The sequence below is a fragment of the Numenius arquata genome, chromosome 14, assembly GCF_964106895.1.
Source record: "Numenius arquata chromosome 14, bNumArq3.hap1.1, whole genome shotgun sequence".
NCBI lineage: Eukaryota > Metazoa > Chordata > Aves > Charadriiformes > Scolopacidae > Numenius > Numenius arquata.
Genome location: NC_133589.1, coordinates 4,656,274 through 4,725,046, shown reverse-complemented (window position 1 = coordinate 4,725,046; position 68,773 = coordinate 4,656,274). Strand labels below are relative to the sequence as shown.

Sequence of the window (68,773 nt, the reverse complement as noted above, 5' to 3'; positions counted from 1 at the left end):
CCCTGGAGGACTCGTCGCTGCCCTCACCGCCTTTAAAAATAGCCGTGGAAGGAGCCTCCCCAGGGCTGGCCCTCCTCCACCCCGGCCCCGCATCCCCGCGGCGGGAAGGGCTGCGGCCGCCGCCACCGCCACCCCGCGGGCCGGGCTGACCTTCCCCGGCCTCAACCCCCCTCCGCCGGCCCATCCTTGCACCGGGAGACCGCCGGGCCCGGCCAGTCCCACCGCCCCAACCCCACCTCAGCGGGGCCACGTCCCTCACCCGCCCTGCCTGGCCACGCTCCCCTCAGCGGGGCCCCCGCCCTTGCCCCGGGGTCGCGGGGAGCCCCGAGCGGCTGCAGCCCACCTCCTCCCGCTCGCTGCCCGCCCGAGGCGCCCCAGCGGCCCCGCGCCCTCCACCCGGGCCGCGGCTCACCTCTCCCGGCCGCCACCACTGTTGGTGCTGCCGGGGCCAGCGCGCCTCCTTCCCCACGCCGCCATCTTGGAGACACTCGGCTCGCAAATGTCTCCGCCAAGAGACCCCGGGCCCGCCGCGACGCCCGACGGGAAATGTAGTTCGCAGGGGCTGCCGGAACAGCTCAGCGGGCAGGGGGCGAACGCACTTTCCGACTACAAGTCCGACAGTGCTCCGCGCCACCACCCGGCCGCGGGGGCCTCTGGGAAGCGTAGTCCCCCCGGAGGGTGTAGGGGCGGCGGGTATCAGGGCGGGAGTGGGGATAGGGCCCCCCGTCACCAGCGTTGGACTCCGGCGGGCAGAGCAGCCCCGACGCCCCGGGCTCGGCCTCTGCTTCTGGCGAGCTCCAAGGGGAGCGGGGCCAGCCATGGGAGGAGCGCGGCGGCGAGTCCCGGCCTGCTCCGCGGCCCCGCCATGAAGGGGGTGCGGCCGGAGATGCGGCCTCCGCCACGGGCGAGGCGGCCTGGGCCGGGCCTGGAGGTGGCTGCGGAGAGGAGCGGGGGCAGCTCTTGCCGAGGTGCAGAAATCCTCCAGGGCCTGAGCGTCGCCCTCTTTTCCTGCTCGAAAAAGAAACACGCGATTCGTGCTCGCAGGCGGAGGAGGGATGGAGGGCCTCCTCAGAGCAGCACCTCCCCGGGGATGAGAGACTGGGCTTTGTTGGGGTGAATTTAACCCCTTTCATCAGGTCTGAAAGAGGAGCGGGGAAGGGGGAGGCTCGGCTTCGCTGAGGAGAAGTAACAGTTTATAGCCAAACACTTGACTAGAAAACTAAATGGATGTTTGCCACTGTTAAAGGTTTCCCAGCTCCTGTTGATCCAGTGGCAGTTGATAGAGGTTTTGGGGGGGGTAGCCCAGGACCCGCCCTGTCCTCAGCCTCTGGCCCAGGGGCCACCGCCACCCAGCACAGCAGGGTCACCCAAGGGGACCTGGGTGGTGTATCCATGGGATCCTTGTGCCTCCCGAGGTTCTCCATAGCTCTCAGTTCTGACTCCTCCCAGGAGAGCAGCCTTTTTCTTAGGAATTAGTTTTTCCTTTACAAACAGCATCTCCTTGCCCCGCAGCCCCCCCTTTCCTGGAGGTACCCTGTCCTGAGCACAACTCATCCTCCAGCCTGACTGCATTTGAGAAGAGAGCAGCGCTGTCTTTGCATCTCCCATTCCTAGAAAAAAGCCTCTTTTTGACAACGTTATTTCCAAGTGATGTCACATAACTCAACAGAATAAACCCGTGGCTGCCTCCACCTCGCCAGGCATTGCGAGGCCACACTTCCAGACTGCAGCATCCTCCCCCGTCCCCATTTTCTCAGCCGTAATTTGGGGGTCAGCTCTTTCTCTGGAGGTGAACGGTGCCTTTGCAGGAACAAGAGGTGTTTGGGAAGCGTGCCCAGCCTGGCAGAGCGTGCGGCCGAGCAGCGGCATCGCTGGGACAGGCCGGAGCATCGGACTGTCTGGAATGTGGAATGTAAACAGAGCGTGTTACCAGCAACAGCCCGGCTTCGTGCTACAACCCAAACCCACCGCGCTGTCTCTTGGGAAGAGCAAAACCCACGCTCCTACCTGCTCAAATTGCAGCCCAGGGGCCACTTGTTACTTGTCACATCGAATCAAATCATAACTGTAAATAAGCTGTGCCCCTTCTACCCGGCCCTGGCATTTTTGGCTATCGAAACTCCAGCCGCAGCCTCCGGTGGCTTGCGCCCGGCTTTAGGAAGCGATGTAAACACGCTGTGCTGGGAGCCCAGAGCCCAGCAGCGCTGGCCCCAGCAGGGAAGCACCTTGTGTTCCTCTGAGTCACCTGCCCTGCACAGCAGGGAACAACTCCACCGGCTGGCTAGTCAAATGTTTTCATGCCTTAATGTTTTCCAACATCTTAAACCGATGAACACAAACACCGAATGCCTGCTCTCCAGAGGCTGCCTTTGCAGGATGAGACTCCCAAAGACTGTTTGGCCTGAAAACTCAAGGCAGGACCAGTAAGCGGGAGCAGGGGTGGGGGGATCAGCCAGCAAAGGAGAGGAACCAGTTGTGATCCCACTCACCCCAAGCTCTAGGCAGTCAGAGGTCAGCCAGCCCCGTGACCTGAAATAAATTTCAATACCTTCAGGCCATACCTCCCTGGTCATTTGCAATGGGAGCAAGGGTCTTTCAGACCTTCCATCAGCTTCACCACCTGGATGGGGTCCTTCTTGCACAAGATCCTCTTCGCCAGGAAGGAAAGAAGTAGCATTTCTCCATTTTTTAGAGGGGAAGGTTAGGCAGTAGGAGAGTAGCTGCCGAGTACACAATGTGCACATCTGCCAGCTTCTGCCTGTTCTCTCACCTCCGAGACACAAGACACACACGGTAGTTACCGTCCAAGAGACCTGGGATTAGATTTGTCAGAGGATGTGCTTTCGGGGATGAGAAAAAGATAGTTTACATTTAAGTAGAAAATTAATATGCAGCAATGAGGCAGCAAAAATCATACCCTGGACATGGGCTAGAGAGCGCCGTTGTTTTTGATGGGACCTGTAAAACAGGCTCTCTGCCAAAGCAACCCAGCCCAGCGGTGACAGAGCTGAGGATGCCCAAGGTCCCCTGATCCTGCAAGCATCCTCCTCCTGCCTCCCACCCAGCAAACCACTGAGGGTCAGTTAAGCCACACTTTTTATTGTATTGTATTCCATGCAATATGTTCATGTTTTATAGTATGACAGAGGGAGGGATAAAGATAAATGTTAGACATAAACAAAAGCAGAAAGGTTGTTTGTAACAGGTCCTGAGAAGGAAAGGCACATCGTAACCACTGAATTCAACAGAATGGAAACCTCGGACAGAGGAAGACAACGCTGGAAAGGGGAAGAGGGAGGGGGTGTTTCAAGTTGGGTGATGTGGAAGCAGGTTTGACAGCAATCTGCATTTCCCCACCCACCGAGGTCTGTAGTTCAAATGAGTTCGGGGGACCTCAATATTCAACCAAACCACTTCCACACGGCTGTTGCTGGAGAGATCCCCAACTCCTCCAGGCTTAGCACCGTCCTGCAGAGACAAGCTGGGAAAGGGCAGCTGGTGGAGAGACAGGAGGGAGGGCTGCCCAACGCCAAGGGACCCCAAGCCGTCTCCTGTCCAGCAGTGCCAGATCACAGGAGCACCATGGACCGTGGCATCGCTGGTGACCTGTGGGTATTGGTATTCGCTGATGAAGAATTTTGCCACTCAAAGACCACCAGGAAGGGAAGGCCGAGGCAGAGCAGTGAAACGGTTGGCACAGACACTGGCACACGTCTCCGTCAGGTCAGACACCAGAGGGATTGTAGCACCTCGAAGGGAAGCAGCAGCAAAACGGTGTGCTGTGCCTGATTTAAGGCAGCAGTTGCCACTTGTGATCCAGCACTGGGAAGCACGAGGTTCTTGTCAGAGCAGCATGAAGGGCTCCAGGGCTGGGCTTGGATGCTGGGACAGTGCTGGTGCAGCGACCGCAGCACACCCTCCATGAGCTGCTCTCATGCAGCTGACACGATGAGGTACTCCTGGGATCTGTGGCACAGTGGAAATGAGCACAAAACCAGGGCAGAGGCTTGCAGCGCTGGGCTCACACTATTGCTCCCACGAGGCAACCAGGCACACATCTCTCCCAAGCACCCAGCCCCGCTGCGACAAAGATACGATGGTGTCTTATCTTGGCTTGCAGGAGAGGAGACGGTTCAGTTTCACTTTGGGATCAAGAGCAGGGACAGTTCTGTCATCACTTGGCTATAACAGAGCCAGCCTTGCTCCTGTAACTAGACGTTGAAGTGTGTTTTGCACATTAAAGAGTGAACATTTAGCAGCCCGGATTTCTTCCTGAACCCCTTTTCTTTAGTTGGTTACCTGTGACCCTTTCCCAGTCCCTCTAAACCATCCTGAAGCTCGCAGCCAGGCTGAGATAGGCAGCAAAAGGGCAGAAACACAAGGCAGCGGCAGGGCTGAGCCTGGTGCTTTTCCTGAGCAGCACAAGCTGGAGATGGGTCTGCCACCAGGCACAAGCCCCTCCCCAGACAGGTGGTGGACACGGGCAGGGGTCTCACAGCCTGCGGTGTGGCAGTGATGGAGTTTGGGAGGGCTGTGTTATGTCAGTGGTGAGCAGCCCCAAAGCACAGGCAGGCGGCAGGGCTTCGCCTCGAGCCAGTGGCCAGGAGGAACATCTCAGGGTGTCCCTGGCTGAGATCAGGCGCAGGGTCTCCATCTCCAGCCAACCCAACCAGGAGAGAAGGTTGTAGGAGCTTTTGCCTTTGCCTCCGTGGACTTTGCACTGGGCTCCAGGAGAGGGCTGAGCTGCCTCTTGGCCGGGGCTTCATTCGGTCCGTGGCACAGATTGTAAACTTTAGTCCCTGCTGAGATAAGGTAGGTCTTGATTTGGCCTCCACGTGAAAGGCTCTTTAGCTTATTCTGCCTGGCTGCAGCCCCCAGTGGCTGCTCAGGGCTGGTGTGCCAGGAGCACCATCTCCTCCACCTCAGCCCAGTCCTAGGACGCTGCAAAATCCCGAGAGCTTGGTGGAGAGATGCTCTGTGGTCCGGCTCAGGCCCTGGAAAGCCTGGGCAAGGCAGGACAGGCAGCAAGCTGGAGCCAGGCAGCGCCCCGCTGTCACGGTGTTACCTCTACATCTGACTGTGGCAACGCTGAGCTGTGCTATGGGGTCATCATCCATAGAGGTAACAGCGCAACGCGAGGGCGTTCATCCCTGCTGCTGGTCGAGGACCCCATGACGCTGCCAGCGCCCAGGGCTCAGAGGCCAGTGAGCAGACGGGTCGTGCCCTGAGCCAGGGCTTCTTCCCAAAGGCCGTAAGGATCAGCATCCACACGGAGGCATGCGGCTCTAGCATCAAGCCCTGGAGATGGGCCAGGACCAGGTCCTGGAGGCCTTACCCCCATTGCTCTCAGGATGCGATGATGGCTCAGGCCTTATGATCTGGGGTGCAGAGCGGGGTACGGTTGAGGGAGATGGGGGGAGCCTTCCTCTTCAGCTGCAGAAAGCCACCTCGGTGCCTGAAAAAGCATGGGTTGTCCCCTCATTGCTTAGGTCAGGGCTGGCCATTGGGGCTGGTGCTCTTCTCTTGAGCAGGCTGTGTCCACACCAGCACAGACAACACGAAGAGCAGGAATCAGAGACAGGAACGATGGCAACTCTGCAGGGATGCCACGCCAAGACTATGTACAGAAGGCTGGGCAGGAGCTGGCATCTCCAGGGAGCATCTTCTGCAACTCAGCTGCCTTTCTTCCTCTGCATGCTCACATTGCATACGCCCTGCTGCAGCCCCCATGGCCAAAGCCCACTCCTTGCATGGCTCCTGTCTCTAGGCTCAAAGGTGTCACCATCCCAGCGTCTCCACAGCCGATGCAGCAAAGCCCCCGAGGCACCACCAGGTCCCACACGTTCTCACCTGTGCCCCAAGTGGGTTTGGGCAAGGCTTGGTGCCCAGCAGATGCCACAAGGAATGAACCTGCCAGGGGACTGGGGCTCCTCCAGCACCTCCCTCTGTCCCACAAAACTTAATCCACAGCATCTCCCCCAGCTGCTGGGAAGAAAGTGGGGCTGGTAGCCCACGACCACCTCTAACCAACATCCCCCAGCAAGTTCACAGCTGGCACCCAGCGGAGGGGAGAGAAAAAGGCGCAGCGCAAGTCATCCCCTGGTCTTGTGATGGAGTTTGGTGGAAAAATCATCCTCTTCCACTCCGTGGCTTGGGAAGAAGAGCACCGGGGAGCACCATGTGTGCCCGCAGCCAGCCTGGCCCAAGGGCCGTAGCCATGCTCACCCGTGGGCAGAGAGGAGGAGGTGGTGCCCACACTCATGCACCACATGGATGCGCTTTAAAAAAAATGGGAATTGTGAGTGTGGGAGGGGGGTTTCCTGAGACCGCAGAGAAGCAAAGGCCGCGTTGAACAGTCAGGGACAGGCGCGCTGGTGTCAGAGCAGTCCTGCCTTAAGGCTGCAAGTGTTCCAGGTACTGCGGCAGTGGGTTCTCCTTGACGTATTTCTGAATGTACCAGCACGTCAGGTGAGCTTTCAGGTCCTCCTCCACCACGAAGTCCAGGGCTGCCTGCAACCAACCAGAGAGGACAGATGGGTTACAACCAGCACCCCCAGCCTGCGCTCTCCTCTGCAGCCTCCTGGAGGTCCAGACCCCCGTACCCTGCACAAAGATGGGGGGGAGCAGCAGGTTGCCCTCAGGTACCCACTGTGCGAGGCAGGCGGAGGGAGAGGGCTGGGAGGAAAGCACAGCCATCCTGCCACAGCCACCACAGGGTCCCCAGTTTAACCAGAGGCGTGGGGGACCCCCAGGTAACCCTCAACGCCTGGTGGATGCTCCACTGCAGGTGACCCAGCCACATCACGTGAAGGCCACCTTTGTCACCCATTTGCCCTGGCTTATGGGGCCAGGGAGCAGCTGTAACCCCAAAGCATCACCCCGCAGTCCCCCCCCCCCCCCCAACTGTGCTTGTGGCACCTCAGCTCTCCCTGCGTGGCTACAGACCTCAAAAGAGAGGAAAAGGGCTCACAAGGGCCTTCAATCTTTGAAGTGAGGGGGTCCAGCCCCCAGGAGAGGTGCTACATCAGCCCCTGCAGGGTGGGCACGAGGGCTGGTTGCTGTAAGGAGGAAAGGGACAAGCCTGGGCAAGCAGCTGGCCGTGCCGGCACTCACCCAACCCCTCTCACTGCCAGAAATAGGAATATCTGACCACGGATTTCCATCTGCCCCACCAGCCACCCCTATCTCCCATCAGAGCAAGGATGGTTCCCGTGGGGCAATACCACTGCAACGGGGCCTGGCTTCAGCCAGGGTCACTAGCCGCAGCTGGGACAGTGACGGCTTCTGCCCAGGGGACAAGGGGTAGCTGAGGCCATACCTTTGCGAGGTGCTTGGCTATTCCTCTCCCTCGATAAGCATCCGGTACTTCCGTGTGCTGCAAGTCCACGATCCGCTTCCCCACGTATTCGTAGAGCAGCACCGCCTTGTCATGGCAACCTGGGGGATGCGAGAGAGGGGTAAGGCTCGGGATGTCCCTGGGCTCCCAGCCCACCATTGCACGATGCTGCTCGGGACTCGTTGCTCGTGGGACTGCTACAATAGCCCTCGCACGGCTCCTCGCACCCACGGGAACGGCTGTGGCGCTGGGTGCTCTCATGCAGCAGAAAGTCTCAGCAGATATTTTACTGTTGGTGACACTTGGACTTCCCCGTTGGTCCTGAAGTGGATCTATTTGGCTTTTCCAAGCCCCTGGACCTTTTCTACCCAGCCCTGAATTGTTGGCCAAGGTGCCAACACAACACGTTTAGGGCAGGAAAGCAGCTGGCGGGGAAGGGTGAGATGTGCTGGTGGGGGAGTGAGCAAAAATAGGAGGGGGAAGACCAGGTCAAAGCTGACCCAGGTGACAGCCAATTCCTTCCTCTCTACAGCACAGAGTTTTTTGTCATGGTGTATAAAACAGGACAAGGACTTCTTGGCCTGGTGTTGGACAGACACATTTTGGGGAAGGTGCTGGGAGAGATGAATCCCCCCCGCCCCACACACAGGAAAGCACGCACAGGCGTGCAAGGGGGTTTGTGCACACACATTTACATGCCCCCACACACAGAGGCTTCCTGTTGCGACACTCTGACCTTTCTCACAGCAGTTCAGTTACAGGAAAAAAAAAAAAAGTTTCAGGACATGTGTAAATCAAAGGAGAGCTCATAACACCTCTCTGGCCTCATCTGCCAAACCTAAGCTCCTGTCTTAAACACGAAAGCAAACATTTCATTTCTAGAGGGTTTCTGCATTTAAAAGTGAGTTCCAGAAACACAAGCTTCCAATCAAAGGGACAAGCTCAGTGAAAACGATAGAAACCTTTCCTTTCCCTCTGGTGGAGGGTGAAGGGCCACAAGGTTCACCTGCATTTGCTACACGCTTTAGCTGAGCTCAACGCACTTTATTTTATTGCATTTCAGCTGACAACTCCAGCCCAGTTCCCCTGACCCCTGTGTTTGAAAGGCACTAGAAATGAGCCCATCTGAATTCTGTGTTTTGAGAGAAGCAGCTCAGGCTTCCGTTTCTGCTCTTTTTAGGCAAAGACTCAGTCCTCCTGCACTGGATGGAAATCTTCGCATTTCCAGCCCGCATTTATTCCTGCTGGAGAATCCAGACCTGCTCCCCTCCCAGGCCAAAACTTTCCATAGACTCTGCCTGAAGTTTTGATAAGTTCAAAATTAAATCCTTCTCCAAGTGATGACAGAGCAAAAGACTGTTGTTTGTTTGTTTAACAAAAACACCAACTTTTATATATTATATTTAAATATATATGATCCACATAGAAGTATCATGCACAAAATGCACAAAAATGCATTTTAAAGCAGAAGATGATGCCCTGCTTGAAGAATCTCAGATCTGTCCTGGACAGACTTTCCCTCAATATTCACTGTATCACAGTAGCACCACAAAACCCCAGGTGGGACGGGAGCCTCAGGGTGCCAAGGGCATCCAGATGGACACTCACAGAGCCCAAAGGACTTTACAACTGGCTCTGCAGAAAAAGCCAGTGCTGCGGGAAACTGGTCCTAGTTCAGAAAGAGTCAAGTAAATAGATGTCCCTGTACGTGCTCACCTTGGTGATGGGACCCTGAGCCACCCAGCACATGAAATCCAGGACACTCCTGCCATAGGTTTGGTGTGGGCCCTGCAGGTGACACCAACGGCTTGGGAGGAGATCGCTGCTATGTCCCCACTCCTGCACAGCCCTGGGGCTGGGCTACGCCAAGCATCTCCCAGTCTCCCATCTCCAGCTCCCCACTGCTGGATGGTGGGTGATGCAGAGCCACAAGCTGAGCTCCCGGGCTGCAAGAGGAGCTGATGGAGGGGGACATGTCAAGCCAAACCTGTAAACTCGGCACAGCCAGATGCACAGAACTGCACAGCCGCAGGGGCCAGAGGTGGGGAAAAAGCCCAGATCAGCAAAGGAGAAACAAGCCAGGATCCAAAAGGATTTCAGTCTGGTGAGACAGCATCCCACCCGGATTCTCCACTGTCTGCTGTCAGGCTGTGTGTTCATGGCAGCCCTGCCTCCACGGAGACGCCGGTTCATGGCACAGGTCCTGCAGGAACAGCCTCTCCTGGCGATTGAGATCCCTCTTCCTTTGCTGAGTAAGGCTGGAGATGGCCAGCGGCTTGCAACGGGAGGGGAAGGACCGGCCAGCGGAAGGGCTGTTTCCTTCAAAACCGACTGCTCTGCACATCCTCTCCACACCATCCACACCGGGGCCCAGAGCTTCTGGGAAAGGCAGGGCGAAGCAGGCTGTACCCCCAAACCAGGACTGGTCCTGGGCTCTCCGCCAAGTGGGACTGGGCATAATCCTTGTTTTCCCACCAAAAGGGGCCAGAGGGATGAGATGAGGGAGCCGAGGCACTTTGCTGCAATACGATGCTGGAAGAAGCCTTGCTGCTACGTGGTACCTTGGGCACGGAGGGGGCTGCTCCCAGCAAAGGGACCATTGCAAAGCTGGGGGAGCTGGAAGCAGCACTGACCCCTTGCAGGAGCAGCCCAGCCCCAGCTTGTCACAAATACCCCCAAAGAGAGGGCACACTAGCAGAAACACCACCAAAACACGGCATAAGAGAGACGCCGCAAGCCAGCCTCCTTCCTGTCTGTCTGTCCCGTTAGACTTTGGGGCAGGGATTTTATCAACTGCAGGGATTTTATCAACTGCAGGGATTTTATCAACTGCAGGGATTTTATCAACTGCAGGGATTTTATCAACTGCAGGGATTTTATCAACTGCAGGGATTTTATCAACTGCAGGGATTTTATCAACTGCAGGGATTTTATCAACTGCAGGGATTTTATCAACTGCAGGGATTTTATCAACTGCAGGGACTGAACTTGGCAAAACTGGCTGAGGTCTCAGCCAGCCCAAGCAGTGCCCTGTGAGCCCGATCACGACGTTTGACTCGCAGACACTCCCCTGCTCAGCGCCTTGGCTTTTGAGGCCACTGTGAGCGAGGAAGTCTGAGTCAATGCAAATCAGCACGGCAAGAAAGAGGAGTAAGAGGAGGCTGCCCGATGCAAATGGCAGCAATGGCAGCCCAGCTGGTCCCCAGCCCTCCCTCAGACCACGGGGTGCACAGGGAAGGGGAAGCTTTGCCAGGAGGCGGGAGAGGGACCAGGTCTAAACTTGCTCTCCATGGAGGGTTTCCACCAGGACCAGTGGTGCAGAGCATCCACCCAAGCAGGGTGGACAGCTTTGGGCAGCAGACAAGGTCCCTACGCCACAGGCTCAGCCACACCACCAGACACGAGCCCCCAGGCCAGGCGGCTTGTGAACCTCAGGGGAAACAAGCAGCGAGCCCAGCCCCAGCCCCGAGCTGGGGAAGGGACATGGCAGGCGTCCAGGAAGACGCAAGCACCTCACTGTCCCCCTCTCCCAGGGCACACACCATACCTGCCTGGCGAGGGGACACCGCAGCACTGGCAGCACAACAGGACCCGTCCTTTCAGCCCGAGGGACCTTCTCCCTGTCCCTCTGTGCCAGCCCCAGCCCACAATACACCATTGTGTGCCCAGGACCAGAGCAGGGCAGGAGCTTGGCGAGGGGCTGGATGCCTGCTGGCCAACTTCTGCGCTCTGTTGCCAGCTTTGGAGGCAACCCCTGAGCTCCAGCCTCCTTAGGGGGGCTGCTGCAAAGCCATTCCCCGAGAGCAAAGTGGGGGAGAGAAGAGACACCAGCTCCATTTCCCACTCTCAGACGCAGGAAAGCCCGGAGGCAGGCAGCAGCTCGGCTCTCCTGGCTGCTGAGCCAAAAAGGTGGCCACCAAAAGCTGCACGTGAGGCGAGCCGAGAGGACAAGACGTCCCGAGGAACATGTACATCCCAGGCCGGAGCTCGCTGCATGCTGGCCTTGCTCCCCAGGGAGCCACTGGCACGTTACTAGGGAGAGAAAACACAACAGCGCACAACAGACAGCCCCGAGTGCAGACGGCGCAACCGTCACCGAGGGGCCTCGCTGGCAGCAGTGACGAGGCGGGGGGGAGCACTCAGGTTTGAAGCAGTTTCCTGTTTAGGAGCTCTCTCGAGGCGACTGCGGCGCAGGAGAAGAGGGGGGACATCTTGATGCAGGGTCCGGTGACCAGATCCCTTCATCCCCGCTGCAAACCCAGCAGCTTTCCCATTCCGGAGGGCATCTGCCCCAGCAGGGAGGAAAGCACCAAGGCACGACCTGCTCCCATTTTGCTAATAAACCTGAACCTGGACTCCTGACAAGGAGTTCTCCAGGCTCAGATCGGCAGCAGGCAAAGCAGGAGCTTCCAGCCACTGGATCCTGCCCAAACCCAGCCGGGGAGGAGCAGGAGGTTTGGGAAGCGTGGCTCGGTGCACCCACACGTTGTATGAATGGGAGTGCAGGTGTGCAAGGAGCCCACGCATCCCTGAGGAACTGGAGCCGCTTGGTGCACGGGGTGAGCCCATCTGCCCCCCCCGGAGACCCCGATGCGTTCGATGGGCACCAAGCAGTCAAAGAGGCTGCTGTAAAAAGTGCTGTTCCCCTGCTGCGGGCGGCTGGACTCACTGGCCAGCTACTTTGGGGTGGGAGCCTCTTTGGTTTCTTGTTTTGACCCGAAATATTATCTCAGATCCAAAAAAAAACCCTCCAACTATTCCTGACAAAACCACCCTATGTGATTCTTATGGAAGTTTTTAGCTTCGACAAACTGGTGTTTTCCAACAGAGTCGCTGCCTGGGGAGGTTTCTGCTCGTGCTGTTAGTCACATCCCAACCGATTACGAATCCAGTTGGGCTTCTTTCTACCCTCCTCTCAGAGGGATAACGAAGCTCGGGGAAGTCTGGTTATACTCAGCTTTACTCTCAGCTTCTCAACGCTTCTGCATTTGGGGATGCAAGGGGAAAAAAAAAAAAAAGGAATGAGTTAAAGTGAAGTAGCTGTTTCTATCGGAGCTTTTGGAGCCACGTGCAGCAACGAGGGCACCAAGAAGGGAAGGACCGAGCGACGCAGAAAGCACCAAACACAATTCGTCTGTCTTGTGTACGAGGAGGGAGTCCCGACACGAGGTTACATGGGGTCGCAGAGGCGAAAACAAGGCGATGCTGAAAACACTTTGACAACTAATTCACAGCTTTTGTGGTGTCTCAGGCCTCCCGTAATAACATCAGCAGAGAAAGTTTTCTCCCCAACATCACACTACCGTACACCACCAAGCCATCAGCCCAGAGACCAGCTGGTACTGGAGCTGAGCAAAGCCTGCCTCCTTGGTCCATGAGCCCAATGCACCTTGTTTTCTGAGAGCATCACCCACACCCAACGTCTAGCTGACGTTAGGACCAGGACACCAGAGAGAAGCTGACCCTGGAGCCCACCGGTGAGCTGTGGGTTCGCCCCACAGGCTGCTGTTCATCTCTGCCACAGTGCAGTAACACAGGACAAGAACACTCTCAGGGGGACAAGCGGGTCACACTGAAGCTAAAAATCTGTGCCTGGCCCATTTCTTGTGGTTTCCCCACGTGCAGCAGGGAAAACCTGCCAGAACATTCAGTACCAGTGATGCTCCCGGTGCCGGGAGCGGGAATGAAGCGAGCAGCCCAGGAAATAAACACCCTGCCACGCACTCCCACGGAGATGGTTATCTTCTGACCACCTTCCAGGGCTTGGCTATTATCAGCAAATGCCTAACGAGAAGGAGGAGAGATGGGTCACCTGCCCCGCGTGGATGTTAGTCAGCCCAGCGGCAGGAACACCGTCACACCGGGACGCTGCTCAGCTCGGCTTCCTGACGTGGCCGGCGCTGAACTCACAAAAAAAAGCCAACCCTCATCACAGGGATCCACCTACAACCCCAGGGAAGGCCATGGCTCCCCTGAGCCACGGTGGTCCCCTCCTAAAACAGGAGGTTTTGTGCCAGTGATCACAGAATCACGGAAATGTTGGAGTTGGAAGGGACCTTCTAGAGATCATCTAGTCCAACTCCCCTGCCAAAGCAGGGTTGCCCAGAGCACATCACTCAGGGCTGCATCCAGGTGGGTCTTGAAGATCTCCAGAGAAGGGGACTCCACACCCTTCCTGGGCAGCCTCTTCCAGGGCTCTGGCACCCTCACCCTAAAGAAGTTCTTTCTCATGTTTGAGTGGACCTTCCCACGTTCCAGCTTGTGCCCGTTCCCCCTCGTCCTGTCACTGGGAACCACTGAAAAGAGTCCGGCTCCATCCTCCCTCAAACCGCCTTTTAGATACTTATAAGCATTAATAAGGTCCCCCCCTCAGCCTTCTCTTCTCCGGGCTAAAGAGTCCCAGCTCTCTCAGCCTTTATGACGTCCACCACGGGTCCCACAGTTGATTCACTCAAAGTTCATCCTCTCCAGACCCGACTCAGCCCAACTCAACCCAGCCACCAAACGCTTCTCAGCCCACGGCGTGGCCGGCAGGGCTTTTATTCGGCAAACCACCATAAAAAAAGAGATTACATTTCCCTAACAACCCTCAGCTCTCCCCTCTCTTTTGAGCACGTACAAACTTCCCCGGCAGCGCCGAGGCTGCGTCGAAAGCTCTCGCGATGGCAGCGGGGACCCGTCACCCGGGACCTCGTTTGATCTCTCCCTCTTTGAAATAAGCAGTTGGTGAAATTGTTTTCTCCGCACCCAGCACAAACGTCTCCTCCTTCCCGGCTCCGCCGCTGCTGAGCCTCCAGCCTGCGCTTTGTAATTAGTGGTTGAAATTAAAAAAAAAAAAGGGGGGGGGGGTAGAGAAGAATCTAAAATAAAATCCAGGCTATTCCTGTTGTTTTATCGAGAATGCCTCCTACAGCCTGTATAATTTCTGAACGACCCATTTTATTTAATTTTTTTTTTTTTTTAAAAGGCAACTACCCTGCAATTTCTGCAGAGTGGTTCCCGGCAGGAGAAACACACAGGGAGGGGAATATTTGGGATTAACCATTACGAGGACGGCTGGAAAGGAATCAGCGTGCCACAAAGAAACTCTAGTGGCACCTACTTTTCTCTTCACTCTGCCCAACACGTGACAGAGCTGTTGGGGGGGTGTCACCGCATCACCAGACACCCTGGTCCCACGGATGCTAACAGCAGCTCATGGTACCAAACTGGGCAGGATCCCACAGCGTTGGGACCCCCCCCCCCCCGGGCTGCTCACACCCCCGAGGGGCTTCCCCGCAGGAACCCCACCAGAAAAGCCACCGAGGGGCTCCCAAACCAAGGAAGGTGCCCCCATACCAGCATCTTCACATCATCCAAAGGCACCTGCTCCTGGGGGGACCTGAGATAGTCCCCCCCCCCGTAAAATCTACCTGGGCCAGCACGACATTCCACACCCCGAGGGACCCCTGGATCTCCTGGGCCAAGCTTTTAGGGGGGGCAGGAAAGATGGGGGGCAGCAGCAGGAACTAGGGCACTAGGTAAGGTATGGGGGGAGGGGGGAGGCTGAGAAGAGCATCGGGGGCACACGGGGGCACCGGGGGGGGTGGGGGCGCACACGGGGGGCACCGGAGGAAGGGGGGGGGGCACACGGGGGGCACCGGAGGAAGGGGGGGGGGCACACGGGGGGCACCGGAGGAAGGGGGGGGGGCACACGGGGGGCACCGGAGGAAGGGGGGGGGGCACACGGGGGGCACCGGAGGAAGGGGGGGGGGCACACGGGGGGCACCGGAGGAAGGGGGGGGGGCACACGGGGGGCACCGGAGGAAGGGGGGGGGGCACACGGGGGGCACCGGAGGAAGGGGGGGGGGCACACGGGGGGCACCGGAGGAAGGGGGGGGGGCACACGGGGGGCACCGGAGGAAGGGGGGGGGGCACACGGGGGGCACCGGAGGAAGGGGGGGGGGCACACGGGGGGCACCGGAGGAAGGGGGGGGGGCACACGGGGGGCACCGGAGGAAGGGGGGGGGGCACACGGGGGGCACCGGAGGAAGGGGGGGGGGCACACGGGGGGCACCGGAGGAAGGGGGGGGGGCACACGGGGGGCACCGGAGGAAGGGGGGGGGGCACACGGGGGGCACCGGAGGAAGGGGGGGGGGCACACGGGGGGCACCGGAGGAAGGGGGGGGGGCACACGGGGGGCACCGGAGGAAGGGGGGGGGGCACACGGGGGGCACCGGAGGAAGGGGGGGGGGCACACGGGGGGCACCGGAGGAAGGGGGGGGGGCACACGGGGGGCACCGGAGGAAGGGGGGGGGGCACACGGGGGGCACCGGAGGAAGGGGGGGGGGGGGCACACGGGGGGCACCGGAGGAAGGGGGGGGGGGGGCACACGGGGGGCACCGGAGGAAGGGGGGGGGGGGCACACGGGGGGCACCGGAGGAAGGGGGGGGGGCACACGGGGGGCACCGGAGGAAGGGGGGGGGGCACACGGGGGGCACCGGAGGAAGGGGGGGGGGCACACGGGGGGCACCGGAGGAAGGGGGGGGGGGCACACGGGGGGCACCGGAGGAAGGGGGGGGGGCACACGGGGGGCACCGGAGGAAGGGGGGGGGGCACACGGGGGGCACCGGAGGAAGGGGGGGGGGGCACACGGGGGGCACCGGAGGAAGGAGGGGGGGGCACACGGGGGGCACCGGAGGAAGGGGGGGGGGGCACACGGGGGGCACCGGAGGAAGGGGGGGGGGGGCACACGGGGGGCACCGGAGGAAGGGGGGGGGGACACACGGGGGGCACCGGAGGAAGGGGGGGGGGGGGCACACGGGGGGCACCGGAGGAGGGGGGGGGGGGCACACGGGGGGCACCGGAGGAGGGGGGGGGGGCACACGGGGGGCACCGGAGGAGGGGGGGGGGGGGCACACGGGGGGCACCGGAGGAGGGGGGGGGGGGGCACACGGGGGGCACCGGAGGAAGGGGGGGGGGGGCACACGGGGGGCACCGGAGGAAAGGGGGGGGGGGGGGCACACGGGGGGCACCGGAGGAAGGGGGTTACAGCCGCACGGGGGGAGGAGGGCTGGGGGGCAAAGCGGGGGGTCGTAGGTACTGGGACCCCCTCTCCCCAGGGAGGTAGAACCAGGGGCAGAAGGGAGTTGAGAAGGACACCGGGAGGCCCCGGGCACCCCCCGTCCCTTACCGTTCAGCCGCACGGTGAACTGCCGCCTCTTCCGATCGTGCTCCACCTGGATGGGGCAGCCCTGCTCCAGGAGGCCGAGCGGCGCCGAGTGCGCCATGACCGAGGCCGGGCCGTACAACGACGGGGAGCCCCAGCGGGGCCGGGTCCCGCCCGGGAATACCGAGTAGAGGTGGTGGGAGGTGGATTGGGAGCGGCGGCGGGGCCGGGCCGGGCCGTGGTGGCGGCGGCGCCGCGGGGCTGCCACCGACCGGCGCGCGGCCGCAGGAAACCAGCTGTGCGCCACGTGCCCGCGCCCCAGCCAATGGCCGCGCCGCCGTTTTGTTTTGGTACGGGCCGCCCGGCTCTTAAAGGGGCAGCGCACCCCTCCCCGCGCCGCCGCACCCTGCCGCCAGCGCCGGGCACGGGCACAGACACGGGCACAGACACGGGCACAAGCACTCCCAGTGCAGCCCTGCTGCTCTGCACTGGTGTACTGGTCCAGCACTGGGGCTGTACTGGGGAGTCTGTACTGGGTATTCTGTACTGGCTTACTGGTATTGCACTGGAGCCCGGCACTGGTACTGCCCCGCTGTGCCATCTGCTCTGCAGTAGCTATTGTACTGGGTACCCTGCCCATCTACCCGGTTCTCTGCACTGGTCCTATACTGGGGACTCTGTACTGGCTGCTCTGTACTGGCTTACTGGTATTGCACTGGGGCCCAGCACTGGGGCACTGGTACTGCCCCGCTGCGCCATCTGCTCTGCAGTAGCTATTGTACTGGGTACCCTGCCCATCTACCAGGTTCTCTGCCCCAGTGTACTGGTCCTGCACTGGTGTCCTGGTTCTGTACTGGGTACTCTGTACTAGCTTACTGGTATTGCACTGGGGCCCAGCACTGGGGCACTGGTACTGCCCCACTGCGCCATCTGCTCTGCTGTAGTTATTGTACTGGGTGCTCTGCCTGGTCTACCGGGTTCTTTGCTCCATTGTACTGGTCATGCACTGCTTCTGCACTGGTGTACTGGTCCAGCACTGGGCCTGTACTGGGGAGTCTGTACTGGGTATTCTGTACTGGCTTACTGGTATTGCACTGGAGCCCGGCACTGGGGCACTGGTACTGCCCCGCTGTGCCATCTGCTCTGCAGCAGTTACTGTACCCTGCCCATCTACCGGTTTCTCTGCCCGGTGTACTGGTACTGGGACTGTTGCGGGACTGGTGTACTGGTAGTGAACGGCCACAGGTGCCTGAGGGGACACCCAGATGCCATAATCGGTGCTTGTGGGGCGGTGCCACCACAACGTCCTGATCATCAGGGTCTGCTCAATAACTGCGGTGTATCCACCACCTGCAAAACTGGGGGAGGACACTGGGGGGGTTGTCTCCGTGCCCGTGGAGCTGTAGCAGCAGCAGCAGCAGCAACACCTCGATGTACTTGAACCGAAAGCTCTCGGAGGCAGGAGCCGAGCCTGTGCGAGGTGCCCGCACGCCGGCTGTGCGGCGGGGCAGGCCGGTGGCTGCCTGTGCAACAGGAAAAGCAGCAACACCTAGAATTAATCTGGAACTCGTAATAGTTCACCGGCAGCTACTCTGCACCTAAACACCGTCTGGGGCAGCTTGGCCTTTGTTTACTCATCCCTTTGGCTCCTGCTCCCCGAGTTGGAGGCCATCAGCTGATTAATTCATCAGGCCACTTGATTTGTTTGGTTTGTGCTGCTCCATCGGCTGGTGCCGGTGCCGATGCTGTCCCCATCGGGGTCACAACTCTCCTGTTCCATCGGCCGGTGCTGATGCTGTCCCTATCAGGGTCACAACTCTCCTGCTCCATCGGCTGGTGCCAGTGCTGGTGCTGTCCCCATCAGGGTCACAACTCTCCTGCTCCATGGGCTGGTGCCGGTGCTGGTGCTGTCCCCATCAGGGTCACAACTCTCCTGCTCCATCGGCCGGTGCTGGTGCCGATGCTGTCCCCATCGGGGTCACAACTCTCCTGCTCCATCAGCCGGTGCCGATGCTGTCCCCATCAGGGTCACAACTCTCCTGCTCCATCGGCCGGTGCTGGTGCTGTCCCCATTGGGGTCACAACTCTCCAAGCACAAGCCCCTGCAGCCCACGAGAACTGGCGTCTGCTCGTGGAGGGGGCTTCGTTACCCTCCTCCTCCATGAAAGGCTAAAAAAGATGGGTGGTGAGATGCTGTCCTTCTCCTCATGCCCTCCCCGGCAGCCTTCACTCTGCCTGTGCTCCCACACCGTATGGCGGTGCGGGAAGATAAAGGCAGGAAAGCACTTGGAGCTCGGGAAGGCAGGGCCAGGCAAACACGCTGGGCCAAGTCTGTTGCCATTTTGCAGGGAGGAAAATGAGTGGCAGAAGCCCAAGGGCGAGGGGGGAGCCTGGGGCAGGTAGGAGAGAGGGGCCCGATCCTGCACCCGGCTTGGAGCCGTGAGGGAGCACCGATGCCCTTCAGCGCACAGGGATGCTCCGGGGAAAGCTGGTCGCTTGGCTGGGAAGCCTTGGAAGAGAGGGGAAAGGAGAAGCAGGTTTTGCACAGACAAAGGCGAGGGGCTCTCCCATTGATCTCCCCCATGGTGGCTGTGCTGGGAACACCGAGGACACCCCATCCTGCTGTAGGTGGATTTCCAAACCAGACCTGGTGCAGTCCCACAGTGAGGGAAACCAGCAAAGATCCAGTGTGTCTGGTGAGGACGGGGACGCACCTGAGCCTCCCTCCCTCTCCCTCCATCAGGCTTTACTGCCAGAGCCTGTAAACCCGCGGGTTTACCTACAGCACCCCGGAAACGCAGAGCAGCCTTCCAGGGGTGCCAAAAATCCAGCACCCTTGCTGGAATTTCTGGAAGCACTCGGGCTCTGCTGGGATGCTTTGCTCTGCCTTTTCCTGCGATGATTCCCTCTGCTTCAGGCCAGCGGTCACAGCTGCCTCTGGTTTTTCAGACACACTTCTCCAGCAAAGAGCCTGCTGGGTCCGAGGACAGACGGAGGAGGTGCAGGCGAAAGGAGCCATGCTGGCAGGCACTGAGAAGTTGCAGGAGAAAAGGAGAGATGCTCCCAAGAGGTCCCCATGCCCTGCCACTGAAGAGGAGGTGACCTCTGGTCCCTTCCTCGCAGCCGGTGGGGGTCCGTGGGCTCCCTGCCCAGCCCCACACTTTCCCACCCTGTCGGATTTTGATGCCGAGCGTACCCAAATTTCCATTCCTGTTTCTGCAGCGCTCCAGCGCTGGAAGGCCTCAGAGCAGGTGACAAAATGCCTGCTTGTCGATTCAAGATGGGTGAATAAAAGCCAGGTGGCTGTTTCATCCATGCCTGTAATTGTGGCCGGGGCCGGCGGCGATCTCCAGCCGTGCCTGGGGACACAGGCGGGGGAACGGCGTAGCATCCAATGTGCTTGGGGACAGCAGGGTCGTGCCCTGCGCTTGCAACGACACCCCAGGTGCCACCAGCGCCGAGGGCGGGTGTCAAAGCCGGTCCCACCGGTCCTCGCAGGTCCGTGTCCAGCTGCGTGTTCGCAAAGGTGCTAAGGATGCTCTGCCCTGCAGCGACACCCCCCGAATCTCACACCCGAACACTGGCCCAACCAAAACCCCTTTGGATCAGCCAGGATGGAGTTCAAACCCCGTCGTTGATTCAGAGAACGTCAGAAAGGTCCCCTCTGCTCCCACCTCCCTCTCGCCCAGCCCGGGCAGTGACATCTGCAGCTCTTGCGTCAGCGCTAATAACCCTGCGGTTGAACCGGAGCGGGGTTTTTTTGAGAAAGACTCCTCGCCGGTGTCGAAAGACTTGAAAGGCGGTGAATCTACTACGTCCTTCGGGAAGGTAATTGCTCTCCTTATTAAAAGCCTGTAATTTATTTCCCATCTGAACTCTTCCAGCTTCAGTTCGCAGCTGCTGGATCTTCCACGTCGCTGCTGGATTCCAGGTCCGTTTGAGGCATCAGACCTCTGCCCAGTCCACCCAGCTCCTTCCCTCCTGCAGACATTCCCTACAGCTCCCTGGTTCGGAGGCAGGTTTTCCAGCCCTTGAACTGATCCGAAACGCTCCCTAAAATGCCAAGCTGAGCACAGACCAGCTGTGATTTCACCAGGGCTGTCTGCAGTTGCCACCCCTCCAACCTTTCCTTTGTAAATGTATGGATCGGGTTGGGAATTTCAGTGGAAAATGGCACTCGTAATCTCCTTTTTGCTTCTTCAGCTGCATCACTCGCGTCCCATTCTGCAGCCCAGCCCAGGTTTCCAGGGGAGCATCCTTACCCCAGGACCTGCCAACGGCACATTGCTGGGCTAGGAGGGATTGATTCCTCGTTGACTCGGAGGGGAATAAATCCCCATCCATTTTTCAGCCCACGTGGGACCCACGGCGTGCAGGAGCAGGAACCCGTGGAATATGTGATGAGCTTGGCCGGTCTCAGCTGCACAGCACCAGCTTCCCAGTCCAGCACCACCCTTGACCCCGTGTCCAGGCGCAGGACAGGGTCCCCAAACGCCACCTCTGCCCCGCGGATTGGTGTCACGGCGGTGGTGGGGACAGCGGGGATGCCCCATTTGCGTGGCAGCGTCGCTCCCACGCCCGCCCGCCTGACTTCACCCTCACAGCCGTGCCGGAGAACCGCAAAGCTCTTCCCTCGGAAGCTGTAACCACGCCTCCTCCTCCACCGCTGACCAATCCCAGAGCGCAGAGGGGCGGAGGGGGCGGAGACTACCGGCCGTCGCCCCGCCTCGCCGCTCTTCCCCGGCGGCCGCCGCGCTGGGCCGGACTCCGCCGGGCGCCGGGGGCCCGCCGCCGCCGCCGCCATGTCCCTGCCCAGAGGTAGGACCGGGGCCGGGACCGGGACTTGGCGGGGGGGGGGGGGCTCCGGGCCGGGTGTTCCGGGGGGTGCAGCGGGACCGCGGGCCGGGCTGAGCCGCCCCTTCGGGTTCTGGCGTAACCCGCGGGGACGGGGCTGTTGCCCAACCGGGTGTGGGCTCGGCGGGGCTGCCCGTGCGTGTGGGCCCCGAGGGCCTCGCCTGCAACCGGGCAGCTCCGGCCGGGGCCGGGCTCCGGCCTTCTCCCCCGAGCTGCAGGGCCCGGGGCGGGAGCGGTGCGTGGAGGGGAAGGGGCCGCTCCTTTTGTTTTTGTTTTTTTTTTTTTTGGGTGGAGAAGGATGGAAATACGCGAGTTTCATGGCGGAATCTTTCCCCCCCCTCAGAGCGCCGAGGATGAGGGAGGGAGCCTTCGTCTGGGCCTGGGGAAGGAGGTGGGGGGCGAGGATCCCGCTCCCCCACGGCACGGGGGGGTGCAGCTGGGTGGCCGGGGCGGAGCTGTCACCCGCCGCCACCGGGAACACCGGGAGCTCCGCGGCGGCGTTTCCCATTGTCCGCGGCTGCCAAACGTGACCCCCTTGTCACGGGGAGGGGGGGTGTGTGTGATTTATAGAGCGTCGCCACCCCTGGTGGCTTGTCCCAAGGTGAGCACGGGCTGGCAGGGGGTGACACCGCCGGCGTACCGGGGCCGAGGGCAGGGAAACGGCTTGCCCGGTGCCTCGGTGCTGCGGGGAACCGGTTGCATCAGCGGCGCAGCCCGGAGGGAGGAGGCAGCAGCACGGGGAGTAGGGGTTGCTGCCTCCCTCTTATCACCGGAATAAAATTTGAGGGTTTTTTTGTGTTTTGTTTTGTTGGTTTTTTTTTTCCCCCTCGTTTGGGGAGTGATGCGCTGGAAACTTGAAGTCAGGAACCATGTGAGCTGATGAACGCACCTTGGCGTGACTGGGTTTTTTTTTTTTTTTTCTCCTGTCCCAACCTCCCCCCCCCCCCCCTCTCCCCTTCCACTTTGACTCCTCTGACATGATCCATGTCTTAACCGGAGGGAATGTGGACCTGAGTTTCCTGTTTGCTGTGTAAGCAGGGTGTGAATCAGCAGCGATTTATACGGCGCTGCTGAAGCGGAGCTGCTGACTCACAGGTAGGAGCACATGCCCTCGGCCGCCGGCCCCACGCTGGAAGGGATCGACCGAGCTTCTTAAAAAGGCTCTCGCTGGGACGCCCGAGCCCAGACCTCTCGCTCGGCCTCCTGGGCATCCTCTGGATGTGTGGATGGAGGGAAGAGGTGAGCCTCGCCAAGGGGACCGCTCATGTTTCCCGCGGGAGACGAGGCCCCAGCTGGGCCAGGGAGGATTTCGGGGGCAGCATCTGGCTGATGGCAAAAGGCGATGCCTGCGGGAGCAGCCGGGAGCGAGGTGCTTTCCTCGGAGGAAGTTTGGAAGCTGCCTGTGTCTGCAGGTTTCTGGTCGTACGGGGCTGTTGGTTGTGATGAACCGGTTCATTCATACAATTACTCCTTGTGTCCGTTGCTGGAGGTGCCACATGTGTGCCGAGTGTGCCTGGTCTCTGCCGGCACTGGCAGCTCCGGGTCCCCGTCTGACCCGAGCTCCTTTGCCTCTGTCAGGATAGCATTCAGCATGGGGATCGATTCTGAGTGTGTGTAACCCATCTGGCTCTTCAAACCCCTTCTCCTCTCGTCCTGCCAGCCCTCCGCTGTGCTTCTCCTTGGTTTTGCATCTCCTTTGGCTGTGCCAGCCCCCCGGGCGGGTGTGCCGGCTGCCGCACAGGGATGCTCACAGGTCTGGGTGCCACTGTTGGGACTGCAAATGCTGCTGGCAGAGCTCACAGCAGCTCCTTCTGCCTCTCCTTTTGGACAGCTTGAATTTAAGCTAAATTTTCCTTAGGGAAGTTCAGTGAGCAGTCTTGGGTTTCTTTTTGCTGGTTGTTTTCCCTTCTTGGGCTTGAGTTGATCAGGGTTGTAAACGGAGGCCGCTGAAGCTCTCAGGTTGGCTGTTTCCATGATGGATACGTACCAAAACTCACCTGCCGTCATTCTGGCTTAGTCACGGGGTTGTCTCCTGCCTCGGGAGTTTTTGGGGATGCACGTGGCTGGCTGTGACACGGGTGATAGGAATGGTGCTGGGCGAGAGCTTTGCCTCCCTCTGTGCTAAACATAGCTTGTCAGATAAACACCTTCTGGGGATTATGCGAAGCTTAGGAAGGATTTCGGCTTTCTTCCTCTTCCCATTGCTCCTATCTGCTTGATCCAAATTATCTTGCAGGATCAGGTGCGTGGGGAAGAGTCGCTTGGTTTCCCGTGTTATCTGGCGCTGTCGGGTCTGATGTTTGCTAAAATATGCAAAAGCTGCCTGTTGTCTCAGGTCACCAAAGCTCCCTCGAGCTGTGTTTCATGGAATGGGAAGGAATTGCGCGTGGAGCTCCGGAGCTGCCCCTTGTGTCCTCCTGGCAGAGGTTTGCAAGGGACACAGCCTCTAGCTGCAGATCGCAACACGTGGCTGGTCCTGGGCGTGATTTTTTTTTTCCAACGAAGTCTGCACCTTTTTGGGTGAAACGGCTGCTGTGAAGGGAGGGGGTGTTGTATCCCAGAGGTTAAAGCAGAAGGAGATGAAGCCTTGGGGAGTTCGCAGCCTTTGTGTTCTTCCAGAAACGTGGCAGAGGGTGCAGGGTCTGCGTTAGACTCTGTGCCTACAAATCCCGGTTCCTGCCTTTCCCCTGGGGCTCCAGGCATATTTTCTCACCCATGTGCCCATCGCTGTGACTCAGGTGGCCCCCCGTGCCTGGGAAGCCCCTCCTGGAAGGACAGGCAGGAGCGTGCCGGCAGGGAGGGGTACGTCTCCCAAAACTGGGGAATTGCGGGAGAAATCAGCCCTGCAGCTGCGGGGAGGGAGGATGCAGGGGTGGGTTCTGGAGGGAGAAGACCTGCTTGGTCTCCCCTGGGCTCACCCAGCTCCGATGCCCAAGTAATTTAAAAGCAAGTCCTTCTTAAGGGAGGAGATCTTCCTCCGGGAAGATTGGTGCGGTTGGGGAGAGAGGGCAGGACCCAGGCTGTGTTTCTGGGGAAGCAGCTCTTCTTTGACACCAAGGCTTGGAAAAATCAGCGGTGAGAAATGCCAGAACCTGGGAATGAACTGGTGCTTGTTCTGGTGGCATGTTTATTCTGGGTGGGTAAATAGGTGGTGGGGACATGTCCCTCCCGTGCCCTCCGCGGGAGCGCACCACTGTTAGGCAGTTCAGTCGGCTGTGAATCCTGTACTGTCTTGTGTGCCATTCACACTTTTCCTACCGCCGCCCCCCCCCCCAAAAAAAAGGGCAGTTCTGCTGAAAATACACCGTGGGGCTGTGACCTGCAGAAGCCAGGCTTTGGCTTTGGACTTCTGTCACCTCCGGGCAGAGCAGCCACTAGCCTGGTGTCCCCTGGGTGTGCGTGGGCAGAGGGGTGGCAGGGCTGGTAGCTCTGGTCCCACAGAGCCAGGTTTTTATTTTAATTCTGGATAAAGCATCACGGAGCTTGCATCCAATTAATTACAGCAATTATATAGGGAGCGCAACGCTTTGCCTCTGCCCTTCTCCTCGCACTGCTTTCTGCTGGAATAACAGTGGGTGCCTGCAAAATATCAGGTTGGACACGATAAATATTTAGCTGTGCTTTAGCAGCCTGTTTCCCTCCATGCTCCCCTGCTTTTTTTTTTTTTTTTTTTTTTTTTTTTTTCAGTGGATAATGCTTCTCCCCAACGGATGCTGCTTTTATTTTCCAGCTCTGGGCTGCCGTCCAGGGCTGAGCCAGAGCTTGCTTTGCTCCCGTTGTTTGCAAAGGTGGTCGTCAACTGGAGGAAAGTCCTGTGTGCTTTGTAGAGCTTCTCTTTGGGTGCCTGGGAATGAATGGCTGCAGGTTTCTGGTCCTGGTGATTTTTGTGACCCGAAAAGCCACCGCTGTGGATGTGGGGGGGTGCTCTGTGGGTTTTTGGACGGAAGATGGTTTTCACTGCTGTTAATAAGGCGCTGCCTGGGCAGGCTGTTTGCTGGGGAAAGAGCTGGGAGAGGAACTCGCCTTGGCTGGGAAGGTGATTTTACTCTACCGACAAAAAGTTTGGGGTTTTACTGGCATGACTCAGGACTGCTGGTGGGGTATGTATGGAGCTAGACCTACCCACCACATCTTTTGCTGACAAAACTCTGTAGCACAGGTTGAGCATTAGCCAGGGATTTTGTGTGCGGAAGAGGGCAGAGAGGAATTTTTTACGGTGGAAACTGGAAGTTTCTGTTGTTTTTTTCAACTTGGGAGATACCCCATCTCCCCACAGCCCCTTATGTGTGTGGGGACAATGCTGCACTGATACCGTGGCAGCTTTGTGAGTCTAAATGTTTATCACCCCAAGGAATACCATAATTACTGGGCATGACTGGAGCTATCTGAGATATCACGGTCGTGTCTTGTGGCCCAGCTGGCCTCGGTTTGCTGTGGGTCCAAGTCTCTGCTCCCTTTTCTGGAGCTGGCACAGGGCTCCCCCCCTGCACCTTTCTCTTGTAGCTGCTTCTCTGTCTGACAAAAGGCCGGAGCAGAGTTGCTGCCCATGCGGGATGCAGGGGGTTATGGTGTGGCTGAGAGGAAGGGCAGGATTTGGGGGTCCCAGGGTCCCAACGGGTCGGGGGGGGAGAAAATTGCTGCCTTATGCTGGGGAGGTTCTGGACCTGAAGTGGGATGAAGGTGTGAAGGTGGGAGCAAGGCAGACCACCTCCAGCATCCTTTCCCCCAGTAATCCTCTGCTGTTGTCCGCGTGGTTTAATTAATCTATGGGCTTAATACCACAGGGTATTGTGCACTGCCTGCTCTATCGACCTGTTGCAAGAGAAGATGGGCAGCATTTTGCGAGAGCACATCCCTTTCAAGCCCCGGAGGTTGGTGGGCTTTTCTGTGTGGTGCGATTGCCCTTGTGTGCTGCTGGATGTAATGTCAGGGGAAATGGGGAAACGCTTGAATCATGGGCTTTAAGGTCAGGGGGGACGATGGTGAGTATTGTGCTCGGCTGGAGGTCAGGATGTTGCTTCCAGGAATTACTGCGGCTGGTACAATTCTGGGTGAATTAAACTAGATTGTGTAAAAAGACACCTGATGTTGTTTTTAAAGACGTCCAGCGCTCGAGTTGGGTTTCTCCGAAATGTGAGTGTTTGTGACCTTGGGGAGATGCTTGGTGTGCAGGGTTGTGGTACAGCGGGATGTCCCTGCCCTGCCCCTGGCTTCCTCACGACCCTGGGAGCAATAGCTTTTTGTGGCCCCGCTCGCCGGGAAGCCAGGAACGATGTGTGACGGTGGTGGCCTGGCTGTTACCCCCTCCTCTGGGAGCTGGCAGGGTGCACCAGGGGCTGGGGTCTGCTGCAGCCTCCATCCTTCTGCCTCCACTGAGCGCTGGGACGTCGCTGCTGAACTAAGTCTATCCTATGGTCTATTTCATCATTTCAAGTGAAATGCTTGTGTTTTTAGAAAAAAAGATAAATTTCCGTTAAAAAACATAACTGGAGTGGAAGAGGAGGCAGGATGAGGAGGAGACAAAAAACTTACCAGAAGTTGTTTGTAGAGCATCCACCCTTCCTCCCCCCCCTGCACCACCACCACCACCACCACGAGAAAAATCTAGTTGTGGAAAGGAAGAAGCCTCCAGAGGGCTCGATACAAGTTATTTCCCATCAGAGGCTGCTTAACCTTAGCTGTGGTTTGGCACTGGCATCAGCCTGACTGCGTGTATCCGGTGAACCTCTCCGAGGATGACGATGCTTGGTCCCTGTGCCCGTCAGTGCCTGAGCCCTCTCCTCCCCGAGTGCCCCTTGTAAGGGGGCGTTTGCTCCCTGCTGCCTCGATGGTGCCCGGCACACCTTAAAAGCAGCTTTTAATGGTTGTATTTCATTCCCGTAAAGGTTTCGGAGATTTTCAGTGAGGAATGCACAAAGCCCTGCAGGTGGGATGAGGTCCTGTCGGCATCTCTTTGGCGGTGCCGCATCCTCCCTGGCCGTCCACCGGCGATGCAGTGACCTGTGGTGCGGGGCAGAGGGACAGGACGGGAAGAAGCCCATCTGCAGGGCTTGGCAGGTGACAGTCATGTGTGTGACAGATCATAAACACGCAGGGCTGGTTACGTGGACGGGCCGGGGGTGGTTTAGGGGAGGATGACGGGGTTATCTAGGGAGTGTCAGCTTGTCTGGGCTTGCAGGCCAGTTAGATACCGCTTTGCGGTGCGTGTCTATAAATTCCCTCCAAGCCTGGATCTCGCAGGGACGGCTGAGGAAGCACCCTGCCTGTGCTGTGGGAGTTGGCTACGATGGGTCTGGTGCCGCGTAGCCCTGGCCATCTTTACTGGTGTTAATGGCAGCTCTTTGAGGTGGCAGCATCCCGAGCAGAGGCCCTCTCCTGCTGCAGGCATCTCTCCCTGCAGGAGACTCTTTCCTATTCAAGGTAGTGAAGGGCAAACACACGCTGTGGTGGAGGTGTTTTTCGCTGTCGGCTGGAGATTTTGGTTTACTTGACGTCGGAATGGGAAAGTTGAGGCTTGAGAGGGAGCCGATGGAGCAGCAGAGCGAGGATGGTCCCTCTGAGTCAGCCCTGAAGGTGTATCCTACAGTACAGGGGGGTGTGTTGTCCTGAAGGACGTCATTGCAGCTCGTCACTAAAAATGACGTGGCTCTTTTTCTGAGAGCCAGATGTGCTCACCGTCAAGGCTTTTTAAGAAAGCTGCTCTGCATAGTTAAAAATCCCCTGCCGGCTTGGTTTCTCTCCTGACACGCTGCCAAGTTGCACCTCAGCCAAAGATGAAACGATCTCGTGCTCATACGTTGCTCTGGCTGTTCTTTGTCATCTTCCAAGCACCTTCCAAAGGTGCTCGGGGGGGGTAGGTGGCAGGCACGGCCCCACGTGCCCGTTTGTAAAACCCCGTGCTTGCACCCAGAAAATCCCTGCCGGCGCAGGGCAGGGCAGTGCCAGGTATTTTTGTGCGTGCCCACGTGTGCTCAGCTGGCTTTCGAGGTTTCCCTGCTCTCCCCGCAACTAAGATCATCCACCCTGTGCCAAATAGGCATCCAGCTTGCCCACGGTGCTCCCTCCTAGCCACCGTCCCCGTCGGTGAGAGCTCGGTGGTCAGAGGACCCAAATGATGTAACGGTGCAGAAAGGAGGATGCGGGTGTCGGGGGGTGGGATGTGGGTGGTGATGCTGCCGGGGGACCAGCATGGATCTGTACCAGCCTCTGTTCCGCTCTCTGGATTTCTCCCATTGGCATCACCGATTAAGGCTGGGAGCAGCCACACGCTGCCTCAAGGCTGCCAAAAAAAGGAGGAGGTGGTGGGTGTTTTAGATCTGCTGCTTCTACAGCCCCCTGTGTTCACTCTTCGTGAACAGGAGCCCGTTTCCTGCAGGTTTTTGGTTGATGCCTGCGATCGCTTGGCTGTGAGCGCCGGGTGCCACCGGGCAGGACTGGGGTTGTCCCCCGAGCCCAGGGTACCCCGTGGGGCTGTGCCATGGCCAGGCTGCCTCTCGTGCTCCGCAGATGCCGCTCTCTTGCCCAAGAGAAGCTTTTTGCAGGCGTTAATTAACCTGCCCCTGCCTGGTTTGTTGAAGGACACCTGGGTGACGAGAGCAAAGCGGAGGCTGGAGAAGGTGCCTCTAGAAATCACCGGGCAGAAATTGTGGGTGAATTTTAATCGAAACTCTTATCAGCCTTGAGCGTGCTTCGCTAGGGTGCTAGAAACAACTCGGCTTTTCCTCCGGTGACTCTCCTGTGCGTGTGGTTTCCTTTTCTGTGTACATTCCTGGCCGCTGCAAGAGTTTACCCTTGATTTTTGGATCCACAAAGAATTTCTCGTTCGGTAACTGTGGATTTCCCCGTGGGGTTTTACAGTCGCAGCTCGGCGAGGGAAACGGCGCGTAACCGTGGCAGGGAAGGGGCCAGCCTGCGCTTCCCTTTCTCTCCAACAGGTTTGGCGTTTCACACGTCTCCTTCCAGCTTCTCTTCCTTGCCGTTTTGCACCTCTCCTTTCCCCAAAACGCTGATGTGAGGCTTGCTTTTCAAGGTGTAAAAGGGATTTTTTTTTTTATTTTTTTATTTTTTTTTCAAAATTTATTATTTCGGATTAATATGGAAACGGTTCTTGGAAGCCCTCGGTGTGTCCCACGAGAAGCTGCAGGCTCAACTGCACTGAGTCACAGCCTGGGAGCTCTTGAGCCGGGATGTGAGCCGGACGTACGCCTTTCCCAGGCACGAATCAAAGCTGCCCAGTGGGTACTGGGTGAATCTGCTGCAAAATAGGTGTTTTCCCCACGTGGAGCTGTTGCAGCCTCAGATAAGAGCCCGTGGTGGAGAGGCAGGAGGGGACGGTGGAGGGTGATGCTGGGCAGTGGGGCTGGCAGTGTGTTTTTTGGTGTGCTGATGGTCCGGTCTTTAATTGGGGGGTGATTTTTAAGCTCCGCAGCAGGGATTTTGGAGGAAAAAAAAAAAAAAAAAAAGGAAAGGAGAAAAGTTTGCAGGTGACTTCTGCAAAATATGGAGCTTAGCAATTATGTGGTGCTTGTTTTTATATGTAGATATATATCTCGATATCTCTCTCTCTGCCGCTTCTCTTGACTTGGGAGCATCATCAGTTGTTAAGACTGAAGTTTTTTGGCTGGGTGCTGAGGTTTGAGTGTGGTAACAGGCTTTACCTGGAGATAAGGATGAGCTGTGGCCTGAGGGGAATTGGGGAGTTTCCATATTCCCTGGCTGCTCTCAGCCTGCATTTTTCCTATGTCTTGCCCAAGCCCGGGGAGGCGTCCTGGCTCCCCCATCACCTCGAGATGGGGTGGATTTATCTCTTGGAAAAACTCAGGGGAGAAACTGGGGGCTCTAGCTGGCTGTGTCTGCTTTGCACCAGCTCTCTGGCAGGATGAGCCCTTTGCATTTGTGTCTTTTGCTTGGTTCCCCGGAGCAGGGAGGTGACAGGGTGAGAGAGAGGCAGGGAAGAGGGATGGCACTGAAAATGCACCAAAAAGAGCAAAAACGTGGTGTGGGACAGCAGGAGATGTGTGGGGGGGTGTACTATAGCGTTCGCCAGCTGCTTTCCGTAAGCAGCTGGATCAGCACCCCGCTCCAAAAGAAATAATCCAAGGTTTTCCCCACTTTTTCACCCTGGAGATAGGGTGCTCAGTGAGTGCCGGAGGCTGGAGGTTTTCCTCTGAAGGTGTGCAGGCTTTAGTCCATCCCAGGATCAGGGGAACACTCCAGGTCCCAGGGGTAGCATCACTGGGAGCCATCGAAGCAGCCGCCTGCCCCATTCTCCAGCGCAGATGTTGTCTTGAGCAAGTCCTGCCTGAAGTCTCCGGGCCAGGGAAGCACCTGGGTCGGTCTCTGGTTCCTGTCCCTCTCCCAAAGCTGCGGACTTTGAGGCCTTCCTTGTTTTCTTTCCCCTCTGTAAATTCCGTTTTCAGAGCAGGTGCCTCTTCTGTCTTACATCATTTGCAGAGATGAAATCACTCTGTCCCTGCCCAAAATAAATTGGAGGGAGGATGGTAGAAAGCTAATTTTTTTAAATTTATTTATTTTTTAAAGAATCGCATTAGAAACAGAGAGGGAATACTTTGCTCTCTTGCCAAGTTTGCAGAGTTTTGGGGACACCTGGAAGTACTTGAATTGCACCAATTCGGATAGAAAAAGAGTGTCTGTTGACTGTGGAGTTGAGTTACAGCTGACAATTAAAAAAAGTCAAATGACTCTTTTTTTTCCTTTCCTACTAACTAACCTAGTGCCTCCTGTCAAGCTAACCTATTCCAAAAACAGTTTTGAGTTTTCTCTCCCATCAGGAAACTGTCAACAGTTGGTTGCATCAATTCCAAGCAGGTTTTATTTTCTCGTGGTGAGAAGTCAAAGGGGGGAGCGTTGCTCCGGGCAGGGCTGGGTACCCACTGTCAGGGAGATGGGCACAGATCCGTCATTCCCGATGTGCTGCGAGTTGGATTAATTACCCATCCCAAGCGTTTTCCCACCGCCCCCCAAGCCTGCCCTCAGTAGATCCACGTGTGCCTTACTCCGTAGCTGAGCTTTGAGGAGGTGCGGCCTCTGCCGCTGCTTTTTTGGGGGAAAAATCCGGTTGGAGTGATGGATGCGAAGGAGGCAGCCTCCAGCCCCGTGGAGGATGCTTCACCCGCATCCTGGCTCAGTGCCTGCTCCAAAGAGGTGCCCCTGTGACCGTACCCACCTTCACACGGGGGTTTTGCACAAGCTGTGGTGCAAAGCAGCACGGCTCTTGGCACGTACGTGGCGTGTCCTATAACGGCATAGGGGCAAATGCTGGCTCTCTGGGGCTTTTGAGCTTCTAACATCAGTCTGGTCTCTGCTCCTGTGGGTTTCTCGGAGGGGAGCCTGTGCGCTCCATCGTCACGGAGCTGGGGGATAGCGAGCTGCCACCTGGGAACAAAACACAAAATCCAATGTTTTTTTTCCAGCCCTGGGGGTTATGCAGGTAACCTAAAAATACAGCTGGAACGTGGCTGGGCGGTGACATCCTCCCGGCAGAGCCGGCGTGGCTCGTGGTGGCGTTATCTGGCCGGTGCATGGATGCCGGGTGTGGCTCCGAGCCCCTGGAGGTGGCAGTGCCAATGTGGCTGTCGGTGGCTTCGGCTAACGTGCCCATCCCCAAATCCATCTCTCGGTACCAGGAGGTCGCACCCTCTTCCCTGGCATCGGTCTCGCCCAGCCCCGGTGGCACCGTCGGTGTGACATCCCGGTCCACCGGAGGGAGGTGAGCCCTGCGCGGTATCGGTGATTGATTGTCCCCAAGAGCCATCCGAGGGGATGGGAAAGATGACCCTGTTCCCTTTCCAATTGGATTCGGTTCAGAGGCTTTGCTTTAAAAATAGGGCTGCCACAGAGTTTCCAGGCTGCGGGTCCCATGCCTGGCTCGGGCACGTGGGGCTTTCCCATGGGATGCGCACCTCGTACACGGAAAGGCAAGTGCATCCCGGGCTTGGGACAGCGGCTGCATTATTGCCTTGGCTAGGGAAAGGGCTGCGATTCCCGGTGGGACAGCGAGGGGCAGTGGCACTGGGACCGTAATGTGGCATTGCTCGTTTGCTGCTGGTGGCACAGCGGCTCTTCCCCGCTCCCCGGCTGTGATGGAGGGGGGAAACCATAACCAAACCGGCCTCGGGAGACGCTGCCTCTCCGGAGGGGAAGGGTGGGGAGAGTGTCCCGGCGTTGGCAGGGCACTGCTTGAGCTCATTGCTGTTTTTAAGGGTGTGCTCTTCCCCTTATTTAAGCCGCCCCACTGGCAGGAGGCTGCTGGGAGCGATGGGAGGGTGGCTGCCATCCCACCGGACCCCCCGCCTCGTCCCTGGCTCTGTTCCGCCGTACCCGGACCTGCCGCGAGCGCCTTGACTTCTCCCCGTCTCAGGATTTGCTCCCCCGGCTTCCATCACCAGTTACGGGGTGATGTCCCAGCCCAGAGACGTGGGGAGGCTTCGTTAACACCAGTGAAACACCCGGTGCCTTTTGTTCCTCCGGGATTACCTGTAGCGTATGAAGGGCCGGATGATTAATGCCAAGCGTGTGCGTCTTCCAAGGCCGGGCAATTCCCACTGTGTCAGCAACCTTTTGAAAGAGCTGCCAATGGTGAGAGTTGAAAGGGTGCTTAGGTTTGGTTTTGGTTTGGTATTTGGGGTTGTTTTTTTTTTTTTTTCCTTTTCCCTCTTTTTTTTTTTTTGTGTAAAAGATGCTGTTGAGATGTTGGGAGGCTCTGCTTTGCACCACCCCTGCTCCTTGGGCACCGAAACCCAACAGGATTAATTCAAAAGAACCGGCGTTTCCCATCCCACCTGCTGGGTTAGGGACTTTCTGCTCCAAAGCAGCACGGACTTTGTGGGTGTCTGTAAATATCCCTGGAGCATCTTCTCCCTGGGTCAGGGAATCACCTGTCAAGGCAGGGAGTTAATGACGGGAGGGCAATGGAGCATCCCATCCTTCTCCCCAGGATTGCCAGGGATGGGTGCCGGTGGCTCTCGGTGCCATCTGCCATAGCAGCTCCTGCGTCAGCATCCTTTATGTGCTGATGATCTGTGCCTGAAACTATACCCTGGGAGTGGAAACGCGCCTGAGAAAATATCTTCCGCAGTCCTTCTGGGGTTTATATAAACACTATTTAAAATTAGCGTCGCTCATTATGTTGGTATGTGCATTTACCTTGACCTCTGACTTTTCTGCCTGCAAACGTGCATGGCCCGGTACAGCCTACAAGTTAGGGGATAGCTCGGGAGCGAAGGGGAGGCGTATTTTCTATAATTAGTTCAAGGTAAAGAAGCTGGTACAGTATCCCCCCTCCAGGCTGACAGGGAGATCGAAAACAAAACTGCAGCCCGTCAAAGCCTAGTCTGGCTTTGATCAGGAACGTCAGCGCTGGCTTCTGCCCGGCTGGTTTTGAGGGAAAAGGGAAGAGCAGCGATACTTTGCCACAGCTTTTCTCGCACGTGTTGGCAGAGAAACGAATTATTTTTTATTTTTTATTTTTTTTCCCCCGTGCCTTGGTCTCTCTCCCTTGCTATTTACCAGCCAAATCCATGCAGCCATTTATATTTTGCCACCAGAGACGCCGTCTCGGTTGTCACCCTGGAATAGCTGCCGGTATTGTCATGGAACAATATTTCTACTATTTGTTGTGGTAATAGTCGTTAGTGGCAAAGCAATTAGCGTGTCACCTGCGGCACCAAGAAATGTGACCTCTTTCTCTCCCGGCACCCCCTCGGTACCCGAACCAGGGAGCGTGGGCTTCGGGGCTGATGCCACGGGGCTGTCCTCCAGCAAGAGGGGGGTGGAGGGGGGGCTGCGGTGGGACGCCTGGGGAAAGGGATGGAGGAGGCAGGAGCGAGCTCTGCCTCCCTCTGCTCGAAGGCTGGGTTTGGAGGATTTAATTTGCCGGCAGAAAAGGCGTCCCACTGGGATGCTCTGTAGCAATCCAGCGCTTCGATGGCTCCCGGAGCTGGAGCTGGCTCCCCCCCAGTTTCCTGTTGACGTCATCTGCTATTTCGCCCGCTGCAGTTTTTACAACTGTTGAGCTTTCAAGGGTAACCGGAGCCGAGATCGGCCAACCTCGGCAGCTGCCGATGAGGGGACGCGGCTCTACCTTCCCCGTCTCCCCCCGTTCGCCAGCCCCACGGACCCCCCCCGGCAGCCGGGGACGCCGGGCGAGGAGACCTGCGTGAAGCCGCCGAGCTTCGGGCCATGCATTCCCACCGAAAATAATCATCGGTCCTTGCAAGAAGTGCCGTGTGCTGGATCCTGCAGGATTGTTGTTTTGTGGTTTTTTTTTTTTTTTTTTCTTTTTAATTTTTTTCCCCCTCCTTCCTTCCTTCCCTCCCTCCCTCCTCCAGCCCGCCCCCATCCCTCTCTTCGGCCGGGCCTGCGGGTGCTGTGCTTCATTTCTGGGAAACCATGGACAAGAAGCAAGGTAGATGTTGCAATTTCCAAAAAACACGTGGTTGGGGGGAGAGCGAAGGGCTGATTCTGGTGCTCAAAGGGGCCGTGTAACTTTTTTTTTTTTTTTTAGGGGGGGGGGGGTGTCAATCCCTGCGTTTTTACTTCTTTCTCCTTGCTTGGGCGGGGGCTCGGTGTTTGCAGCTGGGGATCTATTTTTAAAGCACTGAAAACTTGCATGTTTTGCCTGGGGTTGGAACGCTGGCATCCTAATTGTAAAAAAAAATAATAAAATAATAAAAAAGAAATAAAAAAAAAAAATCTAGCATGGCTGGAGGAAAATATCCGAGGATAAAGCCAGCTCCTGGCTCCCTTTTTGGTTGCATTCCGGGGACGCAGAGTTTTCCAGCAGCTCCTGCGTGGTTGTCCCCTGCTAAAAAGCCTGTTGCTTTGGAAAGGCGGGCGGCCACCCCGGCAGTCAGGAGCTCTGATTCAGCGCAGGCTGACAGGTTGTTTTGGGGCTGCAAGGGGCTTTTTTCTGAAGCGTGGTTTTTTCCTCCTCCTTCTCCTCCTCCTCGCTGGCTTTTTTTTTTTTTTTTTTTTTGGTTTTTTTGCAGAAGTGGCGAGCGCGGGGCGGCGATGTCCCGCAGGAGCCCCTCGCTGCAGCGGGACCTCGGCGAGGCCGATGAGTGACGGCTTTCGGCAGGTTGAGAGCCCTTTTTCCACTTCCACAGATAGCTTTTTCCACTGTTGAGAGTGGAAAATAGCACAAAGTGTGCCTGTGAGGAGCTGGCTCTCGTGACCAAAGCAACCAAATTCCCCTCTTTGCTTTGCACCCTGCCCCTAATTTCTTTCTTTCTTCTGGTTTTATTTTTTTTTTCCTTGATGCTTTTTTTTTTTCCTTGATGCTTTTTTTTTTTTCTTGATGCTTTTTTTTTTTTCTTGATGCTTTTTTTTTTTCTTGATGCTTTTTTTTTTCCTTGATGCTTTTTTTTTTTCCTTGATGCTTTTTTTTTTTCCCTGATGCTTTTTTTTTTTCCCTGATGCTTTTTTGTTTTTTTTTCCTTGATGCTTTTTTGTTCCAGCTCTTTCTTTTGCAGCAGGGCTGGGATCCACCCTCCAGCCTTCTGCCCCGTCCGTGGCTTTTGACTCTCTTCCTCAGATCGAGGAGAACTGGGATGCATCCCCATTTTATTTTTGCCCCAAAAACGTGGCTCCTGTGCCACCGCCATCCCCAGGGCTTCACCTGGGGCTGGAACCAGAGCCCTGGAGAGGCAGCGGAGAGGTTTAATTTCAAAGGTCGGCTCAGGCAAATAGTTTTATTTACAGTTCTTTAGATTGTCCTGTTCGTTTCTCTCCGCCCACGCCGGCGGAGTGGGAAGGATAAACCTCCCGGGGAGAGGTGCAACTTAATAGGACTGAAGTCGGTGGTGGCGAAGATGAGGATTCAGATGTTGAATTAAGCAGTTCCAGGAAACGTCTGTGTCAGTTCTTGGCTGGTGGAGGTTAAAGCATGAGAAAAAAAAAAAAAAAAAAAAATGGTTAGGCTTTTTTTTTTTTTTTTTTCTTTAGGAGGAAATGGTTCCTTTCTTAGCATAAAGGATGCAGTTATGTGCCTGCAGCATCACGTGGCTTACAATCTCCTCCGCACCAGGAACTTCTGTCAGCTAATTTTCCCCTGCCTGGCTGCAAGGCGCTGTGTGGCATGTCCCCGTGGCTGGTAGCCCCTTCCGCTGCCCAGCGTGCCACACTGGCATCGCCCAGCCATCCTGGGTGCTCGGGGCTGGCAGCAGAGCCCTGGGGCTCACGGGGGTAACCAGGACGTGTCCCCAAATCGCCTTGTCCCACTGCTGCCTTTTCGCCCGTGTGGAGGGGTCTCTAGAGGGGAGCTCTGTGCTTGCAGCCACCCCTCTTGCAGGAGCCCAGTGCCCTGGGGAACTGGTGTGTTTCCAGCATTTTCAGGTGACACAAACCGCCAGTAGCAATTCCTCCTGCCCTGGGATGTACTCGGGAGAGAAGGGATTGAACTGCAGGGTCTTGTCGTGCTCATCCCACTGCCTTATTGTGCCTCCCATTTTATTTTCCTCTCCTTTCCCGACCCCAAGTCCTTCCTCCACCCTTCTTCACCCTGGAACAGTGCGTGGAACTTTCCCTGGGGGGGCTGCAGAGGCTCAGGAACCAGGTCACCTCCTGGGGGGGGCTGATGCTTCCAGATGGGGGCTTGCAGCAGGCAGCCCAGCAGCCTCCGGGCACTTGGGGGGCAATGGCTGCGCTGTGCAATTGTGGGGAGGCTTTGCTGAGCCCCCACCTCCCATGTTGGGGCTCTGCCTGCCCTCAGCAGGCATTTTTGCTTTTTTTTTTTTTCCCCTTTTCTTTTCTTTTCTTTTCTTTTCTTTTCTTTTCTTTTTTTTTTTTTTTTTTTTTTTTTTTGCCTTTTTCTTTTCCTGGCTGTGCTCAAGGGGAAGCGGTGCCTGCCCACTCATTCTCTGCCCAGCTGGACCCGTGCTGCTGCCGCAAGCAGCGGGAGAAGCTTGCAAGCAAGCAAGCAAGAAACAGGAGTTCGGGCCAGCCTGCAGGGTGCTGGAAAGCTCGTGGTAAATTTTGGGAGAGCCATTAACGAGCAAATCCAATCTCCGCCTCGGCTCCCCCGGCTGCAGAGCAGCATCGCTGCTGATTTTATTCCTGCAGGCATGGGCTGAGCTGGGTTTTGCCACTGGTGTAGGTGGCCCAGGCAGAGCCTGGGAGTGGTGGCAGAATACCTCTGCTTTAATGGGTGCTTTTTCAGGTTGGAGCGAGGAAATGTGTTGTGGGGCTAAGGTGTGACAGGGTGGGAAGGGGATTGTCACTGGCCCTGGCAGTACGATGCTGGGAAGCGGAGGGCAGCGATCTGGGGGTACAGGGAAGCAGACTGATGCGCGGGACCCCCATTATAGCAGAGTTCATGGGGGATGATCAATGCACAGAGATGTTTAAGGACTCTCCTATATGGTGTAGAGGGTTGTAGTGGGGAATCTCCCCATCCCTTGCTGTCCCTCTAACCCATGCTTGCAAATCCTCCTGCCTGCGAGCTTGGGCTCCACCAAACAATGCTCCCCATTGATTCCTGACCCTGGGGCTGGGTGCTCCCGGCTCCCTCTGGCCTGGCTTTTGCAGGCAGGGCTAAGGAAGGGCTGATGCTGCAGGCTGCGGGATTCCTGGCTCGGGGGAGCCTGTGGACCCTGCTCCTGCTGCCTGAGTCACCGCGCCGCGGCCGGCGCCGCCACAGAAGGCGCTTTGTGCCGGCTGCGGGATTGCTATGGCAATCGGGGAGAGGGAGAGCAAACAGATGAAGGAAAACACCAGCCGTATTGGGAGGCATTTCAGGGCTTCGTGTAGAGATCTGGCTGGTAACTGCCTGGGGGGGGTGGTGGTGGTGCTGCGTGCGAACCGCTGTCTGTGTTTTGGAGTGGCTCGTGGGGGAGAAACACTCGGTGCAAGGCTCCCGGTCGGCAGCGAGCTAAATCCATCCCACTGGATGGGTTGGGATGGAATGTGTGCCCACGGTGAGGTCCCCAACTCATCTGGGTGCAGAAGGACCTTGGGGACCCTAGTTTTTATGTTCTGTGGTCAGCCCCCCACGCTGAATAGCAAGAGGCTGGGAGTGGGAAGGGGAGGCATTTCTGAACCAGTGGACAACATCTTTCCTTTGGCTCCGTTTTGCGTTTGCTCCTGTCATTGCTCAACCAGGTATTTTGCAAAGTGTCATCAGTGGCCATGCCGGGCTATTGATAGTCCCCCCTCCTTCCAGCCCTGCTGGGTGGGCCATGGGGAAGGGAAGCTTTGCAGGCTCACAAATTAGAAGCTGTGATTGCCGTGACACGGTCAGGCCTCCAGAAGTGATTCCCAGCCAAGGGGAACTGGTTTGGGATGGAGCGGCTTGCTGACTGGTTTCATGAAGCTGGAAGTTCACATCACTCCGGTAGCTCACGGGAATTGCGCTGGTTCCAGACCTCGTGGGTCGGCTCTGATGCAGGAAAGGTGACAGATAAGATGGGGATATGGACTGAATCCGTGCTGATTCTCTCAGCAGGGAGGGATGCTGCTGGTCCCGCTGGTGGGACCTTGCAGTATCTTGCAGACCAGTTTTCACCTGCACCCTTGGCGAGGTTTGTGTTTGGGGAAGGACAGGACTGGAAAAGGGGGTTTCAGGCACTCGTCTTAGCTGAGGCATCTGGGGAGGATGCTGGTGGGGGAGAGGGATGGGGATGGGGGCTGTCTGTGCTGGGAACGTGCTGGACATGCATCGTCCTGTCTCGCTGCTGTGGGAGCTCTCACATGGTGCTGCGTCTCCTGCTGAGATCCCAGCTCCTTGCCTCTCCCCTCCCTTCCCCGGCAGCCTTCGGAGCGCTGGACTTTGTCCGCACGCCTGTTCCCGGGAGCCAGGCGAGCAGGAGCTGTTTGGAAGGGCTGTCCAAGGCCATGCCAAGCCCATTCCTAGCCCTCTGCCCGGAGCACGCCTCGCTGTTCCTGCTTTTTAATGCATCTCCCAGGTCTGTGCAGCCGGAAGCGCCTTTAGCTGCCAAGCACGGCTGCCTCCTTGTCTCTCGGGGGGGGGGGATCAGGGCTTCAATGCTCTCAGCTGTAGCACTGTAGTCCACATCCCGTTTTCCCAGCGAGCTGGGGTGAGCCGTTTGCTGATGGAGGAACGGCTGGGGCTTCGGTGAGCAGCCTGGGGACCGTGGCACTGCAGGGAGCTGATTCTCAGCCCTGCACAGGTCTCCCCTGCACATTGCTGCCCGCTGCCCCCCGCCCCCCCATCCTGATTATCTCTTGTCCCTGTAGTTTCATCTGTGCGTGTTTGGCCTGTCCTGGAGCTGCCTGAGCCCTGTTTCTCCGTGCAGCAGCGGGTTATGTTATCTCGGTGCTGTCTGGAGTTGGGGAGGAGCGGGAAGAGAGAGCATCCTCTTGCCAGTCACTCCTGATGGGGTCGTGCTTTGTGTGGTGGGGTCTCAGCCCCTACAAACCTGGGCTTGTGGCCGGGTCACAATCAGCTCATGTCTGGTTTTGCCCTGGTGCCCCTTTGTCAGGTGTGGGGTGTCCCCTCGCCTGCTGGGAGTGAGTCCGTGGTTTTGCTGGAGGTCTGGTGGCCGTCACCGTGCCAGACGCGACCCACGCTGCAGAACGGGTCCGGCTCTTCCCAAGCAAGTCCTGGGTGGGGGGCTATGGGGCAAGGAGGAGCTGGACAAGGGAGGGTTTTCGGGAGCATGGCTAATGGCATGGGGACCTCTTGTGGCTGGAGAAACAGGGATCGGGCCAGGCTGGGCTGGGCTGGGCTCCAGCAGCCCTTCTGCCTCCATCTCCCCGCAGCACAGCAGGGATGGCTCTCCTTGGGCCGTGCGTGGGACCATGAGGGACACAGGGCTGGTACCCAGCTCATCTGGAGCGTGAAGACTGAGCTGGTGTCTCCCTTCTCTCTTTCAGATTCCAAAGGATCCTTGGAGCCGCACAAACCGGGTAAGCGCCCAGCAGAAACCGCAGCTTTAACCCATCTCCTGAACACCAGCAATTAAAATCCCCGAAGAGAGGGGACTGATAATGGCCATGAAGGGTAAAGAGCACTTTTGGGGTGTCTGCAAGGCGGTGCGTGGCTGCAAGACTTGGAAAATGGTCTCTGGCAGTGCACCCCTGGGTATTTCTGCAGGCAAGTGCTCGACAGGGACATTGAGACTTACTTGTGCTTCTGGCATTTTGCCTGAAATTTTGGGCAAGTGGTTGTGAGCACTGTCACCTTCTTGTCATCTTGCCGTAGCTGCACAGTGTAGGGGGTCCAGGCCCTGCCTCCCCTACCTGGTGGCTGCAGGCAAGAGGATGCTTGAAGGAAGTAAAGTAAAAAGGCCAACTGCTCACATGTGCATCTTCTCTTCCAGTGAAAAGCAAGAAGAAAAGGGAGCTGAGGATAACATGTGTCCCCATCAAACAGCCCGTTGCCAACACAACGTAAGTGTCTCCGTTACTCTCAGGTTCTTTAGAGCTGGATTCAACCTCGTGTCAAGGGGAATGGCCTGTGTAGACTTTACAGAATCAGGATAGTTAATTTTTTCCCTTAAGCTCTGGCTTGCAGGTGATGAGAAGGAGTTACATATGCACATGTGCATGCATCCACGTACATAGCATATATGTAAGCATGCACATAAGGCCATATGTTTGACCTTAAATGGCTGAAAGGCAAAGGCTAGGAGACTGCTGGGAGACTTTCTTCAGTCTTCCTGCCATGTCTGTGCCAGTGCCAAAGGGTGAATACATGGTAGAGAGAGCAAATCTGCCCATGAGAAGAAGAGGGAAAGGTTTTTAATGCAGGGGAAGAGAAGAGGTGGTGTCAGTTCGTCCGTGGTGGGAAGAGGGAGATGAGGGTTGGGGATGCTCTGCATGGCAGGACATCCTCCCCCGACCTGTGTGTTGGGGCTAGTTTGAGTTGTTGACATGGATGTCTTGCATTGCTGTGCCACACACCGCTTGGTGTCGGGAGCTGGTGCCCAGCTGTATCTCAGGGGACTGGAACTTCTCTCTGCCCTGTTTGTTTTGTGCAGCTGATGCTTGTTATGCCCAGGGTAGTGGCATTTGGTTTGACAAAGAGCAGATGGCTTAAATTGCTCTTCCGTGGTGCTCTTCCAAAACACGTTGGGCTGCATTTCCACTGCTGAGCCTTGTTTGCTCCAGAAACCCTTTCTAGAGACCCAGGAGAGGAGTGAAATCCCTGAAGGGGAAATACCACTACCAAAACCCCCAGGTAGATAGGGCAGATCTGTCAGAGGGGGAGCCAGGGGAACTCCCCCATTAATGTCGTGCATGCACACACGGAGCCCTGCCTGCAACAGCCACCTCCTTCCCCCACGGCTGCATCTGCCTCTGCTCCTATCGGTGTTTGAATTTCCCCTGGAGAAGACATCACGCCAGAGTCTGTGGAGCACTTGCATGCATAGAGCTCTCCCGTAAAAGCTGGGGGAAGCCATCCACAGCTCCTTTTCTCTGCGCTTCTCAAGCTGCAATGCAAATATTTGCGCAGCGCAAGGCGCTCGCTGTGAGCCTGAAGCACTTCCTTGAAGCCGGAGGTTGCCGTATGGCTGTGATGGGAATTGGGCGGCTCAACCAGTTGGGCAATCTCCTCCGCTCTTAGAAGGTCCCAGGGGATGGGGAGAGCAGAGAAACGAGGCACGGGGGACAAAACGCTCATGGCGGCTCTAGAAGTCCCCTCCTGCCCATAATGGGAAGTGGGCAGCAATGAGGAAAAAAGCCATAGAGGAAGACTTTCGCCTGCGTGGTGTTGTGCAAAGGGTGACACCGAAGCGCTGCCTGTTCTGCCCGCAACAGGCCTGCGAGTGTACACAAATGACTCACGGGTGAGGAATTACCTGCTGTTCCCTCGGTGTGCGTTTCGGGCTACGTGGCTGTCCTGTTACAACACCTGCCTGTCAAAACATGACAGCTGAGCTGCTCTGCTGCAGAAATGTCTCATCCCGTCGGTCTCGGTTCCTTGGGCTCCCGAGCGGAGATGGTTTCGTAGCTGGGGTGTCTCACCCGGGGTTCTCGCTGGCTGCGTGCAGCGAGTGCCTCCTGCATATGGGCTGAGGTGTTCCTGGCAGGATTAAAGCATTTGTGAGTGTTTGGAAGGGCTGGTTTGAACCCAGGACAAGGCACAGTGGGGGGGGAAAAAGTGGCTGAAAGTGCTCAAAGGAACGTGAAACCTGGCGCTGGCCAAGAGGGTTAATAAAACTGGGCTTTCTCCTGACTCTCTCTCTTTTCTTGCAGGCCCCCGAGGAACTTGGACTCCAGAGCGTTCATTACCATCGGAGATAAAGTACGTGTCAATGTGGTTTATTTTTTGCTTGCTTCCGATTTTGTTTGCCCCTTGTATGGGGAGTTTATGGATCGTGCCTGTCAACCTCTCAAATCAGATCTTGAGATTTTGGAGCACCCCTTGAGGAGGACGGTGCCATCCTGGTGCAGCCTCATGGGATGCATCTTTGCAGGGACGAGACGTCCCACAGCAGGACCTTTCCCCTGTGGAGCAGTGGGGTGTCTCTGTGTATTTAGAGCTGTGACATGTCACCCTGCCTGCAAGACAGCTTGTCTCTGAGCCTGTGCGCTTGCCGGCTGGTCGCTCCTCCTGCCTACGGGCACTCCTCCTGCCAAAGGCAGGGTGTGCAGCTTTGTCTGTAGTGGGAGAGCACAGCGGTCCCTTGACAGCCCCACTGGCCACCTCGCACGGACCCAGCCCGTCTGCCCTAAATCAGCGTGGCCTCACCAACCTCTCTGGCTGCCCCAAACAAAGTCCCCTTTTGTCCTGCTGACCCGCAGGGCCATGCTACTGCCCGTGGCCCAGGAGGACGTGGGCACAAAGCTGCCTCCCTGGCTTTCCAAAGCCTTTCCTAGTGACCTGATGAAAAACACGGCTAGAAATAGCCACTCTCTCTCTTTTATTTCATTCTCTTGTTACGGGCTCTCCTGGGGCTGCGGAAGGCTGTTTGCAAACGAGCTAAAAATACCATGCATTGGCTCACCCCTATATCTGCTTACCTTCCAGGCTGGGAGGTGGCTTGGCTGATGGGATCTGGACCCCTCAGCCTTGGTGCAAGGTTTTAGGGTAAGGGGACCGATAGGAGAGGGGAGAGGAAGCTTTGGCTGGGTCTGGGGAACAATCCCACAGCCTGTGTCGTTTTCTGGCCATTGTATTGTGTGTATTAATAGCTCAGGGAGGGATGCTCTGGGCATGGTGTGTGCAACAGGAGAGTGCTGTAGCTTGGGGAAAGCTCTCTAAGAGTCGCCTCTTTCCTTGCTCTGCCTGCACCGGTGTTTGCAGGAGGGGTCAGGTCCGGGTATCTTTGGAGCAGGGCAGTGTGGGATGGAAGAAGAGGGCTTGGGCAAAAGACCAGCTCTGGGGGTGGATGACAACCTGGGGTCCATTGGATCTGTGGAGGTGATGCTGTGCATCCCTGTTACCACCGCAATATCCCCGGGTCAGGGGGTGAGCGATGCTGGGGCTCTGTGGGTGCATCGCCTCTGTTGCTGGGCAGGGGCGATGCGGTTCCCAGCACACTCCAGGAACCAGCCAGCTTCTGGGGAAGCCTTAGGGTAAATGCCAGGAAAAAAACCCGAACAATAACCTGGAACAACTGCAAAACACGTGTCCTGAAAAGCACCACCAGATCCTTCCTGGAGGCCCCTACAGGAGCTGCGAGCCTGCACTTCTCCTCTGCCAGCTGCCCGGGGCTGCAGGGTGGGGGGTTGGATGCATCCCCTGTTCGCCCAGCTTTCCTCATTTCTGGATCCACCGTCCTGCCCAGGAAAGGGCCGGCACTTTTCCTGTGCCGGGCAGTGCATAGCTCAGCGCTGAGCTCAAGCACAGACCTCTCTTGCTCCCTGCCTCGGCCTCCTGCCAGGCACATCTGGCTCGAATAAATAGAGCTGGGGCTGGTGGGATGGTCTGGTGGACCTGGTCGCTGCTGGCCATGCTGTGGCCAGCGCAGAGGGGAGCTTGCTGGCCAGGAGCCCGGCAGCCACATCTCCCAGCTTGGCTCCTTAACGCCAAAGGCTGTTTCCTCTCTGCTCTGGGCGTAACTCACAGGCACGGTATCCGGCGCTGTGTCGTGGATGTTTCCCACCCTCACTGCCTTTGTGGCTACTGGGGCAATTTGGCATCCTGGTATTATATTTTTGTTCCCTGAGACCGGAGGAAAACTGGAGGCTGGATAAAGCCTGGCTAAAAGAAGGCCTGTGACTTATTAGGAGCGATGAATGCAGCATCCAAAAATAGCCCGTGTCTCACTCAGTTTGTGCCCTGCCCAGCAGAGCAGGCAATTACAGGGTAACAGGTCTTTAGGGAAACTTGTTCGTGGCTTGCGCAGGAGCTCGCTGGCTCCCTGCTGCGTGGGGCGCTCGCTGGGCTGAGCACTTGGCAGCGGATTTTTTTTTTTATTTTTATTTTTTTCCATCTTGAAGTGAGATTTATGTATTTGCCCTCGCCAGAGCTCCTTTGTTGGTGCTAAATCACGTTTTACCTTGCCGGCTGCTTTCTGATGGTGGGAGAAAGTATTGAAAGGAGGTAAAACCCATTCGAACTCCCCAATAATTAGGAATTGAGTTGCTGGGTTGCTGCATGCACCATCCCATCTTAGAGAGGCTTTGCACAGACAGAGGTGTTATTAGACACGTAGGTGTGTTTTGTGACTGATGATCTCCTGGGGTGTGGGGCGAGCTGGGGGATCCCTGGCTGTGCACGGGGATTTGGAGCTGTGGCAGAGGCTCCTGAGTGCTGCCCGTGTTGGCACAGGAGCTGTTAAAGTCCTGCAAGTAGTTCATCAACCGCAGAAATACCCTTGTGTGGGTAATCCAGGGCAGGCAGAGAGGCACCAACCATTGGTGCCCTTTCCAGTGGCAGCGTGCCCTGGTTTACAGGATGGCAGTCCTGATCTCTAGCTGCAGAGGGGGAGTTAAATGAGCCCTGGCGAGTACAGGGTGAGAGGGATTTGGCTCTGGTTCAAAAGACCAAAAAAAATATACCCATCTTCTCTAAGCGTGGTGCCTCTGGTACATATAGGAGCTGGTGGGGTCTTTTAGATACCATCTTTTGGAAGTGCTCTGCATGAACGAGCTGCAAGCGTTGGACCTCTGCTGATGTCGTTTGGTGATAAGCATGTCTGTGTCTGATTTTTTTGTGTTTTTTTTTTTTTTTTGTCTATCTTCTTCAAGAACTTCGAGGTGGAAGCTGATGACCTGGTGGCAATTTCGGAGCTGGGCCGTGGGGCCTATGGTGTGGTGGAGAAAGTCCGGCACGCGCAGAGCGGCACCATCATGGCCGTGAAGGTGAGGAGAGCTGCTTGCTGAGGGAGATGGATGTTGGGACTTGCAGCTCCAAGGGAGCAGAGAGACTCTGCTGAACTCCACCAGTTGCAGCAAAAATGGGGACAGATTTGTCTCTATTTGGCAGCCTCTGGTGTCCCTGGTGGGGTTTGGCTGTTGGAGGGTCTGTGCTGATACCAGCTGGACACTGTGGTGTTGGTCAGCAGGCTGTGAAAGCCAAATTTGGTGCCTGCAGTTTAATAGTGCAAGGTTTGGGTGTCAGAGTGCCTGTCCAGGCTGGGCCTGATCCTGCATCCACTGCAGAGCTTGCCGAGGGTTTGTCGTTCATTAAGATGCTGTCTGGAAGAGGGAATCTGGGCGTCTCCTGGGGTGCTACTGGCCACAAAATAAGCCCAAAACACTTGCTCTGGCCTCAGAACTGCAGATCCTCTGAGTTAGCCTGAGGAATAATGGTGTTATTCCATCTATGTCAAACCCCTTTTCTTTCATATTTGTCTCAGAGGATTCGGGCGACTGTGAACACTCAGGAGCAGAAGAGATTATTGATGGACTTGGACATCTCCATGAGGACAGTTGACTGCTTCTACACTGTCACCTTCTACGGAGCCCTCTTCCGCGAGGTACTGAGCTGGTGGATGGCTGGTGGGTTGCACAGCACCTGGGGCCCTTGCGCTGAAGGCACTAAACTGTCCCAAACCACCTCTGCTTTCTTCAGTCCATCTGGGCTGTTTGAGATGCTGCCATGACATAAAGTCAAAGCCTTGCCTCCATCAGGCAGTGTTGAGCAGCTCCCATTCCTCACTTCCACGGCAAGTGCCCAAGCATGTTGTCCATGGCCTGGACTGGCTTTGAACTACCATCACAGGTAGTTTTGCTGGTACCTGGACATCCGTGCCCATTACTAACCAGTGCAGAGCCCGCGTGCTGATGGTGTGGCCAACAGCAGCTGTGCAGCAGGGACCTTGGCTTGCCCCATGTGGAAAGGACAGTGTCTGGTTGTCCATCATTCCCCACCTCTCCCTTCAGCTCCTGGGGATTTCCAAGGATTCCCTCTCAACTGCTTTCTCTCCATCTGCAGGGTGATGTGTGGATCTGCATGGAGCTCATGGACACCTCCCTAGATAAATTCTACAAGAAAGTACTGGAGAAGAAGAAAACCATCCCTGAAGACATCTTGGGGAAAATGGCTGTGTCTGTGAGTACCTCGTGGGTTCTTACGTAGCTTTGTGCATCCTTTGAGCTTGTTGGAGATCTGTGTTCAAGCCCACGGTGTGTGGAAAGGGGTGGTGTATTTGCAGTGGAAAGCTGGTGCTGTGTGTGATTAACAGATACTCTTCATGTGTTTGTTCCCAGATTGTACGAGCTCTGGAGCATCTCCACAGTAAACTGTCCGTAATCCATAGAGGTAAGTGCTGGATGGGGTTAGCCTGATGTGGCTGGAGATCTAGCCTTGAAATAAGTTATGCGAAGACTCCTTCCCAGGAGATGTGTGGTGTGTGCCTCTGGGATGCCTACAGTGGGGTCTAATGGTACTTAGGACCATGGTGGACAGATTTGGTTGCCCCAAGGCCTTCTCCTGAGATGTATCCTTCATGCATCTGCTTGCATGATGTTGTTCTCATCCTCCTTTCCACATGAAGGTTTGAGTATAATAACTGAATTCCTCACTATTTGTATTTTTATGGGCATCTCTAGCTCTCTTTGAGTACAGAGGTGCATCAAAGGCAGCTCTTGGGGGCAAAATCCCCTAGCCCTCCTGGCTGGGTAGTTCTACAAGGTCTACAAGGCTGAAGGAGACCTTGCAAATCAGTGTAACACTCGGGTCCTATTTGTCATCCTGGTATAGTTCCTTGTGTGGTTGTGGACCGATCACAACGGGCATGAGACAGGCTGTCCTGAGAACTTGGTAGAGTTGAGCTTTTAAGGCGGTGTTGGGCACATAAACCTCTCCTGAGGAGCTGGGCATTAACTCCTCAACCTTTTATTTCAACCTTTTGACCTACCTCGTTAGAGAGGAGGCCTGTTCGGCCTGGAGGGGCATGGTTATAGCTTTACTTGTGAGCGACTTTTATTGAAATAAGAGACTGGTGGGGTTTTATCTTCCTTCCCTTGTGTTGGGGCCTGCCTGCTCCCCTCCCAGCTCGGTGGGGAGGTTCCCTTCCTGTCTCAGGCTCTGCCATACCTCTGCAAAGGCTCAATCTGCCCGCTCATGTTCTCTCTCTTAGACGTGAAACCTTCCAATGTGCTGATCAACAAGGAGGGACATGTGAAAATGTGCGATTTCGGGATCAGCGGCTACCTGGTGGACTCGGTTGCGAAGACCATGGACGCCGGCTGCAAGCCATACATGGCTGTAAGTGCGCTCGAGCGGGGCTGGAGCCGGTGGTCTCCAGCTGCTTTCAGCCTCGAAGGGGCTGCTGCTTAGAAATGGGTCTTGGTTTCACCTCTGTCCTGAGATAGAAATCACTTCAGAGTGCTCTGGGCTTCCTGACTCGGCAGAGTCCTCCAAGGATGGGATTACCCTCCCCGTAAACCCTGCTGTGTGCGTTAATCCCCCGGCAGACTCTTCCTCTGCCACCTTCCATTTGCAGAAGGATAAAAGACTGGCTGGTGCTGGTTGTGGTGGTTGGAAAGGCTGTTGGCCTTGTTGGCTAGAAAATGCTGAGGCTTTTCTTGGCAGAATCATTTAATTTCATCCTCTCAAGTCAGTATGAATTTCCCTTTGCCATCTGTGGTGTCTGTGTGGGTAGCTTGTGCTCCTGGGGCAGGGATCATGGTGCAGGAATAGTACACGTCTCACTCAGGAGCTGGGGGGGAGAGTTTATGTGGGTTGTGTGGAGCAATCGGTGCTAGATTTAACCTCAGACCCTGCCTTCACAGGGACATGAGCCAGGGGAGCCCACCCAACCTGGATGTTGAGCCAGACATTTGCTCTGTGGGGTTTGCACTGGGAAAACGAGGTAGAGTTGTGACATCTTCCGTTTTGCTGTTACAGCCCGAAAGAATAAACCCTGAGCTGAACCAGAAGGGCTACAACGTGAAGTCGGACGTCTGGAGTCTGGGGATCACAATGGTAATACCGAGGGCTTGGACCAGCACCCTGCAGCCCTGGGGCTGGGATGGGGTCTCTACTGGTGGGGCTCTAACCCCGCCACGAGCAGTGGTGTCCGGTGGCTTCCCCCCTGGGTGGATGCCCACCAAAAGGGGCTAAATTCTGAGCACGGTAGCTCAGGTCATGGGATGAGTTACCCAGGGCACAGGGTGGTGCTGCTGCCCTGTGCACCTCACCCAGGGGCGAGGCGGCTCTGAGCCGGGGCATTGCCACCTCTGCTGCGGCTCTTGCTGAACCTGCCCGGCTCTTGCTAGGAGGTGATCCATCTTCTGCCTCTTCCTTTTTCTCCTTTCCCTTCTTGCACGTTCCTGCTGGATCCTGGGGGATCGTAAAGGCCCACGTGGTTCCCTTGTACCCCGCTCCGCTTGGTTTCATAGAGCTACCGGTGTACAGTACCAGCTCCAAATAGCTCCAGTTAACTCTGAACTACATTGGTGCGGATGGCAGACTCCCAGGGGGCAATAGCTGGATGACAGTGGGTTTAGTTGGGCATCCAAGACTGACTTTTAATTGCTCTGTAGTTCCCCCTGCGCTGGCTGGAGATGCAGTCAGTGGAGCAGGGTTTGCTGCAGCTGGGTCACAGCTTTCCTGTGTGCTCCCCCTTCCCATGTTGGCAAAGCCTTGCAGGAGGATGGGGGTGAAATAGCCTGCCCTGCTGCAGCGAGGGGTGCTGTGCATGGGTTGCAGCAAGTCCTGCCTGCAGGGGAGCTCAGAGCAGCCAACAGGAAGGGGAAATACTTTCAGTTTCAAAATCGCAGCTGCTCAGGATGGTTTATCTACCTCCTGCAAGAAACGGATCTTGCAGAAAGCAGCTGAAATCTTCTGGCGCCAGAGGACAAAGGAAATCCCAGCTGTTGGCTCGAAGGGGATGCCGCCTGGGAACGCGTCTCCTGCTTTCCAGGAGACTGTCTCTCTGGGGGTAGATTATTTTCAGGAATTTTTCCTGCGCCCTGCTAGCTGTGACTTTGTTTTGGGCGCTGCATCCCTGCGTTTGCCTACGCTGCACAGATCTCTCAGCAAATATTCCCTCTTCCCCAGCTAGTTTTGTCCACAGCGCCAAACCTGAGCCCCTCTCCTTGGTGTCCCCATGCCACTGCAGAGCTGGGCTGGCTGGAAATGTAATCAGCTCCAGCTTTCCTCCCAAGACGCAGGAAGCTGTGGGATGGGAGATTGCGTGAATGACGAAACCTCTCAACTTTTCCAAAGCTGGATGGGAGAGGGGACCTCGCTGAAAGCCTGCCAGCCTGCAGCTGAAGGGAGCCCTGACCTGTCTGACTCCCTCTAATGTCTTCCTCCTGGGCTGCCTTCCTGTTTTATTTATTTATTTATTTCTGAAGGAGTTTGATTTCAGGCTGGCTGGTTTTAGTGCCGTTTAGTTGCAGGGCTAATCCAGGCCTTTCCAGGCTGGTGGCTTCATTCAGTTTCCCAGAAGCAGGAGCTGAGCTCCTGAGGCAAAAGCAGGAGGGGGTCCCTGGTTCTGCCCTGCATCCTTTCAAGCTTCCCATCCCGCCCCATCCCACCTTGCCAGGCAGATCTGGAGGTTCTGCTGCCTGTCTCAAGATGGGACCCAACCCTTGGCGTGAGGCGACTGTCCAAGAGCTCTTAGGGGCTTTTTCCTGCTTGAATGGGTGACAGAGCAGAGGTGACTTGTAGAAAGGACCTGATAATGGAGGTGGTTTGGCAAAGATCTTCCTAAATGGGGTTCTAGCACTTAGTTTTTCTTGAGTTTGTGGATTTTTATTTTTTTTTTTATGTCTAGCTCATACAGTACTAGTCAGAAGCCCAGAGGCTGTCTTCAGGAGAGCAAAGCACTTTGGAAGCTGGTGCAGAAATGGCGTGCTGTTATTATCTTTTCAAATAATCCCATTTTACATATCTTTAGTGGCTTCCTGTAAATGCATTAATATGCTGAGCTAGCCTCAAAAGGAAGTATTTCTGGCCTCTGGGTCTTTGTATTTAAAAAAAAAAAAAAAGGTGGTATGACCCAAATTGAAAATGGTTTGTAAGGAAAGAGAGTTTTCATTTTGAATCCGAGCTGGCTGCAGAGGCTGAGGTGGTCAGGCTGCGTGGGGTTGTGCTCGTCTCGGTGTCTCATGTCAGCCTGTCTCCATCCTCAGATCGAACTGGCCATTCTTCGCTTCCCATATGAGTCCTGGGGGACCCCCTTCCAACAGCTCAAGCAAGTGGTGGAGGAGCCTTCACCCCAGCTGCCCACCGATCGCTTCTCCAAGGAGTTTGTGGACTTCACGGCCCAGTGGTGAGTCTCCAGCAGTGACTGGTGGCTTCTCCCAGCCTTGCTGAAGAGGAGTCCTGATCTGTGGGGGTTGGAGCAAAGCGTGGGACTGGGTTTGTTGTCCTTTCAGAACCCATTTCTCTCCTCTTTGCTGTACCAAGGCTGGTGCTCAGCCACAGCAGGAAGCACTGCCCAAACTGGTTTTTCTCTCAACCTGACTCACCCAGGCTGGTTGGAAGGCACAGAAGTTTCTCTTCCCCTTTTGCCCTCGTTGCTGCTGAAATTGTGGTGGTTTCTGGCAAATGGCAATGAAACAAGAACAAACCCCTGGCAGTGTCTGGGTGCCTCTGGGTGAAAGCTGATTTGTGGTTTTGTGGGTACCGTGTACAGTAGCTGCTCCCCTCGGGGTGTCCCTCTGCTCCATGGGTGCTGCTTGGAGCTGCCAGGCAGGGGTGAGCCCACCAAGGCAAAGCTCAAACAAGCCTTGAGGATGGTCTACAGGTGGTGGGAAGCCATCTCCTCCCCTTCCCTGGTCTATTCTGGACTGTGTGCACAAGTGAGGCTGTGCGGGCCAGACTGCAGCGAGCTGCTTGCCTCTTGCTCGTTATGGCAAAACACCGTGAGTTGGCCTTTCCCAGTTACCTGCCTGGATGCTTTGCTGGTGTTTCACACCTGCTTGGCCAAGGAGGGAGAGGAATGGGTGCTGCCCATGAGAAGGGTGTCATGTTGGCTGGGAAGGGCAGATCCCTGGTGATAGACCACATACAACAACAACAACAACAACAACAACAACAAAGACCCTACAGCCTTTCTCTCTTGTTTTTTGTCTTCCAGCTTAAGGAAGAACCCCGCTGAGCGAATGAACTATTTAGAACTTATGGTAAGTGCGAAGCCATTTCTGCTGGTCTTTATCACAACACTTTTCAAAAGTTAAATGAATGGTCCAGCAGGTCCTAGGAAAATGGGACAGCAGGATGTGCAGGTGATATTTTTTCTTTTTTTTTTTTTTTTTTTCAGGCACGAAGCGGGATAGGTGTAGTGTGTCTAAGGCGGGATGGGTGTAGTGTGACTAAGGTGGAAGGGTGTGTTGATTTCATGGGTGTTAAGGTCAGGGTTTCTAGGTGTTTTCTCCCTCTGTCCTATCTGCTCTTGGTGAGTTTAGACCTCAGATGATGGTAGTGCGGCTGCCAAGGTGGACTGTCCCACTGGGGTTGAACCTAGAAACGTCAAACCTGAAAGCGTTACTTAATCTTTAAGCTAAAGGGTGGCGTCTGTGGGAGCCTGGGGAGGAGGTTGGTGCCCACCTCTCCCCTAGCACCTCTCCAGCTGCGTGACGTCCCCCAGGGACTGCTCTTGGGCTTGTCTATCCTCGGGTGTCAGCTGATGTTGTCTTTGGTCTTGTTGCAGGAACACCCTTTCTTTACTTTGCACGACACCAAAGAGACTGACATGGCCTCCTTCGTGACAGAGATCCTCGGGGAAGACTCCTAACTCAAACCTCACGGCTTCGTGCAGTCCCCTCCATCCTGGCTTCCCTGCAGAAGAGCGAATGAGGACTCGAGTCAATGGTGGTTTGCACAGATCACACCTCCCCAACCCGTGGGCATCTCTGGCCCCGTCCGGCCTCGCAATCTCTTTTCTCTTTGCCCTGTAAATGAAATCCCCCAGGATGAGCGTTTTGAAGCCAACACCTTTCCAGCTCAGCCACAGAGACCGAAGGCTCGGGAGTTCCCTGCTGACACCAGTGTATCCCTCCCGGGGAGAGGACCCTGCCCGTGGTGCCTGAGCAGGGCCAGGGCAGAGGGTGCTGGGGGGCATCTCCCCTCCTCTGCCCTCTCCTGCACAGCACAGGGGTTTCTGTTTCTTTGCTGCCTGGGGAAGGCACAGAGAAGAAATGCTGCTGCGCTTGCCCCGCTCTTCTCCCCTGCCTGCCCAAAGCCCCTTCCCTGGTGTCTGGTCTCTCTCACCTTCCCTTTGTGCCTGGTTTTCTGCCCCCCGAGCCTACACAGCTTTTTAGGGGGCTGTGGGGCTCTCTGGGCATGCTGCTGTTCACACCAGAGGCTGTTTTAATGCCTGGCTTGACATCTTAATGACCCTTCGAGGCAGCACCAGACCGGGCATCCCCCTCCCTCAATCGATACGCCACTTCTTTGGGGGGAAGAAGAAGGAAAAAGAAAAACCAAAAAGGATTTTTCGATGAGCCCACCTTGATGCAAGCTGCGACCCACGTTCTCCCAACGTCTGCCCACGGGACTTCATCCCAAACACAGGACTCCCTTCCCCACACGGGCACAAGGGGATGAAGAGACAAGCAGGTCCCCGGGTGCTACCCCTCTGCTCCCCCAGCCCTGGGCTGGGAGGACTCATCCCCCCCCCCATCTCTGGGCATCTCATGCCTTTCGCAGCCCCCGCCTCCGCCTTCCCTGGCTCCTGGAGAAGACAAGACATTGGTCCATCTCTCTTCCAGCCTGGAGCTCATGTAAGACCTTGCACTGTGACACCGCTGGTTTCGGAGGCTGGACTTGCACCCCTCGTGTCCCAAACTGCCTTCGGACCCCTCCAGCTGCCTGCCGGGGTGTCAGCCGAGATCCCCCCCCGCCCCCAGTGACTCGCAGGGGGGCTGCCGACAGTTGTACATTTTATGTCTATATATAATGGACTTTATAACATGTTTCCTAGTTTTAATCTAACTTGCTATAAATTAAAGCCCTTCTGTGTGGGAGGAGGGAGGAGCAGTTCCTTCTCCGCTAACAAATCCACTGTGAAATCCTGATGTGTTTCCCACTCTCCCGGCCCCCAGTGCTCTGCCAGGAGCTGCGGGAGCAAAAGGGATTTCTGTCTTCTACTGTATATGATCACGGGATAAACGCACCGGCTGTGGATTTTGTTGGGTTTTGTTTTTTTTTTTTAATAGATTGAGTTTTCAGAGGGAGGTTGGTTGGGTTTTTTTTTTCTCTTTTCTAATATATATTTGTGTGTGTATGTGTGTGCACTATATATATTATATATTTTTAAATCAATGATGAATGTGTGAATGTCTACGTGGCCAGCAGATTTGGTGAAATGGCTAGCGTTTTTCTGGCTCGATTTGGGGTGGTGGGGAAGGGGTCACTAGAAGACACCTTGGCCTAAGATTTTTTTTTTTTTTTTTTTAAAAAAAAAAAAGAAATGTGTCTATTTTTTAAGTGAATCTTTTGAAAACGTTTTTCCTGAAATTCCTGCCCTGGAGGTCTGGATTTCAGGGTGCATTTCCAGCGTTCAGGGTTGTGTGTGTCCCCCCCCACCCCCCCGCCCCAATGAAGAATGATGTCCCCTTAAATTCATTGCTCCCCACTCCTGCAGCCGGGGGTTGGAAGGGGCGCTGGGGCTCCTCTGCCTGGGGCAGGGCTGTTTGGCACCATTTTTCCTGCTTCAGGACAGATGGTTTTCAGTCCTTGATGCCCCTGTGCTGGGACGTGGTGCAGCAGCGCTTTCCCCCCCCCCATCACCGCTCTGATCCCCTTCCCCTAGTCGACAAACCCTGAGAGAACCAGGGGGACGAACCCCCTTTTGCTGTGGTTTGACCCTGACACACGCCCCCCCCATCCCCCCCCTCCCATCTCACCTCTTTATGTAAAAATAAGAAAATAATTGATGTTCTCCACTTCTCCCTCCTCGGTCCCGCTCTGCAAACCACCCCACGCTCTCTGGGAGCCCCCGAGCCCCCACACCCTGACCTGCTTGGTTTGACAGCTTTGCAGCTGAGATGTACAATTGTATTTTATATTTTTTTTTTTTCCATAGTTGGTTACTTTGGATTGTTTTTTTGCTTTGATGTTGAGCTTTTGGGTTTTTTTTTTTTCCCTTCTCTCCTTCTTTTGACCCCTTTCCCCTTCCTTTATCTCACCCCCTTTTGGTGCTTTGGGGAACGGAGATTTTTGAATTTTTATTTTGCATGGTTTTTTTTTTTCTTCTTTTTTTTTTTTTCTGCATTTCTCCTCCAGGAGAAAGTCCCAACTCCTGTATTTTGGGAAAGGGGAGCATCTGCCCTTTGAAAACTGGGGAGATGCTTCTGGGGTGGGTTTGGGACCCTGTGGTCTTACCTGTCCCTCTTCATATCTAACGCTTTCTTGTCCTGCTGGGTCCCCTCTGCCGTGGCAGGGGGGGTGGCAGCCCTGGGGGGGAACCAGCTTGGCTTTAAGGTGGACGAGGATTTTCACTCGCAGCAGAAGCCCCCTCTAGCCTTGTATTTTTGAGAACGGTCTGTACCCATTAAACCCAGTCATTGTTTTCAATAAAATTCACCCTCAAACCTGCTTCTTGTCACCTCTTTTGTTGCAGTTGGAGCGTCGGTGTTGGTCCTGATGCTCCTGAGCCCACCAGGGATGGGTGGGTGACAGCCCAGGAGGGGTCCTGCCACCTGTGGCCCTTCTCCTTGTAATATGGGATAACGCTGGTCCCGATCCGGGGCGGGTTGTGTGAGCTGGGGACCCCGGAGCAGCCACCCCGGGAATGCTGCCAGGGGCACCCAGGGCTCTGTTTCCCCCCCCCCCCCCCCCCCCCCCCCCCGGGTCGGGGTCTGGCTGGCCGGGTTGTTACGGTTTGAAAAATCCACAACGATTTCTTGTCGTTTAGATAATTATTTTATCCCCCGATGACTCCTCCCCACCTGGGAAGGGGAATTGGAAAAAAACAAAGAAACTTGAGGGTTGATATATAAACGGATTTAATAGAAGAAGAGAAAATAATTAACGTTAATGGTACTAAGGTACCGGTATTGATCCTGATACCAATATAAAATATATAAGGACCAATATAAAATATATAATATATATATTATATATCAAATATATAATATATTATATATTTATAAATATAATATATAAAATATATAATACATATTATATATATATATAAAATATATATATATATAATATCAGCAGGAGGCCGTGTGTTCCCAGCAGGGACAGCCCATGTGGGATGCTGTGAGTGCTGTGGCTTCGGGAGGAAGGGAACGGGCTCGGGGGTCCGGCACCGGGGCAAGGAGTTCTCAGGGTCATCAAAGGAGAGAAGAACTTCACAGTCAAACTTTCTAATTGATATTGGAATTGATGTTTGTGGTATGAAATAACCCTGTTGGCAGCTTGGGTCGCGTGCCCGGGTCTCGCTCCTCCTCATCCCCGCACCTGGCAAGGCTCGAAAACACCGAGACCTTGAATCCCGTATCCCATCTGGCTGTAAAGTAATTTTTTTCCCCGATTCAGACACTAGCCTCTTCTAAAAGTGCAGTTTTTTCCAAATATTACAAGAGTAATTAGTCCCGCGTCGCTCAAACCAGGAGAGGGGGGCAGGAGGGCAGCGGGGTGCTGGCACCGGGGGGGTCCCGAGGTGCTGGCCCCGGGGACGTCTCGGGATGGTGACCCCGGGGAGGGTTCCTGAGGGGGGGGGGGGGGTCCCGGGGTGCTGGCCCCGGGGAGGGTTCCTTGCGGGGGGGTGTCCCGGGGGCGGCAGGGGCCGCCCGCGGCCGCGAGGGGGAGGCAGCGCGCGCTGCCGGCCCCGGGGATGCGCCTCCGCCACCGGCGGGACCCGGCGGGGTTCGGACTCTCGCCGCACACCCCCAAACCTGCCGTGCCCCCTCCCGCCCCCCCCCCCCCCAACCTTCTCACCCCGAGAACCCTCCGGCCCCCTCCCTCGGGGGGTGTCTGGCCGGGATTGGGGCCGGGGGGGGTTTGTCGCCGCCGCCTGAACGGAGCTGCGGGTGTAGCGGGGGGTGTGGGTGCTATTTCACCACCACCACCATCCCCCCCCCCCCATCCAATGGGACATGGAGAAGGGGAATGGCTCCCTCCCCAAATATTTTCCTTGTCAGCCCCCGGCAGGCAGGCTCAGGCCGGGGGACAGCGGGTCCCTCAACTCGGTGGCGATGCTCTGCCCGGAGATGGGACCGGGGAGGGGGGGTGTCAGCTGTGCTGTGGGTGAGCGATGACTTCAGGGACACCCACCGGCCCACCCGTGTGGCCTGGGGAACGGCTCGGGGCGGGGGGGGCCCGACGTGCCGTGGGGCCGGGACCGAGCCAGAGGGCTCTCCGTTGCAATTACCAGCTTAATAGCTACATCGAGACCCATTAAAAATGCATCAGCGCCTCCGAGGAAAGAACTCCAGGAGAAGCGGAAAATTCATCACTTTGAGTTCCCTTATTAGGAGAAATGGTGTTTTTTTTCCCCCGCTGTTTGTCTCAAATACAGGCAAAAAGAGGTTATTTCTGCCCGGTGAACTTCCCCGGGGGTCCATCGCGAGGTGTGAACAGGCAGTGCCCAAATCCGGGTGAGGAGGACACAGCCCTCGCTGCAGAGAAGGGAAAACTCATCACATCCAACATGGGGAGCGGACATCAGGACCGTCGGGGCTGCAGCAGCTGAATTTATATGCCTTTTGCTGAGCAGCGTGCGTCGGGAGCAGTCTTTCTAGGAGGGCAGACCCCCAAATGCACTCTCCCAGTACAGGGTGGGCGCTCCTACTGGTTATACTGGCCCTTTGCTGGGCTGGTGGGTCTCTCCAGGAGCTGCTGAGCTGGAGTTCGCACCGTTCCCAAGAGCTGTTTGTGGAGGAGGGCTGGCTAATAGCATTAGCAGGGGGTGTGATGATGCAGCCAGTTTTCTGGGGCTGCGGGTTATTTATTTCGCTTAATTTTTCTTCTTTTTCTGAAGGTGGCTGAGGCTGTATCTAGGGCGGGTGGTGGTTTTTTTTTTTTTTTTTTGGTTCAGGTGGCCTGTGGGCACCTTCTAGATCGATAGCGTAAATGAGAGAGTTCACGCAGGTCGTTAGTTTGTGCGAGATGTGTTCAATCCTCCCCTAATAGCTGTCTCGCCCAGAAACTTCCAACGCTCCCGCTCTTGTAGCACCTAAGTGCTAATGAGCTGAAGCTGCAGAATACCAATGAGGCCTCGGGAATATGGATCAGCCGTTCCAGGCCCAGCCAGGCCGGCTGGAGGCTTTAAAATCGTTTCAGCTGGCACGTGGAGGAGCTGGTGCAGCCCGTCACAGAGGGAAAGGGGTTAAGTGAGGTGCCCCTGGGTGGAGAAGGTCTTTGCTTCACCCGTGGTGAGCTGCTGTAGATGTCTTCCAGCCCTTTCCTCCAAGGAGAAGGGTAGGTGGCTTGTTTTGGGATGAGGAGAGCTCAAGCTCTGGTTTAACCAGGTGTATCCCAGTGCTTTGGTGCCCTCCCTTTTTCCCCTGATAACTGGTCATCCCTGGATATGAGTTTCTAAGCTTTGTTCTGTTTTTATCACTGGCTTGGACAAAGCGTCTCCAAGCCCTTTCTGTCCATCCTAGCAGCCTGGTTTTGGAAATCCAGGCCCGGTGTCTGTGCGTTTATGGAGTGAGCCATATGGGACTGGTCCATATGGAAAAGCTTTGCTGCTGTGTTCTTCTGGGGCTTGCACCGGGGCCAACGGCAGCTCCCCCGTTGATGGGATGTTGGAAAACTGGGGTGGCTTTTCTTGCTGCCTTCAGCAGGAGCCCCCAGTGCAGGGCTGGCCAGTGAACGCAGACCTCCTGGCTTGCCTCTTGGCTCAAAATTTTCTGCTGCTTTTTCGGAGGTGGAAACACTGCTGGGGAAACGTGGGGGTGGGAGAAGGAAGCCTCAGCAGTGCAAAGCCTGAAAATACCGAAGGTTGAATTGAACGCTTCGTGGGGGGCTGAGGAGGTCACCTCCTACGCCGGGAGCCCCGGTCCTCTGGCAGGTTTGCCTGGAGGCTTTCCAGCCCCCCGTGAGCGGTGGCTCTGGCCCTTCACATGCTGCGTTAACCTTTCTCGAAATACCAAGTAGTGCTGGAACAGGCTGTTTATTTCCAGACGCCGGGAGCGGCGGCGAGTGCTGCAGGCACGTGGGCAGAGGGCTGTGGAGAAGCCTGGTGAGCCAGGGTGGCTTTTGCACTTGATTTACATCTCGGAGCGGAGATGGGAACCTTGATGAACCAAAGCAGTTACCTTGATATCAGCTGTGTTTTCCTTGGTGTCATTCCCTGCTCAGGGCCGCTTATGTCTCTTCTGGAGTGATATGCTCTCTTCTTCTTAGGGAAGCTGAGATCTCATAAATAAAATCCAAGGTTTCAGATAAAAGCTCCAACTTAGGTCTGAAGCTGCCCCAAATGCTGTGAAGCACACACTGCGTGCGTGGCTTCTCCGAGCGTCACCATTCCGGCTCAGTGAGGCAATTAATTCAGTGTTTCCTAGGTCGTCTCGACCCTCTGCAAAGGCCCTGCAGAATGTCACCACCTGCAACAGGTCCTGTTCAGTGTCAGCAATGAGAAGCTGCTGAATGAGCTTGGGGATACCCCAGGATGTGACCCTCTGATGGAAGCCGTGCCCGGTGAGCCCTTGCTGGTGGCAGGAGGTGTTTAGCTGGTGTGCAGCTGCCCCCAGCCCTGGGCACGGGAGCCCCAGCGATGCTCTTTGCCTCCCCCCTTCGCAGGGCTCGTAATCGCTGTGTAAATACACAGCAGCTGCCGTGCGAGCCCGGCGATGCCTCACCTGGATCGATACAGGCTGGCGCTGTGCAGCTCTGGGGACAGGGAGCGACCTGGCAAAGCTGGGCTGGAGCGATGGGCAACGTTGTTGGGTGTGATTTTGGGAGCCTGGGGTAAGCCAGGAGGATGCAGAGGTGCTGGTGGCTCCTAGGGCTCTGCCAGCATGAGGTGTCGGGGTGGCAGCAGCGCTTCTCAGGGAGCGGTACCTCCAGGTTGTCTTCCCGCCCCATTGATTGTTTTTTTGTTTTCTGTTTTGGGGGGGGGGGTTTAAGTGCTTTTGGGTTTTTTTGGACTCTTACTCTGTGGCTATCTTGTGCCAGGGTCTGTCGCTTTGCTCCATGTCTCACCCAGGGGCCCTTCCCTTTTACAATGGACTGTTGCTGCACCTTTCTCCTCAAAACCTCATTTCCTAGTCCCTAATGTGTTGGGAGACCCACAGCCCCAGGCACAGCCACGTCTACTCACACGTCCTTGGATGTGACCTCGGTTCCTGCAGCCCTTCTGGATCTGGGGACCCAGCCTGGCTCCCGTGGCCATCACCACTAACAAAGGGTTGGCTCCTATTGTTTGGGAAGATGGTTTATGGGGTGTTGGAGGGGGGCACGCAGCCTCTTCCAGGACAAGGGGGTTTTTGGGGAGCAGATGTTGCCCACAGGGTTTAGCTGCTCCTTTGGGGCTGATGAGACACACCAAGAGCTGGTGCTTCCAGCACCAACTCTGAACGAACTGGTGGCATGGGCTGTTCCTGGCTTGGCGGCTGATGGAGAGGCGGTGGGAACCAGAGCAGCTCTTGGACCCTCCCCAGCCAGGCACCCCCATCCTGCTGGAGATGGGGCAGGAGGTCTGGTGCCCTTGGTCACCCCTCCTGGCTGGTGATATGGCTGCAGCACCATATCGAACTGGTGTTTTTCCCAGAGAGCAGTGTCTGTGACCTGGGGTGATGCCTCCCCTTGGGGAGGGGGCTGTGCCAGCACCATGGGGCCATGGTAGGGGTCTCCCCTCCTGAGCTGAGCCCCATCAGCAGCAGGATGTGTCTTTTCTTCTTGTCCCGCCTCGCCCTGAGTTCCTTTAATTACAGCTTTGGGAAGGATCTTCCCCTTTATTCCCCCAAATCTTCTCCTTAATTAAAATCCTCGATCTGGGCCAACGGGAAGCAGCTGTTGCCTCTTCACTGTGTGCTCGGGTGCGTGGCAAGCTGCTAACCTGATTGCTTGCCACGCAGGGGCAGGACAGGGGACAGAATGGGGACAAGAAGGGGCTCGATCAGAGGTGGGGGGCACTGGCATCATCTCTGCCCCACTTGGCTTCTCCAGGCAGCCCGAGGTGATGCTGGGTGCATCTGGCTGCTGTGACCACCCTTCCCTTGCCCACGGGAGGGCTGAAATCATCTGAGGTGTGAGTGGGAACTGAGCACCTGGTCCCCCCCTCGTTCTTTGCACCGTGGAGTCCCTCCCCGTGCGGCTGCAAACAGCTGGAGCACCAGCACCCTGTGGAAAGGGCACTGGGATCAAACCCCATCATTTTGGGGCCTCAAGAAGGGCTGAAAGATGCAGGTGGATGAAAGTGATTGGGAAAGCTGGGGCTGGGGTTGTCCCTAAAGCTCAGTTTGCCCCTGGGACCCATGATGCGTCCAGCCAGGGTCAGCTATTTCTCATTCCTCCTTTCATTCATGCCTTCGCGCGTTCAGAGGAAGCACATCGGGAACTGGCTGCAGCGCTGCAGGATCCGAATCCAGCACTGGCACCTCGCAGGGCTCCTGGGACACCCCTGCCACCCCCGTGTCCCCAGCTCAGGGCTGTTCCCTGGCACGGGCTCTGCAGCTTCGTTACGTTTTCTTCCAGAAATAGCCCAAAGAGGTGACCTTCTCCCTCCCTCCCTGCCTGGGGCTGCTGTTTCTGCAGCCATCTATCATCAAAGCAACAGGGGAAGTGTCAGGAACAATTAGTGAACGGGTGGTGTTAACTTTATCAGAGAGGGTATGTCTCTTCTTAATGAAGCTCATGGAAGAGGGGGAAAAAAAAAAATAAAATAGTGCTGACAACAGATGTATTATTTCACCTCTGATTTACTGGCACATGCATTTTTCATTCATGGAAGCGGCTGATATGCAGATTTATTCGGAGCAGAGCAGATACAGCCCTCTACGGATCAATTATTGCAGCACGCTTCGGAGAAAGGGACCTGGCTGAGCACGTGGCTGTGTAAGGCTCTTCCCAAAGCCAGCCCCAAATTTTGTCCCCGAGATGAGCTAAAAGGCCAGTCATCTCTCTTTCCCAAATCTGTGCTCTTCAGCCCCAACTCTGTTCCCGTTTTGGGCCAGGAGAGATTTACACTGATCTCTGTGACTCGTGTCTCCCGTGTACTTCATATGGAGTGGCCTGGGTTGACTTTTGGTCCTTCAGCTCCCCTTTGCTAGGGGAGTCAGCACTCGGTGCAGCCCAGGGTGGCTTCATCTCCACCCTGGTTTGGAGGAACACATCCAGCCACAGACAGGGGAGAGGCTGGATTAATATTATGGCATATTGAGGTGGCTTGTTCAGGAGACCCTTCTTCCCTCTGTCAGATGGGCTCTGGCTACTTGGTCACCATCGTCACCCCGTGAACCTCAACGCCAAAGCCGGGTGCCTCTTACTGGTGATCCGAGTTTGGCTTCTAGATGTGTCTGAAGCTCTTCTCCCTCCATGTGCAGCGTGTTGTGGTTTTTCTCCGTGTTTTGGAGGAGTCAGCTCCCCCACGATGGTGGTGGAGAACACCCTCAAGAAGCCAAAGACAGTTTCATCTCTTTGCACTGACAAAACTGAATCCAAGAAAAATATTGGAGGTCTTTTCCCCCTCATTAGGAATGGAAGACGGGAGCCTTCTCTCTTCTGGGTACTATACAACCAGCATGAATTATTTAGGAGAAAGCATCTCTACAATAAATAATTTTTTTTTTTATATGAGGAGATTAAATCTGATTTTTTTTAATATAATAACAAAAGCAATTTCTCTCACATAAGTCCTCATATTTCACACAGTAAGGAGATACCAGGCACCCATTTCTGTATTGATTAGCAAATAGGTTCTTGTATAGATTTAGTTCACCCAACCTTGTTTAATTTTGGATTCATTGATTCAATGCAAAGATCTAGATGAAAAGCAAGTGGGCTGTTTCCAGTGCTGGTGATGCTATTTTTAAATAAATCTAGTGCATGCTAAAATAAATATGCAAAGCATTTTGTAAGTCCGTATACGGGTGGGGAAGAGCAGACCAGATGTACTAAAATATTTAACAAACTTTTTCTTGATTTCTCGAAATGCATGTTTTATTTAGTAAACACTAGTGAAATTTAATCTGATCCAATATTTGCTCTGAGGGGCTGTCCCACACCCATTGTCTGATGTGAGCGGGTACGTGGGACCTTGAGGGAACAGTCTGCTTGGTGACATTGGTGCCACATTTAAATGCAAAGCTCATTAACCGTCTGGGATTTTTTGTTTGTTTCTTTCTTTTTTTTGTTTTCACGTTCGTTACAAGAGCAAGAGACGAAGTACCCATCTAGAATTCCCTTTCATCTCCAGGCGTGTTGCTCAGATGACAAAGTTTCTCCTTTGGAATTTTATTTGATTTCAAAAGATGAGAAGGAATTAAAAGCATCTCCGGGAGGCTGGGTTCACCTTACTCTATCTGGGATCCTCCAGAAGGCGGATGCATGAACTGGCAAAGGCTCCTGGCCCCAAGGGAAGGGATGGAGTTCATCCTGGGGCCGGAGCCGTGTCCCAGCTTTTCCTTCACCTAGGGGTGACTCTCCCACAGATCTCAGCCCCCTTCCCCAGGGAACGGTGTCCCACTCTGGGCATACGTGCCTGTCTCCTTGAAACCCTCGGCTTTCAATCCAATCAAATTTAATTGAATTGTGGTTTTGATCACATCTGACGGCGGCAGAGATCTTGCTGATAATCAGATTCCCATGGGTGACATGGAGACAGGGCTGGGGGAGGAGGGGGGCGAGATGGGGGCTTGCGTTCCTGAGCTGATGCTGCTTGGTCCCTACAAGACACCAGAGAAGCTACACCGGAGCTGAGCTCCATCCATTCTGGGGTCAGATCACGTTTTGGGGCTAGGTGGATTTATTGCATGTCTCAATGGGGACTTAACAAGACATGTTGTGTTGATTCTGGTTAAAAAAAAAAAAAAAAAAAGGCCAATTTTCTTGGCAAAGCCCTGAGGTGGCTCCATCTCATCCATCTTGCTGCAGCAGGGGCTGTTGAGGAGCGCCTCCAGCATCCTCCATCTCTGCTGCACCAGCACACGTGGTACCCAGCTTGGCCTCATCCCGACCTGGTTGGTGTCTGTGTGGGGACGTGGGCTCAGCTCTCTGTCTGTCCTGTCTGCTGTTGCTCACACCAGCCCATGTGCGGTTGGGGATGGCAGCAATTAATTACAGGAACTCTTGTGTGATTTACGTGAATTCGACGGGAAGAGCAGCCCCTGGGATGGAGGGGAATGATCCTCATAGAGCCGTGCTGCCCCCTGATCCAGATGACTTTCTGTCAGCAAGGGTTTAATTAGGCGTTTATTGTGTGTGTGTAATTTTGGAGGTAGCCAAGCAGGCGGGGAAGGGTGAGCCAGCAGCCTGTCCTCCATCCCCGGTCCTCAGCAGTGGCTTGGACACAGCAGTGAAGGTATCGGAGATCCTTAGTGGGGCTGTGGTCCCTTGCCTGAGACGCTGTGCATTTATCCCCCAATTTGAGGGGAAAGCAATCATCATAGAATCATAGAATGGTTTGGGTTGGAAGCGACCTTAAAGATCATTGAGTTCCAACCCCCCTGCCATGGCAGGGACACCTCCCACCAGACCAGGTTGCTCAAAGCCTCATTTATTGTGGAGCTGCTGACCAGTGGAGAAAACACAAGGTGTAAAAATGTTAGCAAACATCTAAAAATGACCCTGAGTAGATCCTAAAGTCAGGAAGAAGAAACCATCAACATGAGCACCATATTCTTCCCGTTGAGGGCTCCAGATGCTGACCACCTATATAACAGGGGACATGAGTGTTGGGGGGCGGGGACATGTCCCCTCCTGGTAGGTGGCAGCTGTAGAGGTGGGAGGGAAGGGCTGTTCCTGTGCTGGGGTGGGGGATGCACCCCTGCAGCCTGGTGAGGAGGATGGGATGGAAGAGGTTTTCCTGTATTTAGGAGCCTGTGGAGAAGAGGTGGTACCAGAAAGTGTCATGAGCTGAGGGTGCAAAGGCTGGGCAGGGTTCCAGATGGTATCAGTGGTCTCTGCAACAGCTTCCCTTCCATCTGGTGATACTTAATCCTACAAAAAATAGGGTAATTTTTCTTGCTTTTGATGAAACCAACACTCAGATCTTGTTTCCACTGACTCATCCTTATCAACAATTTATATGAGGGGCTCAGGAGGAGCTTTTGGTGCAGCCAATTCTATCAGAAATCCCAGGAAAGGATTTTAACTGAGGTCCCCAGTTCCTGAGCATCCAGGTTGTCCCAAAGGACACCTACTTACATTACGCCTGGGAGCAGTTTGCTAATCTTCATGCTGGAGGGAAAGATGAAGGCATGGCAGGTTTGCATGATTCCCAGGGAGGGTTGGAGACATGGATCTCAGGAATCCCCCCTTTGTGACTTATTCTCGTAACTTACTCCTCGAGAGATGCCAAAATATTCAAATCATAGGAAACAAAACCAAGAAGACCTGGGCTGTGTTTCCCCGTGGCTGCAAGTCAGCAGATTGCTGGGGATTTTCAGCAGATTTCAGGTTTCAGCAGATTTCTACTACAGTGAAGGAAATGAGACTTGATCGCTGTTTCCCAAGGTTTCTGACACTAATTGAAGGTGGCATCTCCTCTCTCTGGGCATGCAACTGTGGTTTAACACCTCTAATCTCCTCAGATGTACTTGTTTGTGTTAATTACACCAACACTTGTCAACAGCAATTCTGCCACTTTGTTCTTTTTTTTTTTTTTTTAACAATATTTTCTTTTTTCCTGGTCAACGTTTGACCTCCGATTGCTCTGTCATCAGTCGTTTCCTGTGACTGCCGGACCCAGGCAGGGCATACAGCACCTCTGCACTTCTACCATCCAGCCTGGCTCCAGCTGCTCAGCCTGAACTCTGCCCAACAGGCAGTACGTGGCGTGTGAATGTGTCCATCGGCCTCAGGGAAGGATCATCTTGTGTCTCCAGGATGTCTTGAAATCAAGAGAGGGTGATCCAACGCACCCTTCCAGCCCTACGTCTGCAAAGCCACGGTCTTTCCTTGGCCATGAAGGTGACAACGGCATTCGCTGATACTTTAAACAAGGCAGTGGTGGGTCTCTTCAGACCTAAGTGATTGGCGCTGGTTTGGCTGAGTAGAGTTGAGCAGTGGCTTCCCTAGGGCTCAGACTGGTGGGACTTAGGTGGAGGTGGCTGAGCAATGCTCCAGCATAGTTTGGAGATGGAAGAGACCCATGGCAGTAAACTGCCAGAGGAGGATGGAGTGTTGTAGTTGTGGAGTGTAAATAAGAAAAGAGGGAATCCTGCAAGGACCCTGCAGATGAAGTGTGTTAGCTCAGTGTAGAAGATAGCAACAAGCCAAGAGGCCTGAATTTCATGGTCAGAAGGATGAGACAACATTGCCAAGCTCTGCAGCTGTCAAACAGAGCAGTGCTGAGCCTGGAGGGGACATGGGAAGTCTGGAAAGGAAGCAATGAGGTCAAGAACCTGAAGTGTAAGGTGACAGCTAGAAATAGAAGTGATATTTGTATCAGAGGTATCATGGGGAAGGCATGAAGAAATCCAGCCCTGAGATACCCAACTCCTCGTGCTCAAGCCTTTCCCCTTAAAACTGGCATAAACTATCTTAATGGCTCTTCTCAGCTAACCACAAGAGGGGACAGGGCCAGGCATAGCAGCCGGGAACTTCCACCAGTCCACTGGTTTGGTTCAGATCACTAATGAGCTAATTAGTTGCTATGGAAATGCAATGTGGGAGAACTTTGGGGAGGAAAAATTATAGGTAATTTTTATTTGTTTGGGCCCTGTTCCTATAGCAACAGAAGAACTTGTCACTGAATACCAGTTGGTTTCCATGGAGTTGGCTGCTAGTTCTGGGTTATTAATGCCTCCAAGCATAAAATAGTGCGACTTACCTAGTAGGACTTGTGGGTCGTCCTCCATCACGTGCCTGGGAACTTTGCATTTAGCCAAACTCCTGGCCTTGCTTTTGCAATGCAGCGAGCATGCTCCCAGAAGTTGAGCAGGAGCATTCATCATCAACAGATATAGTGCTAGAAGGATCTATTAGATTCACCCTCCTTTGAACTCAAGACATCCTGGAATGAATAATCCATCACTTCATGGCTTGTTCCTCTCGCAGCATTGCCTGATTTTTAATTGGATTTTCTCTGGGTTCAGCTTCCAGATGCTTGGTGTTGATCTGCCTTTCTCTGCTAAATTAAAAAGTCTTTTAGCACCTGGCAGTTTTGCTGCAAAAGGACTTATTGTAATTAAGTCACTTCTCATCTCAACACAACTGGTTCTCCTGAACGAAGCCATTTGTTTTCCTTCAGCCTCTCACCGTGAAGCATCGCCCGTTTCTGTACGACTCTGAATAAAAGGGATGCGGTCTCTGCTTTGCAGCCGTGTCGGAGGTCTGTCGAGGGACCTCTCCAAACTCCTTCAGAAGCCTTGGAACCAGCTCAAACACTCCTGAGCACTAAAGAGACTGGATTTGGGAGAGATTGGTTTTATGTTAGGTTATAATTTCCCTCCCACCAGCTAACTCCTCAGCCTTCCGTAGGTGATAATTACCCAGTAGGAGCTAAAATGTCTCTCTCCACTCCCCACTTATCAACCCATACTTCACTTTGAAGGCATCAACCACTTCTCTCCGAAGCATCCTGACCGATTCCTGGAGCTTGGAGCGAGTCCGCGCAGCCTCCGTTGGCTTTGAAGGTGGTGCAACAGCTACCACCTCTCCCCGGGGAGAGGGATCTCGCTCCAGCTTTGAAGGCAAATAAGGTGATCAGCGTGTGGATAAACCTTTAATGATACTTGGCTGAGTGCACCACTCAGTCGGAAGGGAGGCATGAAGGAAACCAGCTAGCAAAGGGCAGCTACTCATAACCAGCCCTTCTTCAAAAATCTCTTGGCAGGCTTTGCTCCTGGCCTCGCAGCTCCGCATGCTGTGCTCCCAGCTGCTCCTTCGCCGTTGGTGAGGCACGACCCAAATGCCTCAAAATGAGGGTGCAGAGGAGGACGGAGGATGAGTCTGAGATGATGAAGGATGGCTGCAGAGCCGGGAGGAGAGTCCTGAGCCACCAAGATGGGGTCTGGCTGGAAAACCCAGAGAAGCCAAGCCTTCAAGGTGGAAGAGAAGCTTCACACAAGAGTTCCTGTATCTCCTTAGTGCCTGTTGAATTACTGAAAAATTACGTTAGGGATCCCTCTGCAAAATCTGTGTTTGTTCTTTCATGCATTTCTTTCCAACGGTGATACCCACAGTGGGAGAACCTTGGGAAATGCTGTATTTAGGCAACCGGTGACATTGGCTTTTACATCGAGACTGGCTGTTGGGTGGAGAGTGTCACCTGGATGAAGGTGACACATCCAGTACACCAGGAACCCAGCTCCAGGTTGGGAATCCAGGACAGGGATGCAGAAGATGAGAGTAGCAGGTGCCCAGGACGTGATGTGCTGGTCATGCACCATGCGGCCCCTGCCCTGGGGCAGCTGCTGGGGTCTTTCTGCCCATATCAGTGTCTTGGCTATAAATAACAGTGATGTTCTTAGTGGTCATCTCCAAACCAGCTGCAGCTCATGACTCACGGTCTTCCTGTCTGCAGCAACGCTACGGGCTGACTCATGGCTATGGAGTGTTTCATCTTGACCCCACAGCCCTTTGATTTCACCAAACACCATCCTGTATTTGTGAACGAGAGGTCTCCATTGCAGGGCTGTGAAATCTGGCTGGCATCCTGCAAAGACACACGGCAGATGGTGCTTCATCCCTAGCTTCACCTGATTCTCCTCCTCTCCTCCCTTCACTTGTGGCTGGCAAGAAATGCTTCCTGGCTTGGTTTGATCTGCAGCTCCTCCCAAGCAGAGCTTTGCTTCTCCTGTGCTGTTAGAGCCCCTTGCAAAATCAGCATTTTCCCACTTAATGTCCCAGCCTTCCTGAGCATGAGGCAGTCACAGCTCTGCACCAGAATGAGGATGTGGCCTCATCGAGGTGTAGGAAGGCAGCTGATATGGGCCTTATTCATCCATCCAGAAGCTGTTTGAAGTAGCATCTGCAGAGTGATCTGAGCATGGAAAGTACTTGACACTTGGGAAGAGCGAGACCAGCCTTTGGGAGATGGCTACAA

The 68,773-nt window shown here is 55.6% G+C and overlaps 3 protein-coding genes across 3 annotated transcripts in view; 1 reads left to right on the top strand and 2 right to left on the bottom strand.

Moving 5' to 3' along the window:
* Window positions 1-480, bottom strand: part of TMEM11 (transmembrane protein 11) — an 8,864-nt gene extending 8,384 nt beyond the window's left edge. Inside the window, exon 1 of the mRNA XM_074158675.1 lies at window positions 413-480. Coding sequence (XP_074014776.1) covers window positions 413-477 — 65 coding nt within the window. The 5' untranslated portion in view covers window positions 478-480. The remainder of the gene's footprint in view (window positions 1-412) is intronic.
* Window positions 481-6,393: 5,913 nt separating this feature from the next.
* NATD1 (N-acetyltransferase domain containing 1) lies at window positions 6,394-16,605 on the bottom strand. The gene is made up of 3 exons (XM_074158722.1): window positions 16,509-16,605; window positions 7,319-7,437; window positions 6,394-6,510 (listed from the first exon to the last, which is right to left on the bottom strand). Exons 1-3 carry the CDS (start codon window positions 16,603-16,605, stop codon window positions 6,394-6,396), a joined length of 333 nt encoding a protein of 110 aa, XP_074014823.1.
* Window positions 16,606-34,147: 17,542 nt separating this feature from the next.
* MAP2K3 (mitogen-activated protein kinase kinase 3) lies at window positions 34,148-55,205 on the top strand. The gene is made up of 13 exons (XM_074158327.1): window positions 34,148-34,764; window positions 40,191-40,223; window positions 40,637-40,706; window positions 42,516-42,564; window positions 45,456-45,569; window positions 46,067-46,186; window positions 46,645-46,761; window positions 46,920-46,971; window positions 47,792-47,919; window positions 48,562-48,639; window positions 50,796-50,935; window positions 51,746-51,791; window positions 52,319-55,205. The coding sequence occupies exons 1-13, from the start codon at window positions 34,749-34,751 to the stop codon at window positions 52,400-52,402; spliced, it is 1,047 nt and encodes a 348-aa protein (XP_074014428.1). The 5' UTR covers window positions 34,148-34,748; the 3' UTR covers window positions 52,403-55,205.
* The last annotated feature ends 13,568 nt before the right edge of the window (window positions 55,206-68,773 follow it).

Bases quoted from the DNA above. Each gene is read 5' to 3' on its own strand.
- MAP2K3 (XM_074158327.1), top strand. The intron at 40,224-40,636 runs GTAAGCGCCCAG...CTTCTCTTCCAG, and splicing joins CTTGGAGCCGCACAAACCGG to TGAAAAGCAAGAAGAAAAGG. The intron at 42,565-45,455 runs GTACGTGTCAAT...ATCTTCTTCAAG, and splicing joins TCATTACCATCGGAGATAAA to AACTTCGAGGTGGAAGCTGA.
- NATD1 (XM_074158722.1), bottom strand. From the start codon at position 16,605: ATGGCGCACTCGGCGCCGCTCGGCCTCCTGGAGCAGGGCTGCCCCATC. The intron at 7,438-16,508 runs GTAAGGGACGGG...CGCATCCCCCAG, and splicing joins GTTCACCGTGCGGCTGAACG to GTTGCCATGACAAGGCGGTG. The intron at 6,511-7,318 runs GTATGGCCTCAG...GGTTGGTTGCAG, and splicing joins TAGCCAAGCACCTCGCAAAG to GCAGCCCTGGACTTCGTGGT.